Source organism: Cololabis saira, chromosome 8 (assembly GCF_033807715.1).
Source record: "Cololabis saira isolate AMF1-May2022 chromosome 8, fColSai1.1, whole genome shotgun sequence".
Lineage (NCBI taxonomy): Eukaryota > Metazoa > Chordata > Actinopteri > Beloniformes > Belonidae > Cololabis > Cololabis saira.
The window spans coordinates 46,693,224-46,765,312 of NC_084594.1; the positions used below are offsets into that span (position 1 = coordinate 46,693,224).

Below are 72,089 nucleotides of genomic sequence, written 5' to 3' on the forward strand. Positions count from 1 at the left end.
CGAGCAGCTACGGAAATACTTCCCACCCATAGACACATCTCAAGCGTGGATTCGCAACCCATTTGAAGTTTCCCTCCCGGTCCCACAGCTGTCATTTCAGGAGCAGGAACAGCTGATCGAGCTGTCATCTGATGGGGCACTGCAGTTGCAGTTCAAACGGAAGCCACTTGTGGATTTTTGGACTGAGTCAATGTCATCATACACAGTCCTGGCAAAGCAGGCCTTGAGAGTTTTGATGCCCTTCGCAACAACGTATCTATGCGGGGCTGGTTTCTCTGCTCTGACCGCAGTTCAAACGAAACATCGGCAAAGACTGGATGCTGTTGAGAAAGATTTGAGGCTTAAACTGTCTTCAATTGCGCCAAACATCGGAGAACTTTGTGCCAAGATGCAGGCCCACCCGTCGCATTGATATGGGTAAGTATTTGGCCAAATGGTATTGATATTATTGCTACAAATATACTGGAAATACTGATTATTATGTTATATGTGTGTTCTGGTCATTTTAGCATGAATAAACATGGCGACTCTAATATGGCTATAATAAAGCTTGTTGCGTTTTTTTTAAGAGGTGGGGGATCGGGGGTGCGTCAACCGGGTAGAGACATAGAAGGGGGTGCACGGCTAAAAAAGTTTGGGAACCGCTGCTTAAGAGTAACTGAGGAATTTTGCGTCTCATAACACCCACGCAAGAACACAACTATCACTCAAGCCCTCATTTTTACACTAGGCCTGAATACATTCACTTTTTAATCTAACATGGTGAGATGGTTTGTTGATGTTCAGAGGAATATTTGAGATTCTGCAGCTAAAGCTTTGTGGCGTTTCGAGGATTCAGAAATGAAGGTTCAGTAGAGACTTCTGAACATCTACAGTAAACCGAGTTTACTTTCGTTTATTCCACAGAGTGGCACCTCATTGTAGAGGAAACAGGCGTGTCAGTGAATGTCTGTGAAAGTGAAAGTGGTGAGACAGAAACAATGGGAGTGCTGGGAACTCAGGATGTTTGTGTGATGAATAAGTGTTTAATGTGTTACAGTAAGGGCCAGGCTTACAGGTGAGATGGCTTTAACATGTTAATATGTTGCAACCCAGTCTCACATAAAAACGTACCCTGCCTACGTTGGTCCAAAGTGCAAAAACGTAGACGGGTTACAATAATGCTTGAATTGTATAACTGTTACATTTTTCTGCCTATTCGTTTTGCGTCCAAGTCACGTGACTTTCAAGATTCTGGCCGTGACACCAAAAAACGGGGACATTTCTCATTTTTTTGTGAAAAAAAATCAATATTTTGAGTTAGTTTCATTACTAGCGAGAAATATATATTTTACTTTCATAATATTCACTCAGTGAATGTACATAATCACTCGCTTGCTCGTTGTTGCGAAGTTGTTTCAGATCTCGCCAGAATAAAGGCTGATTTATGGTTCCGCGTTACACCAAGGCAGAGCCTACGCAGGGTTCAGTGCTAGGGCCAATCTTGTTCAGTTTATACATGCAGCCGTTGGGAAGTATAATCCAGAATCACGGCATTCACTTTCATTGTTATGCTGATGATACGCAGCTCTATTTGTCTATGAAGCCGGATGAAACAGAACCGTTAGTTAAACTTCAGGCATGTCTTAGGGACATCAAGGACTGGATGTCCAGAAATTTCCTGCTTCTAAATTCAGATAAAACAGAGGTTATCATTCTTGGTCCAGAGCATCTTAGGAAGGGATTAGATGGTGTTGCGATGGCTTCTAGTGCAACTGTGAGAAACCTTGGTGTTGTTTTCGATCAGGATTTGTCATTTAAACCATATGTTAATCAGGTTTGTAAAATAGGGTTTTTCCATCTCCGTAATATTGCAAAAATTAGGAAAATCCTCTCACAGAGTGATGCAGAAAAACTAGTTCATGCATTTGTATCTTCTAGACTAGATTACTGTAATCTCTAGTGCAACTAGATGATGAGTTAACAGCACTCAGAGCCTCTTCCCAAAAAGCTTCAGAGAGATTTATTTGAAGTTCTGATTCCCAGCTCATTTTAATCTTATTTGATTGATTGATTGAATTGTTTATTTCGAACACATAAGGAAAAAAATATAACATTTTAAAACAAATTCAAAACATACAGAAAAAAAAGCAACAACAACAAAAACGTAATACAAACAGGGAAAAAAAAAACAGTGTCCGAAAAGGAGCAGGTAGAAGTAAAACTTATTTAACCCTGCCCCTTTGTTACCTCTATCATAAATTAAACATACATATTAATAATAAATAGCTGCTAATTTACATATTAGGCTACAGATTGCCTTTGCACCTAACCAGCTAACAAACACAATCTTTCCTTAACATAACTCCTCAATGAAATAACTTCCCAGAACTTCCTTTTTGTACCGTTTTTTAAATTGATTTATATTTGTACATTGCTTCAACCCATCACCCAACCCATTCCATAGATCCACTCCAACAACTGAAATACACATGCTTTTCCTTTTAGAATCAACACGTTTTTTTAAGTTACACTTTCCTCTTAAATTATAACCCCCCTCCCTGTCACTAAACATTTTCTGTAAATTGCCTGGAAGTGAATCAGTTCACGCTTTGAATATGATTTGTAGAGTTTTTAGTTTGACATGTCCCAGAATTTCAACACCTGCGATTTTAAAAACAGTGTGTTTGTGTGATCCTTATAACCTTATAATTATTATATCCTTATAACCCACATTGTGAAGTATCCTGATTGCTTTTTTCTGCAGTCTGAATAGCGGTTGTAAATTGCTTATATATGTGTTGCCCCAAACTTCCACACAATAATCCAGATATGGTAATACTAATGATGAATACAGAATGTGCAATGATTTATAATCCAGCATGTATCTTGTTCTCCCCAATATTGCTACACTCTTTGCCAGTTTTGTTTTTATATGATTTATACAGATTTTGTGATCCAGTATCACTCCCAGAAATGTATTTTCATACACCCTTTCAATATGTACATTATTGATCGTTATTTGCACAGTATCAATTGGGATTGTGCGATTTCAAAACAAAATAAGTTTAGTTTTCTTAAGATTTAAAGATAATTTGTTAACATCAAACCAGTGTTTTAATTTTTTCATTTCTGCCGTGACCAACTCCAAAAGCTGCTGTAGATCTTCCCCAGAACAAAAGATATTTGTATCATCTGCGAATATAACAAACTTAAATATTGCTGATGCTTTACATATGTCATTAATGTATAAAATAAAGAGTTTGGGTCCTAACACTGACCCCTGTGGGACCCCACAGGTAATGTCCAAAAGAGTTGATTTATGATCGCCCATCTGCACAAACTGCTGTTGGTTCTCAATGTAACTTTTCACCCACCTCTGCACCACCCCTCTTATACCAAGCTTTTCTAATTTATTAATTAATATATCATGGTTGATGGTATCAAATGCATTTTTTAAGTCTAAGAATATTCCTACTGCATACTTCCTGTTATCTAAACTATTAATAATTTCTTCAGTCAATTCCATTATTGCCATTGAAGTTGATCTGTTTCCTCTAAATCCGTACTGACTGTCCGTTAATAAATTATGCTTTTCAATGAAATCATCTAACCTTTGGATAAACAGCTTTTCCAGTATTTTAGAGAACTGGCAGAGTAGAGATACAGGCCTATAATTTGTGAACTGATGTTTGTCCCCAGCTTTGTATAATGGAAGGACTTTTGCAGTTTTCATTTTACTTGGAAATATAGAGAGAATGATAAATTACAAATGTAAGTTAGAGGGTTTGCAATACCATCAATGACTTCTTCTTAACTATTGTCATATCAATTCCATTCAAATCAGTGGATGATTTATTTTTGCAGGTATTAGCTATATTTATGATTTCAGTTGTTTCTACTGGTTTCAGATAGATTGAGCTTTGATTCCTTACAACATGACTATCAACTACCTCCCCCTTCCTTGAATGTGTGTCATTTATTTTTCCGGCCAGCTGTGTTCCCACATTTACAAAAAAGTCATTGAACCCATCAACTACTTCATTCATATCATTCACTGTTCTATTTAAAGTTGATTCGTCAGATGGAGAGAGTAAATTATACAGAAATGAGATTTGTGCCTTTAGTAGAGTTTTAGCTTTGAGTACCAGATCTATCCCGCTAGGTGTTGGTATATGTGGGGACGAGGTTGAGTGTGTCTTAGTGAAATTGCGCAGCTGTAAGTACCGGAAAAAAATCATAATTTCGTAGATTAAAGAAAGACATTAACTGGTTAAAGCTCACAAACAAACCATCAATGTACAAGTCTCCCAAGCTACACAATCTGTTATTTCCTAAAGCAGTATAATTAGGGTCAATCTTTGCTGGTATAAATAGGTGATTATTGCAAATAGGAGTAGCCAGGGGGAGGGTGAGCCAACCAAAGTGATGCCTTGATTGTGCCCAAATCTTTAGTGTGCCAGTCACAACAGGGTTGGTGGTGAAGTTTGGCAGAGAGAGAGGCAAGGTGCTACATACTAAAGCCAGTAGTGAAGAGGGGCAAGACCCGACTCAATCTGGCACCAGCTATAGTGAGGTGAGGCAAACCATGATATTATTTTATGTACATTGGCTGCCCAATAGTATCCAATAAGATTGGGTAAGCCCTCCAGCTGACCTGTTTCTACAGAGCAGCATTCGGCTTGCTCTTGGACGCCTCCCGGCCCAGATGAAAGATGAGATAATGTCGTTTATAGTCGTAAAAAAGGATTTGGGGAGGAATATAGGCAGGCATTGAAAGACATAAATATCTTGGTAGCACATTCATTTTCACGATCTGCACTCTCCCCGCTAAGGACAAAGGCAGGAAGTTCCATCTTTGCAAATCTGATTTGACCACTGCTGTTAATGAAGTAAGATTTTGTTCTTGCATCGTTTGCATGGATCTTGTTATTGTAATGCCAAGATATTTAATTCCTATTTCGGCTATTTTAAATGGTATAGTAAGCGGTGGTATGTCTATAGCCAGTTGGTTGATTGGGAGGTATTCGCTCTTAGCAATGTTAAGCTTATATCCAGATATTTGACCGAAGGAGTCTAATAGAGTAAGAATGTGTGGGATGCTTGACAGAGGATCTCTCACATAGAGAAGCAGATCGTCAGCGTATAAAGAAACCTGATGCTCCACACCCCATCTTTCAATTCCCTTGAATCCCCTTTCCTTTTTTAGAGCAACTGATAGTGGCTCAATTGAAAGAGCAAAAAGTAAGGGGGACAGCGGGCACCCCTGACGCGTGCCCCGAAAAAGAGCGAATGGTGAGGAATGCTGGTTATTCGTACACACTGAGGCACTGGGTGAAGAGTAAAGTAATTTCACCCATGAAATGAAATTAGTGTTGAAGCCGAACTGTCGCAGGGAGAAGAGGAGATAGTCCCACTCCACCCTGTCAAAGCCTTTATCAACATCCAGCGATATTACCACCTCTGGGCTGTTGGGCACGGATGGGGTGTGGATGACATTGAGAAGTCGTCTTATATTGAAGTAAGAGTGTCTCCCCCTTACAAATCCGGTTTGGTCTTCTGAAATGATTAGGGGCATGACAGATTCTAAGCGTCGAGCTAAAAGTTTTGCAAGTATTTTAACGTCGACAGGGAGAAGCGATATTGGACGGTAGGAGGCGCAATTCAAAGGGTCCTTACCCTTTTTAAAAATTAAGGAGATAGAGGCCTGCATAAGTGTAGGCGGTAGGGTGCCCTGTTTGTATGAGAAATTAAACATGTCAAGCAATAGAGGGGCCAGTTGGTCTGAAAATCTTTTTAAAAACTCAACCGAGTACCCATCAGGACCTGGAGATTTTCCACTGTTCATTGACCGAATTGCGTCTTTATTTTCTGAAAGTGTAATGTCAGTGTCGAGCCTTAGGTTATCTTAAGGCGACACTTTGGGCAGTCCCAATCCTTCGAAGAAATCATGTAGACGGTTTTCATCACCAGGGGATTCTGAGGTATATAAACGAGAGACAAACGACTTGAAAATGTTGTTTATCTTCTCTGGATCCAAGGTTACAGAGCCTGATCCATCTGTTATTTGAGTAATTTGGTTTGACGCTGTTTTAGCCTTCAGCTGATGAGCCAGGAGGCGACCCGCCTTTTCACCATGTTCATACACCAACCCTCGAGAGCGCAGAAGGAGTTGTTCAGCTTCAGTAGTAAGAGGTCAATCAAGTTCCGTTTTAAGACCCGTTCTTTTCTTATACAAATCCGGTGTGTACGAAGACGAGAGTAAATTATCTAGATCTGCAATAGCTTCTTCTAGCACCTTCTGACGTGACCTCCGCAGCTTATTTGCGTGAGATGTGAAAGAGATAATTCTGCCCCTTATATAGGCTTTGAGAGTGTCCCAGAGTATAGATGGGGAGGTCTCGCTGTTTTGGTTAGTCTCAAAGAAAAAGTTATTCTCTTCGGAAATGTGCCTGCAAAAGTCAGCATCTGCCAGTAAAAGAGGATTCAACCTCCAATGTCTGAATCCCTTCGGCTTCATACTAAAGTGAAGGTCCAACACCACTGTGGCATGATCCGACACTGTAATAGGTAGGTATTGAGCAGAGACAATTGCTGGAATAAGATTTGTATCTATCAAAAAATAGTCTATACGTGAAAATGAACGATGTGCGTGGGAAAAGAAAGAGTATTGTCTTAAAGAGGGATGTAAGAATCTCCAGGGGTCAACAAATCCACATTGATCCATAAATACGGAGAGAGCCTGAGACATTTTCATAGGTGGAGTTAGTCGTGGATGGTCACTAGACCTGTCTAGTGCTGTCAATAACACAGTTCATGTCTCCTCCCATTATCAGTTGTAGTCATCCTAGTTGGGAGCGTACACGGAGGCTAGGATTACAGGCTTTCCATACAGTATGCCACTAACGATAACGTAACGACCGTTGGGGTCTGCTACTATCTTATCTGGCGTAAAATAAACATTTTTCCGGATCAATATAGCTGTGCCCCTAGTTTTAATATTGAATCGGGAATGAAAACTTTGGTCAATCCATGGTCTATTTAATTTTTCATGGTCAGAATTACATAAATGTGTTTCCTGGAGAAACATAATTTCAGCATTTAAGTTTTTGATGTGTGTCATAACCTTAGTGCGTTTGCTCGCTGCGTTTAGCCCACCAGTGTTAAGGGAAATAATCCTCACGGTCCGTCCACCAACCGCGCCCCCATTGTTCAAACTAGCCATGGTTCAGCGCCCTGCAGTAAGATCGTCCAGCCAGCCTCGGGATGTAAGCAGCAAAAAGTGAGTAAGTCACCTGCACGTTGACAGCACAGCGCAAGGTAAATAAAGTCGTAACATAAAAAACAACAAAAACAAAATAACTAAAACAAATACCCCCCCCCCCCCCCCCCCCCCCAATATCAGGCAAAAAGGTCCTTTCCCATTTCTTCCCCGAAATCCCTTTCCACAAAACCAAACTCAAATATCCATACTTCCCTTTCTGCATCACCTGTATTCGTCTTCCTTCGTCTTAACTCTAGCAGCTTATTTAACTCAGTTTAAACCCCCATCATAATTAATTTAAATCCTGAACATATTACCCATAACATTAATGGTGTAACATACGCAGATATGCCAAGGCAAACCCCAAGAATAAATTAGGAAACATACCAGGCATTATTTACTCAGATTTAGACATCATGTGATTGGTAGGAACCGCTCCTCTTCATTATAGCATTAATTTAAAACAATCTATAAATTGACCTCCATTTAACTTAAATAAGGGGACATGCTGTTCAACTGAAATGACATAAGGGATGGAAAGGGGGGATGGCAGTTTTACAGGGGGGATGATTTGGACCGTTTTTATTTCAGGGGGGGATATCCATCCCCCCTCATCCCCCCTCAACTCCAGTACTGGAAGTAACTGACTGTCAGACACACCACGTAAAGAAATACACATTTGGTTAAGAAGAATTGGAGGAGTCCCCCACCTTGTGGCACGCGTGGAGAACAGCAAAGCATTAACGTCATAGAAGTGACTAAAAGGAGAAGAACCAGACATTACAGTCCCCATCTCTTAGAAGAACTTTACCGCCGGCAGGTCAGCAGGAAGCCCAGCCACCACCCAGGAGGCTCTAACACGACTGCAGAGGTCTGTTGGAGTCAGTGGTGAGCTCTCCCATCACACGGCTCTGGTGCACGTACACGAGCACAGTACTGGAGTTGAGGGGGGATGAGGGGGGATGGCATCCCCTCTGAAATAAAAACGGTCCAAATCATCCCCCCCTGAAATAAAAACGGTCCAAATCATCCCCCCTGTAAAACTGCCATCCCTCCTTTCCATCCCTTATGTCATTTCATCAATGGATGTGGTTTTACTGCTATTTCAACATTTAGACTCATCACCAGAAAAATAACTTATTTGACAATTTTCACCTGTTTCAAGTAAATTTTCACTTTAAATAAGTAGAAAAATCTGCCAGTGGGACAAGATTTATCTTCTTATTACAAGCAAAAAAACCTTGTTCCACTGGCAGATTTTTCTACTTATTTTAAGTGAAAATCTACTTGAAACAGGTGAAAATTGTTGTTTTTTCCAGTGATTGTTTTAAGTGTAATGAGATTTTTTAACTAAAATGAGACATTTTAACTAGAAATAAGACAAATATTCTTGTTAAGATTGTGAGTTTTTGCAGTGATCCATGTTACTTATCCTGTGAAGGACAGAGTCATATTGATAAGTTCAGAAAAGTGTTTTTTATTGTTGTGTTTTGATGTATTTGATATAAGCCCAGTGGATATTTAAAGCTTACAGAAGGCTGCATTTAACTGCTGCTATGTCATTCCTGCAGTATTTCTGCAGGTGTTTTGGTCACTGCTATTATTTGTAGTATATTATATTATTTGTAATCAGCACAAATTATCTGTCCCCATATGATCAAATCCACCATCCCCCTGATTTTATTTACATCTCTAGTACTGACCGTGCACATACGTGGCTGCAGAGGGAGGTTTGGCGTTTGTGGGCTGTGGAGGGCATGAGTTCTGACGTGTGCCACACATCAGTAAAATCCAGTACATGTCCAACACTGTTGGGAAACTGGGAAGTCTGGATCTCTGAGCTGAGAACAGGAACCAGCAGCAGCAGCAGCAGCGTCTTCTGCCATGAGGATCCTGCAAATGCACAGAACCCATTGAGCCACTAGAGGGCGCCACACTGCATTAGTAATCCTAAAAACTCACCACCCCCTCGGTTACATGCTGGTCCAACATGGTGAGATGTTCAATGGATTTCTGTGGAGTGTTAAAGGAGTGTTAAGCTTGTCATTAAGTGAATCTAGGAAAAGAAAGAAAATGTATATTTTATGGAATCATTTATTGAATAAATGTTGTAATATATACAGTTTATTTAATTTTAAACTTCTTTAATCTCTCATATGTTACCTTTATATCAATATATTTGAATACACTTTTTGCATATGCTAAGATATTTCATTTTAAATGAGGCGAATCATTTTGAAGGAGGAATCGCCTTGTCCTCTCAAGGACAAATGCTATGTTTTTGATAAATGCGATGTTTTTTGTGAGATGACTTAGATTAAAGCATAAATTATACACCTTGAACACATCTTGAGAACATGATAAGGCAGGGTTTAGCTTTTATGCTCCTCAACTATGGAACAAACTCCCAGAATGCATCGGGGCTGCTGAAACTCTGTGTGTAACCTTAAGTCAAGGTTGAAAATAATCGTATTTGTAGACTGCCGAAAAATAATCTTAAGAGAGACAAATGGATCGCTGCAATTCACAGAAACAACTGGATTCCAGGCACCAAGACGTGGATTTGCGGTTCCCATTTTGTATCAGGTAATGTTGGATTTTTGGGTAGCTAACGTTAAACGGTCAAATCATAAAGTTCAGTGTCCTCATCACTTTAATTTCTACAACAAATCCTGCCTTGAAGTCGGACCAAGCGTCAAGACTTTTGTAAGCCTTGAAGCTTTGCCTCGTGTATTTACCCGGTGTAGAAATTAAGTACATATAAATATCAGGAAACTGGATTTAAACTATATAGTTCCTGCGACTTTACGTAGGAAATTTAAGGTAAATTAGGAAAATGAGATTATTAAATATCTAGGGCCCGGTTTTTCAAAAGGTTTAATCCGGATCAAATTGATCCGGATTTAGTAACCCTTTTTTTTGCTATCCAGGATCACGTAATCCAGTTTACTTTTGAGCCGGTTTTTCAAAGCAACATCGGATTGGATCAATCTGATCCGGATAGAAACTTTTCAGGATCACCAAATCTGGATAACCAGTGCTCAAATAGGGTAGGAAACACAATGTAGAAACTATAGATATGTAAAGAGCAACAAGTAGAATAGCCAGTGTGGGGTCAATGAAGTTTATTTGTATGTGAAACGAAAACACACACACACACACACACACAAAAACACCCTCTTGGAGACCCTGACCAACCTCCTGCATTCTGCCAGAACGAGCAAACAGGACGTGCAACAAGGGACGCAATAGTTAGACACTATTTCTGATTTGGATTTGTTTTGGATTTCAAAAACCAGTGATGCCATTGCCATTGCTTTGTTATTCTGTTTTATCATTGCATGCATCACTAAAAAATCATCTAAAAAAAATATATATATATATTTTTGATTGTGATGAATTATAATTAGTGACAGAATGATATATATTATTTGTGGTCAATATTGACAGCTGTTTGGGGGATTATTTTATGAGGCCAAACTCCTTCTACTTTGCTGTAGGCCTATAGACGAATCCGGCGAAACCCGGAAGTCGAGCGGGCCGCCATTACTGCGGTGGCGGCTCCGCTCCTCCGCTCCAGCCCATAGACATATATACGTATGGATCTATTACTCCGCTCCCTGCCAGGCTCTCTTAATGTATTTGTATCATCGGAAAACTCCTGTCCCGTCACGTGCATTTGTTTTGATAGTGAATGAAGACGGGACGGACTGTCAAAACCACTTTTCTGTTTCACCAAGTGAACAGACGGAACGCAAAAAAAAGATGTTAAACTGCTGGAAAGGAACTGGAATTTACCTGGATACCTTAAACAAGGAAGCCAGGGAGCGGTATATGGAGAAAATAATGATTATTAACGGTTTGATCCATATGAAATCACTACTAGTGGAGCTCCGATGAGGATTTACTGCCGCAGTTCTGCACAACCCACGTCTTACTACCTTGTTTAGTGTTTGACAGCTGCTTTGGTAGATGTTTGACTCGCCATGTGTTTCAATAAATTAGTATAATAGTACAACATACAGTACATCTTTTTTATTACTCTTAATTCTCTTTTCTTTTTTTTTATGCTGAAGAGGCTCCGATGGCGTGAGCAATATTTTTGTTTTCCTCGTGAGATTATTTTTTTCTTCTGCAGCTACAAATAGAGTTAATATTTTTTCCTCAACAAACTAGTTTTATCTGCAGATTGGGGTTATGTATGTATGTATTCTGTATCATCCGGAGCTGAGATAGTTCTGCCCTTCAATTAGAGACCTGTAATTGCGTTTTTTTTCGTCATCGGACGCCAGGCGATCAATAAAATATTCTTGGATACCTAAAATTAAACAAAACATACACAGGTAATATTTAATTGTGCAGAAGTGCCTCGTAAGGAGAGGAGGTGGAGAGAGCTATATTACAGTGTTTAATCATACACTCCCTTATCTCCCTATTCCTCTATTCTTTCCTGCTTATCGCTCAAACAAATCATTATTTATAAATTAACATCAGCATTAATTTAAGATACCTTCATTATTTATGGAAGGCCACTGTCTAACATCATCAATCCAGCTATAATGATGCTGTAGAGCGTCAGGTTACAATAACAGCGCTGCGGTGGCAGATTGACACCTGCCACCGCAGCAATGGCGCCGCCGCAAGATGGCGGCGCACACAAACCGGTCGCCGGATTCGTCTATACTGAAAGGCTGAATACGTTATAACCTACCTAATCACTGTAGCCTGACGGATGAACAAATCAAATTAAAACCTTATGAATAAATAGGATATCTTGTAGGCTATACTGCATGATCCAAATACAGTGTTATTTGATACAATTTTAAAGTTTCATTACATTTTGGGCCTGAAATCTACGCTGAATCCACCCTTCTGATGGGATCAGTTTAATCCCGATTTTTTGGATCAAAGTGATCCCAATCCTACTAAAAAGTTTTGAAAAACCCAAACTGAAGGTTTGATCCAGATCAAAACCAGGATTGGATTACGTGATCTAATCCGATTACGTAATCCGTTTTGTCTTTTGAAAAACCCATTTTCATGATTTGATCCAATCCCTTATCCAAAATCCGAGCGGATTACTTTTGAAAAACCGGGCCTAGGAGTACTCTTGACTAATGATCTTTCAGGGGCTCTTCCGGGCAAACTATATACCAATAGAATAGATGGAATCTGGTGCCCTTTCTGAGCCTTAGCTCAAGAATAAGCACAATAAAAATGAGTGTGCTCCCCCAACTACTTTACCTGTTTAGGAACTTGCCTGTAGAGGTGAGTGAAACTCAGTTTAGGGAATGGGATAAATGGATCTCCAGATTTGTTTGGTAGGGCCGGAAACAGAGAATTAAATATGCCACCCTTAAATTCAATTTATATAGCGTCTAATACAAGGGTGTCCAAAGTGGGTCCTCGAGGGCCGGTGTCCTGGTGCTTTAGATGTGTCCCTTTATTTAATCAAACCGTGATACAAGGAGTTTGGTCATCAACAGAACTATCCAGACTTTGATGACAAGCTGGTGACGACCGTTAATTTGAATCAGGTGTGTTGATGCAGGAAACAACTAAAACATGCAGGACAGGGGCCCACGAGGACCCACTTTGGACATCCCTGCTGTAATACAACAAATGTTGTCTCTAGACGCTTTCCAGAGACCCAGAACATAAACCCCCGAGCAATTATTACATAAACAATGGCAGGTAAAAACTCCCCTAGTGGGAGAAAATCTTAAGCCAAACAGTGGCAAGAAAAACTCCCCACAAAAAGGACTCACAGGTGAAAGGCACCATCAACCTTTATTCCAACTCCGTTCTGACACATTCAAAAACATAAAAACAAGTTTCCAGTTAAAGTGAAGGCTGTGGAAGCATGCAGGAATGAAACCAGCGGGAATAAAGAGGTCCGGTCCAGCACAACGGAGTGTTGCATATCACAGTTTCAGCACAGCAGAGGCCTCCAGAGGCAGCAGCAGCAGAGACGACTGGTCGTCACAGTGGAATAAAACATGGCTTCATGGCAACATGGCGCGTGGAAAACGCCCAGCCGCATCACAAACACTAAAGATGGGCCCCGTTAGGAGAGCAGCTCGGGATTGTCTTTGGAGAGGAAGCACCGACTCAGCAAAGGGAAAACTGAGGTAGGACCTTGCCAAGTCGGGAGTCACAGTTCTGGCGCTGCATTGTGTCCAGATACAAATGTTCCACAACTCTTCAAAACTTCACATTCCACACGTGAACACAGCCGGCTCCGAGCGGCTTTCACAGCAGCTCAGAAACAAAAAGAGAATGATGGTGCTGATCCGAGGGCCTGGCTGGATCACAGGTAGAGGACTTCACAGGAAACCAGAGTCCGGACACATCCAGAGCCCCGGCAGCAGCAGGGACACGGCACAGGAACGTCCTCCTTCCGTCTAGCCATTACAACCTCAGCCAGACCTGGCAGGGCCCCGTCAACCAGGTCAAAGGAAGGAGCAGCAGTGTTTCCATGGAGACGGTGAGGTTGCAGCAGCAGGAGCCTGTAGAGAGAAGGGGGAGAAGACACCTGTAAACCACAGACTAGGGATGCCCCGATACCGATACTGGTATCAGGGCCGATACTGCTCTCATATACTAGTCCTCACACCGATACCACTTCATTGTTGTTGTAGTTACTGGTTAGTGACTCTAGGGGGAGATGTTGAGCTGCAGTCAGCGGCGATGAGAAGAGAGTGATACATGAGTGAGAAGAGAGTGATACGTGAGTGAGAAGAGAGTGATACGTGAGTGAGAAGAGAGTGATACACGAGTGAGAAGAGAGTGATACATGGGTGAGAAGAGAGTGATACATGGGTGAGAAGAGAGTGATACGTGAGTGAGAAGAGAGTGATACATGGGTGAGAAGAGAGTGATACGTGAGTGAGAAGAGAGTGATACACGAGTGAGAAGAGAGTGATACACGAGTGAGAAGAGAGTGATACATGGGTGAGAAGAGAGTGATACATGGGTGAGACTGGCAGCGCCGTTTCAGGCAAGATAGCAACTATTAATGCAGCGGGACGTCAGCGGTGTGGACATATTTCAGAATACGGGACGACAGAAGCAAGACAGACTGAAGCTACGTGCTCTTTTGTGCATTTTATTTTTATATATTTGGCAGATGTAAAGCATACATGTGTATGTTTTCTGTGTTAGTCCATTTAGTTTTTTTTTTTCTTTTAATCAATACTTTAAAAGCTCAGGGATGTTCAAGGAGCAACCCGTTTGTGAACTTTCTGAAGATTTTCTGCACTGTGACTTTGCACTGTCAGTTCCTTTTTCCAATAAATGGTTGGAATTTAATGCTTTTGGTTTTTTTTATCCGATTCATCGATTAATCGAAAAAATAATCGACAGATTAATCGATTATTAAAATAATCATTAGTTGCAGCCCTATTCTTTATATTCTGATGTAAATCAGGGACTATAATGACACTAGTCAGTTTATCTGTAGTGATTAGTCTGTTTTAGATTGGGCGGAGTGATACGCCACAGTACGGCACTAGGTGCTGTGTTGATGTTCTAAAATCCTACACTGTTGAGGGACATTAAAGTACACTGGAACTCAGCAGAAGTTTCCCCGTGTTTATCCTACTCACCACCCCAAAAAGGTTTAATTTAATAAGGTAAGGCTTAACTCTACACCAGCCTTACATCAGTAAAAGTGATCGGGACCAAAACGGTACTAGTTTCTTCTGAGTGGAGGAAGATTTTGGTCAACAGGTCGAGGCGCGTTACTAGTCAACACAATAGATTAATATTAATAACCCAATATCGCGATACAGTTTGTCACCTCCACGACACGTATCGTGAGGTTTTTGTATCGCAAAATTTCGTGGCAGGATATATTGTTACACCCCTAGTTGGCTTTAAAGTGAGACGGTCAGTACCTGTCCAGGTCCGGGTCACGTGGTCCCCATAACCTGGTCCATCCGGCCCTGCAGCTGGAAGGCGTCAGGCCGGTCCTGGGGGTTGACGGCCAGCATGTCCAGCAGCAGCGTCCGCACGGCGGCCGACATGCACGACCGCCGTCGGTGTGGGATGTTCAGGACCATCTTGGGATTCTCCAGCAGCGCCTCGCCCACCGGGACGATGTCGTCTCCCTGCCGGACGTACGTTCCCAGCAGCTCCCGCTTGGACTCCCCGTCCACAAAGGTGATCCTCTCCAGCATGGCCCAGATGACGATGCCCAGGGCGAAGATGTCGGCCTTAGCCGTGTAGTGGCCCTCCCACACCTCCGGGGCCATGTAGAAGTCGGAGCCGCAAGCGGACGACAGCCAGAACTTGTCCAGGCCGCCGTTTCTGTTCTTGTCTTCGCCTTCCTTGGCGTCCCCGGCGTTTCCCAAGCCGGCGCAGACTTTACTGAGACCGAAGTCGGCCACCTTGAGGACCGGAGAGCCCGACTTCTCGGAGATGAGGATGTTGTCGGGTTTCAGGTCCCGGTGCACGATGTTGTTTTGGTGCAGGAAGGCGACGGCGCTGGTCAGCTGCAGCATGAAGCTGCTGTTGGTGCGGGGGTCGGGCCGCCGGGACAGGATGAAGTGGTTGAGATCTCCGCCTTCACAGAACTCCATGACGAACCACAGGTAGCAGGGCTCTGGAGGGCCGAGCAGCCGCTCTCCTGCAACGGCAGCACAACACCGCTCAAACACTTATCAATCTTATGATTGCAATTGGTACATTTCATATACACAAGGAATTCTCAAAAGCGCTCCCATATTTAAATGCTTTCCTTGGAGATTTTAATATACCGGTAGACTCCCTTAAACTTATGTCAAACCAAAAGAGCGAACACACATTGTCATATTATAGAGACCTTTTTTCTATCTTGCTTGATTAAGCTAAATTAATTTTATGTATTTTTTAAAATTATTCGTTTATACATATATATCATTTTATATTGTATACTGTATCGCACAAGTTTTTGTGTATAAATGTTTGGCTGAATGTCTGTATGTTCTAAATCTCTAAAATGCTCAATAACAACTAAAGGGTCTAAAAGCCATGGTTGATGGTTTTTAAAGCTAAAAACCAACCAACGTTTTGAGGGAACGCATTAAAGAGCCGCTCGTATTTTTTGCGTACAAAAAGAAAGCCAGTTAAAGTTTACAACAAGTCACGTGACCCGTGTAGGATTAATGTTGACACGCTCATATTTGGAGAGGAATGTTGGTGTCATGGTTTCCTGCGTGACCCCCCAGGTGGACCTACAGGACTGTCTCAGAAAATTTGAATATTGTGATAAAAAATTTTATTTTCTGTAATGCAATTAAAAAAACAAAAATGTCATACATTCTGGATTCATTACAAATCAACTGAAATATTGCAAGCCTTTTATTATTTTAATATTGCTGATTATGGCTTACAGTTTAAGATTCCCAGAATATTCTAATTTTTTGAGATAGGATATTTGAGTTTTCTTAAGCTGTAAGCCATGATCAGCAATATTAAAATAATAAAAGGCTTGCAATATTTCAGTTGATTTGTAATGAATCCAGAATGTATGACATTTTTGCATTACAGAAAATAAAAGGACTTTATCACAATATTCTAATTTTCTGAGACAGTCCTGTAGGTTTTCCTGGTTTCCCCCCAGGTGTTTTCCTGACCCCCCTACCCCCGGGTGTTCCTACCCTTCAGCGAGGTCTCCACCAGCCGCAGGTAGGGCTTGCAGCGCCGGTTCCCGCGGCTCATCCTCTGGGCCAGGCCGTCCCTCTGCAGCACGCAGTCCTCCAGCTGCACCACGTGGTCGCAGCGCCGCTCCAGGCTGGCCAGCGCCCAGAACTCCCGCAGCGCCAGCTCCACGTTCTCCGGGGCGTCGCAGCGGAGCTTCTTCACGGCCACCCGGGCCCCCGAGCCGCGGGCCGCGGCCTCGTACACCACCCCGTACATGCCCCGGCCGACCTCCCGCAGCAGGCGGTAGCGGGGAGCCCCGGGGACGGCGGGGACCTCCATGCCGCGGTGCGCATGCGCGTTCCCCGCCGCGCCGGGGACCTCCATGCCGCGGTGCGCCTGCGCGTTCCCCGCCGCCAGGCAGCGCAGCCCGCCGGAGGGGCGGCCCGGGGCTCCGCGGCCTCCCGGGGCTCCGTGGTCCGGGGCTCGCCGCCACGTCCTACCACTACCGACATCCATACGACCACGCAGACTCCGAGCCGTTCCAGCGGTCCGGGGGACCGCGGACAAACATCCTGCCGCCTGGATCCAGACCGGTCCCGATCAAGCCGGAGGAGACTTGTTCTCTGGCGACGACGGGGGGGCGGGGCTACACTCCCGCTGGCAGCTCATTGGCCAGAGACTGCTCTGTCATAGGACAAGCCTCCGGCGTGGGCGGGGCTAAAGCCAGAGACTGCTCTGTCATTGGCCAAACCTCCGGCGTGGGCGGGGCTACACTCACGCTGGCAGGTCATACATAGACATGCCGTACTAAACAGTATTTACAAAAAAGTATACTTAAATCGGCACACTTTTGAGTAAATATCAGTAGTATGCATTAATTCGGACATACTATTAAGAGTGCACACGTCACGGAAGAAGTGACGTGTCACAACAGCAGTAGCAGCACCTCTCCGCTCTTTCCTGTTTATTCCGGCCCAAACAAGATGACATTATATAATATTATTATATACAAATATCATAATATTAATATTATATAATAATATTATTATACTTAATATTATACTTATGACATATACGTCTCACTGAGCAACCAAACGCAGCTGCATTGCATTGTGGGAAGTTTCTGCTTAGCTAGTGTCCATCAATCCACACTAAAAAAATTATCCGGAATGAGTATGGATAGTACATACTATTGAGTACGTTCTAATGTTTTGGACGCACTAAAAAATCTTGCATTCTCATTTTGCATACTCATTAGGGTGGAAGTACAGTATGTGATTTTGGCCGCAGGGATAGACGTAGACGCCCCATGGAGCTGCTGCGATACATCAAGTGCGTGTGCATTCACACACGCACTTATAAGTATATAAGTGCGTGTGTGAATGAATAAATGAGACGTAAAACGTACATTTCTTTGTAGAAAGGCGCTTTTTGAAAATAAGTCAATTTACTTGTATTAGTTTACAGCGCAGTCTTGCCACATCCAATATGGAGGCGGCGTTGACGTACGGCTCAGCGCTCGATGGGGCGGATATGGATACATGTCTATGGTATCACCTGGCAGAGCCGCCATGTTGGAAGCTACTTTAGCTTAGCTTAGCAGCTCTTCAGACCACTGCACTGTGTACAGACGTGCTCCCTCTTCGTTGTGTAGCCTACCGGTACTTGTAATCGTTACTTTCCGTTATTCTGTAACCATGGTAACCCGTTGCTGTGTTGTAGCTGCAGCAGCTCCACACATCACAGACGTTGAGAAAAGATCGCTAATGGTTTAACTTTTCACCCCTTTCCTGCTCGGAGTCAGAACCACGGAGGCCGAGTATCTGAGATAACAGAGAGTCGTCGGCTCGGTTGGATCGCGACTGTAACGACCAAACATAACCTTCCACAGTAAACCACAAACAAACACTCACACAGACCGGGTCGGATCATTCACACGGGTTTTATTCCCCACTTCTCCAGCTAAACGCAGTTGCTGGCCAGCTCTCTGCGGTGCGATTAACCCCAATCTTCAGATAAAACTAGTTTGTTGAGGAATAAATATTAACTATTTGTAGCTGCAGAGGAAAAAAACAATCCCACGAGGAAAACAAAAATATTGCTCACGCCTCGGAGCCTCTTCCTCATAATATAGAGGTCAATAAAAAGAAAAGAAAAAAGTAAGAGTAATACAAAACACGTACTGTATGTTGTGCTATTATACTAATTTATTGAAACACATGGCGAGTCAAACATTTACCAAAGCAGCTGCCAAACACTCCTAAACAAGGTAGCCGGAGACGGTGGTTCTGCAGAACTGCGGCAGTAAATCCTTCTAAAGAGTGGTGCTCCGACGAGGAGCTCCACTCTTTAGAAGGGATTTCATCTGGACCCAAACCGTTAATAATCATTATTTTCTCCATATACTGCTCCCTGGCTTCCTTGTTTAAGGTATCCCAGTAAATTCCAGTTCCTTTCCGGCATTTTAACATCTTTTTTTTGCGTTCCGTCTGTTTACTTGGTGCTACTACACTGCGGTTTGTTTACACTCACGAGGCTGCCAACACGGCCACCGCGTCCCAGAATGCAACTTGGTGACCAAGCCCTATTACTTTATAGAAAGGCTATGGGTCATAGGCCAAACCTCTGGCGTGGGCGGGGCTAACGCCAGAGACTGCTCTGTCATAGGCCAAGCCTCCGGCGTGGGCGGGGCTAAGGCCAGAGACTGCTCTGTCATAGGCCAAGCCTCCGGCATGGGCGGGGGCTACAGTCAGGCTAGGTAGGTACTGGTGGAAAAGCGCCACTACTGTAATCTGTAATGATATCAGCGCACATTTGCACTCACACATTTAGGATCAAAAGCCTCAGTACTAACTTTTCCAGGACTGTTTGTATTCTTTTTGAGCCAAGGCTACCAATAAACGAGTGACAAGAAACGAGTTTTTGCACCCAAAAGCCAAACAGGACTCAAACTTTAAGGACTCAAAGGGATTTGAACCAGCAACCTCCCTGTTGCGAGGAGGCAGTGCTGACCACTACTCCACAACTAAAGCTGTCCGGTCGAGGAGAAAAAAAAAAGCAACATAAAGAATTGATAAATATACTTTACTGTTTTTTTTGTACATTTATATACAGTTTTTTTTTTTCAAAACTGCTGACATAAAGAAAGACTAAAAACATCTTGAAATATACAAACTTTTCATTTTGGTCCTTGCTTGTTTAGCGGAGATTAAAAAGATGTGATAAAAGCTCAACATTGGCGCTAAAACTGCAGAAAAAGTCGTTAGAAAAACATGTGTGAGCTGCTGATTGTAGAAGAGGCGTCGGTCAGCGGAGCTGCCGCCTCAGGCCAATGAGGCCACCGAGATCTTGTCAGCCTTGGTCACGGCGTTGTGGCGAGTGTAGTGGTCCAGGAGGTGTTTCCACGTTCTACTGCACCTCAGCAGCTTCTGGTTACCTGAAAGAGAATTCAGATGTTAGTTTGCGTTTCACCAACATACACATTTCAGCTGGTCCCGGTCAGATACCAGCTGGACACAAGTGACGGCACAGAGGTCTCTGGCGCCGTTTCCTTTGCCGAGATCGCAACCAAAGCAATCTCCTCTTCATCCAATGTTGTCATGTTTATTGTTCTAATCTGTTACTGCTACTAAATATTTAATCACTTTTCCAACTGTTGCTCTGCTTACTGCCCCCTATTGGTCACCGCCGGTACGATGCGCTCTCCTCACGTACTACGCGGTTGGTGGTGCACGCGAACGGATGCAATCGCAAGCACCAACTGCAAGCATATCCCAGGCTTAAGGGGGGGCCCTCCTAGTGGCTTATTCAAGTTGTAGACAGGAAGGGGGTATAGAAAGAGAATGGGGATGACATGCAGCAAAGGTGCGCAGGCCGGGACTCAAACCTGCGATCTCTGCAGCCTCAGTATATGAGCTGCTTGCTTAACCCACTGTACCACCGGGCGACTCAAAACCACAGTTCCTTGACTGACCCCTAGGCTTCCACGGGGGGTCAATCTCCACTGACCTCCATGTCTCAATGTCCAACCCCACAGTTGAAATAGTGGAAACCACAGCATCGTTCGGGGCGTGGTCTTCTGAAGAGCTAGCTGTCGCCTTAGCTCCTTAGCACCAGTCAACTTCAGAGCCATGAATAAAAACAGAACACATTCTTATTTTAAAGATAATATGACTGGTTGTGCTGCTAACTGTATCAAGTAACGGGTACAGCGGTTCTGGTGGGCCTGGAATGGTTTGGTAATGAAGTATACCAAACCACATTGAACATGTATACGCTACTCTTGATCATTTGTGTTGTGTTTTTTGGTGTATTTTGCTGTGTGAGGCCTTGTTTACATGGCTTGATGATAGTAACGCTTCTCTTACACATGACACATTATCAGGCGCTTTCTGCTGGTCAGAAAAACCAGATCTCTGATATTGACTGGTGAGCTGACGGCCATCATTCCATGATTCCAGAAACTACTTTGAGCCAAGCATTCACTCAGATCCTCACACCAGCCAGTATGTGAGAGAAGAGGCGGTCTCACCGATGATGCACAGTCCCTCCTTAGCTCTGGTGATGGCCACGTTTATCTGGTTGGGGTCCCCCACGAAGCCCAGGTTCTTGGACAACCAAGCACCGTCCGGTTCATCCACTATCTCTTTGCTTGGAAGGGAGCACACTGTTGACAAAATGACGTAACGCCATTCACTTCCTGCAAGAAAAAGAGATGGTTTCAACACAGTGGCGTAGGTAGAAATATTTTTTGGGGTAGGCCAGGACAAAAATGGGTGGGCCATATTATCCCAGAAAAAGCAGACTTATAAAAACGTTTAAGCAGAAAACATGACAGACAGATTAAAGGCAGTGTCAATTTGACTTTGTAATCTGCATTACAAATGCATAGGTCTATATAGGCTATATAAGTTATTTATATATAGGTTATATAGGTTATTTAGCAGGATAACATATGTCTCGTTCATCCTGACGCGCAGCAGAAACAGACTGCAGGAAGCCGCTGCGCATGCTCAGCAGGCTCATTTATATGCAAATACAGTTATCAAGTACTTTGCATTGCCCATTTATGGTATGAAGTGGGCGTGTAGAGGGCGGGATATGAGGACAATTCACCTGCGCAACCTTCCAGCTGGACTGTGATTTATAAAGCGAACATTGCGTGCAGATGTGCGTGCACACGGTTTTATAAATCTGGATTTTTTTTGTGCGCACGCCATTTTCGGCTTTTGAGCACACGTACACTTTTAGTATGAATCCTACACACTTTTATAAATGAGGCCCCTGATGATTAGCAGCCCCAGGCTGCGCTTTATCTTCTTAAATCCCATGGGTGCAGATAGGGGGGTACTTAGTGTTACCCACATGGAGAACGGACCAATGTCTTAGCATTGCCTATTTTTTAATAGTTTTTTATTTGTTTTGTTGTTGTCTTTGTTTTTTTGACATGGTAAAAAAAAGTTGTATATCATGGTTAGTCTGAAGATGTATTTAATAATTAAACCCACTGTGGTCAATTTATTATGGTGAAAAAATAATCAAAAAAGGGTTATCTTGTGTACCGAGAGGTCATTTAGTTAAACCGGATCAGCAACCCGTGGCTCTTTAGCGCCGCCCTAGTGACTCCTGGACCTTTTTCAAAAATGTTTGAAAATGGAAATAGATGGGGGAAGGAAATATATCTTTTGTTTTAATATGGTTTCTGCAGACAACCAAACATGACACAAACATTCTTAACGTTTTCCAAAGCTGTAAAAATGTGTAGAATAAATATTACATTTCAACATTTCTTTTAACAAAGTTTTGCGTCAGAGCCACACGTTTCTACCAGCAGGGCGGCACCAGGCAGGTGGCTGTTGGAAACAAACCGGCCAAAGGGATTGTTTCCAAAGGGAAAAAAAGAGAAAAATAACTGAGGATAACAGAGGATTCAATGTTTCTTGGAGCGAATCATTTGCATTCATTGCCTGAATGTTTGCTCTGCAGCGAGAAGTTGTCCAATAACAAAAAGAGGCATGTGGAAAGACATTTCCAGGGAAGGAAATGCTACATTTGCAGCCGAATACCCAGTTGGGAGTGACAGAAAAAGTGCGATTGCGTTAATCTTGGAGAAATTAGTGGAGCGCAAAAATAGATTTAAGAAGATTTAAACTCCATTACTGCTACAAGTTTTGTTGCAACTGGGGAGATAATAAAGCGTGGAAAACTGTTTGCAGACTTCAAAAACAAAACCGAGATAATACAGACTCTCTCCGCTCAGAGAGTGAAGGAAAGGGCCATTAAAACAGCAGCAACATCACCGATCAGCAAATCAAGGACATAAATTCAGCACCAGCTACTCAATTATTGTGCTGAGTCGTGTGATGTGATCGATATTGAGCAGACTGCGCTTTTACGCAGGTATATGAACTCTTATGTATTTGTAGCCAACTTGGTCATTTTGATAGTAGGCTAATATAACTAATATAGAAACATGCAGCATGTGTTGCCTTCATTCTAAGGCTTATACAAGACTTTTCATTTTTTGCGGCTCCAGACATATTAGTTTTTTGTTTTTTTGTTCCAATATGGCTCTTTCAACATTTTGGGTTGCCGACCCCTGAGTTAAACTCGAGAACCATCTGGAACTCTCTGGGTGCAGAGACACGGACGCTCAGTAAAGGCCAGCTTTTTTCAAACCAGTACCAGGTTCTGCAAAAACTTACCTTGGCTTTTTATGATGGTGGTCACCAGGATTTCAGCTAGATTCTTCCTCTTCAGCTCCTCTCTGATCTCTGACACTTGGGCATTGTAGGGCGACAGAACCACGATATTCTTCTGCGCCACTTTTCCATCCACCAGCTTTTTAGCAATCGCTACCTGCAAAGGACGCACGGCAAGAATTGGAAAGAAAAAGTGTCAGAGAAAGCACCACGAGGCCTCCATAGGTGAACATTTTTGTCTTCAGGTAATGAGGAGTCTGATATAGTTAAGGTCAAAATCCTTAGCTACCTTTAAGAAATAAAACAAAACCATGAACCTTTCCCTGGAAATGACAATAACCAAAAGGGTTCCAAGTTAAATAATTATACTGTATCTCACTGATCTGTTGAACAAAAAAAAAATAAAACAGAAAAACTAATGTGTCAAGGCCAAAACAATGTAATAATAATTAAATCAGTAGCATAACCTTTCTGACATGCAAGCCTCCTCTGGTAGCTCCTAACAAAGTTGACTTGTGTCTCTTGAGGGATCTTAAAGGGGACCTATTATGAAAAATAGGTTTTTTCTGTCTTTAACATATATAAAGTGGTCTCCCCACAGCCTGCCAACTCAGAGAAGGAGGAAAGCAACCAGATTCTGCAGTGTCTGTACAGCCGCCCGGATGATAAAGACATGGCTTAGAGGCTGAATTTCTAATTTATTTAGCAAAAACAATCAAAAGCTTGTTTTTAAGACATTCAAGGCCTGTTTAAAATAGGTATTAGATGCCATAATAGGTCACCTTTAAGTCACTTTTATGGATAATCGTCCCGGATCATTCAGATTGGTGGTTTCAGAGTATTAACATTAAATTTGAGCTCCTTTCTTACTGATTATCAACAGTCCTGGAATCTGAGGATCGACCAACACTTTTAAACTGTGGTTGTCCTTTAAAATGTTTAGGATTCATTTAGATGTATAATGTGGCCATATTCTTGATGGAAGACCCAGTAGCAACATAAAGAGGAATTGGAACCAGATCTCTTTGCATTATTCCTCACAATAAAAACATAATCCTCTTTTTCCATGATCCATGGAGCTGAAGGCTTCCTGTAGCTCATCAAAACACCCCAAACACTGTGCTTCTCCCACCATGCCTCACTATGGGAACTGGGTTTTGGAGTTGAAGGCCAAACCAAAGCAGCATCCATGTGTCCAAACTGCTGAAGCTTGGTCTCATGTGTCTGAATTGCAGGCTGATTTCTTGCCTTGTTGGCACGGCCACATCAATTCTTCATGCAGATCTAACAGGCGTCTCATGGAGTCATTTCAGGAAGAACCAAATGTTTACCGATTACTTGGGTGAGGTTTGAAAGCAAAAATGATTTAGACTACTTAATTTTTCACCACATTTTGTATGAAAGAAAACTTAAATGTTTTCTTTACACTCAAAAATGAACCAAATGTGGGCCTAAACGCAGAGGAATGTTTGCTACGTTAAGTGTTATGAACGATGCCGTCACCGCTCAGTTATTTTGGGAGATGTTTCATAGTTCTTTGGGGATTAACCATTTTGACCACAAGTGTTAGTATTTCTTTTAATTTGATGTTTTTTGCTGTTGTGTGTGTGGGATCGTCTGTAGTTCCTCCACAGTAGAGATTGTAGCTGGGTGCTTTCAGACCTGTGGCCCATTTGTTTTGTCCCGGTTCAGGGGCTAAATCGATACAGTTGTTTTGTTTTTCGTTTGTGGGGTTTGTGTTCACAAGACAACTATCTGTAGCGGTTCAAAGCTGTTAACAAATGCCATGAGAACCAACTGTTCACTCATTGGTCAGAAATGAACGCGGAAGGAGTTCCCTCTTCCGTACCCCGGGAAAAACAACAATGGTTATAAAACCTTTCACAGAGAGGGCGCAAAGCGCAGACCGCCACTGGCAATCCCGTTCATTGTGTACTGTATGTGCGTTTGCGCCGCGCCTGCCTGCCCGAATTGAACATTTTTTAATTTCCCCGTGCCACACTATGACGACATCTCGGCACGTCCAATAGGAGATAAGGGAGAAGAGACAGAAGGGTGAAGAAAGAAAGTTGTGTCCAATGGGAGAGAAGGTGGTGGAGGCTCTGCATCCTACCCGGCAGTGGGCGCGGTGCAAACTGCGCTCTATGTGAAAGCAGCTTATGAGTGAGTTGTGTGGGTTGCTGTGTGGATTATGTTCTCACTGCAAACGAACCGCTCCAGGTCTGGAATGGAAGCGAGCCGAGACCACCTCTCCTAGGATCTCGGCTCACTTGTTTTGTCCCGTATCCAAGCGTGATTGCTGTGTTCACATGTACCAAACCATCCGATCTTTAGGGGGAAACGCTCCCTGTTTCGGAACAACTGCTCCAAACGGGACAGGTGTGAACGCACCCTTAAACGCAGGATCCAGCTGCATATTCGATCTAACTGATCTGAACGTTGGAGATATGGACAGAAAAGTGTGGGTGTGCGGTGTAGTACCACTTTGTCTCTCTCTCTGCGGTTGGCTTTGGAGTTGTTGCTGCCCTTGGCCGTCTTGACAACGAGACGAACAGTCTCGCCCTTCACATGCCCAAAGACGACCGGCATCGTCCTGCCGTCGACACGCAGGACACTGTTCGGCCAGTTCACCCCAGTCCTCAGCCTGTTGTCATAAAACTCCTTCGACGGGAACTTGCAAATTTCCTCGTGCTATCAAAGGACAATTAACATTAAAATGAATATCACACATGATCCACCGCAGCCGTAACGTGTAGGTGAGATATTCTCACCATTCTGTACTGCGTGTCCAGCATCACAGTCCTTTTGCCATTGTAATAGCGCTCAAAAAGAGATTTGACCATCCCCAGCTTCTTCACATGCTCATTTTTGACGATGGGTCGCAGCTGCTTGTGGTCACCAATAAGAACAATCTGAAAGCCATAAATGTGCATGAGGTAAATCTGAAGGCATCCTCTGCAAAGGTTGTGCAAAAGTTTTTCCATCAAATGACTTTGATATTCCTACATTTTAGAAACTATGAGATGTAATTTAATTTATTTAATTATTATTTATAATTTATGTGGGAAAATAAATGTAATCACAATACGTGAGGAATGAAGGGTTAGGAATCAGAAAGGCAACATTTGGATTTTCTCCTTCTGATACAGTTTTTTAAAGAGAAGGAGGAGCTTAATAAAAGCTCTTGGGGGTCACGACTGTCACACGGAGATGGCATGTCATATTACCTGCTAAATATTGTTTTCTTGCAGTATCTTCAGGAGCACAGTTGTATTTACTTTGGATTTGGTTAGTTGTAAAGAAGCCCTTCAATAAAACTTGTCCTAACTCCAGTATTTTTCTGGGAATGAGTGGAAACCCACCTGCTCAGGGTTGTTGCTGACCAACGGGATCAGTGCCTGCGGTTCGGTGGCCATGGCACATTCATCGATGAGGATCTGACGTGCGCTGACCGACGACTTCATGCTGCCTGTAGAGGACTGGGTGCACGTGCACAGTATGATGTCATGCTGTTTGAGCTCATGTTTCCGAGCTTTACTGAGAAGGTCTTTGTATCTAGGAGGAAAACACCTCAGACAGTAAGAACCGTTGAACTGGTCTCGTTTAAATGTGACCATTTTATAGCAGTGGCAGGGCACCGGGGGTGGATGAGATTCGCCCTGAGTACCTCAAGTCTCTGGATGTCGTAGGGCTATTTTGGTTGACACGCCTCTGAAACATTGCATGGAGGAAGGGGACAGTACCGCTGGAGTGACAAACCGGGGTGGTGGTCCCTCTGTTTAAAAAGGGGGACCGGAGAGTGTGTTCCAACTACAGGGGGATCACACTTCTCAGCCTCCCCGGGAATGTCTACGCCAGGGTACTGGAGAGGAGAATACGGCCGATAGTTGAACCTCGGATTCAGGAGGAACAATGCGGTTTTCGTCGCGGAACACTGGACCAGCTCTATACCCTCCGCAGGGTGCTCGAGGGTTCATGGGAATTTGCCCAACCGGTCTACATGTGCTTTGTGGATCTGTAGAAGGCATTTGACCGTGTCCCTCGTGCTATTCTGTGGGGGGTGCTGAGTGAGTATGGAGTCCGGGGCCCTCTATTAAGGGCTGTCCGGTCTCTGTATGATCGGAGCAGGAGTCTGGTTCTCATTGCCGGCAGTAGATCAGACTTGTTCCCGGTGCATGTTGGACTTCGGCAGGGCTGCCCTTTGTCACCGGTCCTGCTCATCATTTTTATGTACAGGATTTCTAGGCGCAGCCAGTGGCCGGAGGGGATCCGGTTTGGGAACCACAGAATTTCGTCTCTGCTTTTTGCAGATGACGTTGTCCTGTTGGCTTCATCGGACCGGGACCTTCAGCATGTGCTAGGGCGGTTTGAGGCCGAGTGCGACGCGGCAGGGATGAGAATCAGCACCTCCAAAACCGAGGCCATGGTTCTCCACGGGGAAAGGGTGGCGTGCCTTCTCCGGGTGGGTGGAGAAGTCCTGCCTCAGGTGGAGGAGTTCAAGTATCTCGGGATCTTGTTCACGAGTTAGGGAACGATGGAGCGGGAGATTGACAGACGGATCAGTGCAGCATCCGCAGTTATGCGGTCGGTGTACCGGACCGTCGTGGTGAAGAAGGAGCTGAGTCGAAAAGTGAAGCTCTCGATATACCGGTCAATCTACGCACCTACCCTCACCTATGGTCATGAACTTTGGATAGTGACCGAAAGGATAAGATCGCGGATACAAGCAGCGGAGATGAGTTTCCTCCACAGGGTGGCTGGACGCTCCCTTAGAGATAGGGTGAGGAGTTCGGTCACCCGGGAGGAGCTCGGAGTCGAGCCGCTGCGGGCGCTGCGGGCTGCTCCGTCATTGAGAGGAGTCAGCTGAGGTGGCTTGGACATCTGTACCGGATACTCCTGGACACCTCCCTAGGGAGGTGTTCCAGGCATGTCCCTCCTCCCTATGGAGGTGTTCCAGGCATGTCCCTCCTCCCTAGGGAGGTGTTCCAGGCATGTCCCTCCTCCCTAGGGAGGTGTTCCAGGCATGTCCCTCCTCCCTAGGGAGGTGTTCCAGGCATGTCCCTCCTCCCTAGGGAGGTGTTCCAGGCATGTCCCTCCTCCCTAGGGAGATGTTCCAGGCATGTCCCTCCGGGAGGAGACCCCGGGGAAGACCCAGGACACGCTGGAGAGACTATGTCTCTCAGCTGGCCTGGGAACGCCTCGGACTCCCCTCGGAAGAGCTGGAGGAAGAGCTGGAGGAAGTGTCTGGAGGAAGTGCTGGAGGAAGAGATGGAGAAAGAGCTGGAGGAAGAGCTGGAGGAAGAGCTGGAGGAAGAGCTGGAGGAAGAGTCTGGGGTGAAGGAAGTCTGGGCATCCCTGTTGAGGCTGCTGCCCCCGAGACCCGGGAACAGATAAGAGGAAGAAGATGGATGGATGGATTTTATAGCAATATTTTAGATTTGTTATACCTTTACAGTAAATAATTGTGATTACAGCTTCTTTTGATAAACAGACCTCAGACCAGGACTGGATTGTTACTTACTTTTTTATCTCTTTCTTGGTCAGGTCTTCTTCACGTCGGATTCGCTCGTCAAATCCCCTTATTTCTGCTGCAAAAGGGTTTGTGTCCTCTCGCATGCGGTGATGCATCGTGATGCTCCTAGAAGCATATTAAGCACATAATCATTTAAAAGTATTTTAAGGAAATGTAGCCAAGTGTTAAAGTCATTGTTTAAGCGTTGGTCAAACCCATCACATGCCAATGATCTCAATGAATTAATCTCAATTAACCACCTGTTATTAAAATGGACATGTATAAAAGGCAGTTTCACTACTTTGTAGTTCAGCACTGGCAACTGACAGAAGTTGCGTGGTGGTACCAACGGCAGGTCGAAGATTTTCATGATGGTATGCACTAATCCACGCAAAGTTGTGTTTAATACATCCCGACGTGCACATGGAAAATGGCAGAAGGGGCTCCTGGACCCCATGTGAGTAGCCATGTGTGGCCCAGACTGCCTCAGTGGGGGTGATTTCTACCCTTAGCCACAGTAAACCACTGTCAATACTTGGTTCCCGGAGTTAGCAGGTAGCTCTGCTCTTTAATTTTGTTTATGGCTTCCACTGAAGACTTTGTAACAAAACGCTTCTCTTTCATTTCTCCTCAACCACCAGCTGTTGCAGCCCCCCACTTCCACCATCACAGTGCTTTATTCTTTTAAAACAAGCTTTTACATGAAAGGCGAAATAGAGAAATATTGTAGCAAGGCCTGCCACTTGGGGTCGGCCGGCAGGACAGAGGACACAGGGTTTAGTGCAGAAATTGCAATTTATTCTTTCACCCAGACACACGTGCCAGCACCTTCAGCAGCTCTCCTTCCTCCCAGCAGAGACCCTTGCTGGTGTGCAGCCGCTGTTCAAGTAACCAGGCAGAGTGGAGAGATTGATTGGGCACAGGTGTGCCCAATTAGCTGAGTGGCTGCAACCCCCCCCCCCCCCCCCACCCCTCTCGGAGCGGGAGAGGAAGCTAGGGACCGCCATCAGAGCCCCCTGGCCTGGGGCCACCGGGCCCTCCAGGTTAGGCCAACCGACGAGACGGGTCGGGAGGTCGCCCTCTGGGTCGGGCCGACCGACGAGAGGGCCGCTCTCGGGACTGGGCCGAGGGTGGCCTCGGGGCAGACGGAGTCCGCGGCGCTGGCCGTGGTGCGCCCAGGACCGCCTCCAGAACCGAAGTTGGCGCCTCCACCTCAGCTGGGCTGGGTCGCGCTCTGGGTCCTGCCGTCGCTGGGGCCGCCTCAGCAGCCGTCGCTTGGCGGCCTGCGGCCTGCAGCCTCCGCCTCACGGCCTGCCGGCTGCGGCGCCACCAGCACCTCCAGCGCTGCGAGCTGCTGCTCCCACTGGCCCTGCAACGGGGGTGCCAGGTCTGCCAGCACCTGTGCCAGCGCCTCCAGGGTCTGTTCCTCCGTCATCCTATCGGGCCCCAAGGTTGGGCACCACTGCAGCAAGGCTTGCTACTTGGGGTTGGCCGACAGGACAGAGGACATCCAATCAGCTGAGTGGCTGCTCCCCTGCAGCCCACACCCAATCCTGCACCCTGCCACAATATGAACAAGATCCATGGAGGCTTTCTTCCTCGTTTGAGAGACTGATGAAACACAGAAACCACTGATCTAGGTTATTGGACATGGCTAGGAGCTGTTGTATCATGGGGGTATGTAGCATTGCACACATTATGTTTTATTCTTTGTAGTTTCTTTTTGTTAAATGAGTAATGGCTCATTCCATTTGCCTAATGGTAATACTAAATATGAGGAACTACTTTTGTATATTAACATAATGCTATACTTTTTACTCATTTCAGAGTTCTATGAATATGTGTATTAACCCTGGCTCCTCCCCTGATGCAAGCTGTTACGAGTAGTGGTGGGGGAAAAAAAATAAATAAATCGATATTTCAATATATTGTTGCGCTCTCTGTTGCAATAAATAATCGATAAACTGACGACAAATATCGATATTTTATTACAACACACATAATGGATTTACACGGTTGTCACCGCACTATGTTCATTCACTTTAATTTGTCCAGCTGTACAGTGTTTACATTTACAAGCCTAGGAGGCAGTGAAGCTCTTTGTACATTGTATGACATTTTGGCATTGAATAAATGCATAACTACAGACGTTTTCCTTTTTATGGGTATTTTTTCTTTTTCAGTCACATATATCGTGATATATATATAGATGATGAAATTTCTTACAATATATCGAATATCGTAGATATCCTGTATGGTGATATTATCGTTATTGTGGGCCACATATCGCCACAGTATTGAATTGTGAGTTACCCGTATCATCCCATCCCTAATGTGTATTAACCCTGGCTCCTCCCCTGATGCAAGTTGTTATGAGGCAGGTGTAAAGGGTGGAGGCTGAGACTCTCTTTAATAGCAGGTGTTGTAGGTGCATACCTGAGCTCTGCCTTAGATCGCTCCTGGCGGGAATTCTTTGAGAAATAATGCAGGGTGCAGTTCGGATAAGGGTAATCCAGCACCTCTACTTGCTGGCTGTAGACCCTGAGGATCTTGAGGCTGTCTTTATACTTCATCAGGTACTCTGTATCAAAGACAAACCAAGCATCTGTGTGCTGATTCGGTTCATGTCAAAATAAAGATGAAGCATTCAGCGCTCTGAGAGCTTACCTGCAACAACGTCAACGGACTTGTTGGACGGACCGCAGTAGAGGATAACTTCTTTTTTGTCCTTTTCATCATCATTGTTCTTTGTTCTTTGTTTCGTAGAGTTCACCGTAAAAAACCAGAACACTATGTATACACCTACGACCGTCTTGCCAGTTCCTAACAAGGAAATGGAAAAGAAGAGCTCAAACCTTCCAAGTGGGTGAGAAGCGCTGAGGGAGAGCAGAAGGTTGTTTTCTTACCTGGTGGTCCCTGGATAAGAGTGAAGGTATTTTTTAGAGCAGTCTCTACAGCAAGACACTGACTGTTATTAAGCTGTGGCAGTCCGCCTGGTAGTCTTGTTCTGCCGATGTCCCATCTTGTCACACTGCAGTTAATGACTGAAATGATAATATAACAGTTTCCTAAGTGTAGTTTACAAAAAAGAAAGCAGGAAGAAAACAAACACAGAAAATGCTGTAATGTCCAATCATTTCCAATCCCAAATATGTGGAGTTTGAGGCAGTAAAGAACATTCAAATAATTTAACTTTGACACTTGTGTTTTGCAGACAGTGTGAAGCAATATAGTTCATGTTTTTTCCACATCATCTTTACTGTATACATTAATATAGTCTAAATTTTGCATTTTAGACCTGTAATACATTTTTAAAAACGTATTTGGGCTTGATTAGAGCTAATTGATTAGATTGATTAGAGCTAATACTAGCTACAGTATATGTACAGTATATGTAAGAAAATAATGTTTTCTCGAAAAGGTTCAAAAATTGTAATCATGGGTATATAAAATGGATGGATGGATGGATGAATGGGTGTCCGTTGTCCAGCCTGGGTTTGGGGCTCCTTGCTGTTGGGCGTGTCCGGGTGGCTCTTTGGCTGTGTGGTTCCTGCTTTCATTGGGGCGGGTGCCGGCCCGCCAACGTCGGCTGTCGGGGTAGCCCCGTCTCTCCGGGCAGGCTGGCCTCTTGCCGGGTGGGGGTTGTGGGCCTGGAGGGTGGGGACCTCCTGGCCGCATGTTCGGCTCATGCTGGGTGGTTGGTGCTCGGCTGGGTCCTGGTCCATCACCGTAGGATTCCTGGCTACCTCCTCCCGTGGTTATAGGGGCCCCGCCCGGAGCTGTTGCCTGCTGGGAGGGGGCGGGCGTTGCTGGCGGGGGGGTTTCCTCCCGCCCTTTTCTGGTCCGTGATGTGCCCCAAGGATCAATTTTAGGCCCCATGATTTTTAACCTAAATATGCTACCACTAGGTGATATCATCAGGAGACATGGCGTCTAATTCCACAGCTACGCTGACGACATAAAACTGTATATTGCCATGTCTTCTGACGACACAAAGCCTATGGGCGAGGGGCTGGCTGAGGGGCAGACAGCATCCGAGGGGCCAGTTTAGGGGGACACCAGGTCCTCGGCGTCAGCTGAGGGGGACTCTGGGTCCTTGGCAGGGGCCTGGCTGTCGGCTGAAGTGCGTCCAGGACCACCACTGGAACAGCAACGGGTGCGTCCGGGACCACCTCGGGAACAGCGAACGATGCGTCCGGGACCACCTCGGGAACAGCGAACGATGCGTCCGGGACCACCTCGGGAACAGGAAGAGGTGCGTCCGGGACCCCCCAACCGGAACAGGTTGGGGCTGGCGCCGCTGTCGTCAATTCTCCTGGGGCTGAGAACCCCTGGGCCCCCTCGAGCCAGGCGTGTTCCCCAGAACTCAAGGCGGCGCCGACATTGTTCTTATCTCTGTCTGAAGATGGCCTGACAGCTCTTGGGCCCATCTAGAGCCAGGCGTGATCCCCGGAAGGGTGAATCCTGCCAACAGGGGCTTTTTGTTCTTGCTTCCTGGAAGCAGAATTGCCAAAAGGCAAAACTTTCTCCTGCTGGGTCAATGCTGGTTGGTCCGTTCTGTCAGGGAGCAGTTGTAGTAGGACCCAGATGCAGCAGAGGAGGAGGCAGGAGCTCTCAAAAAAGTGTTTTATTTAACCAAACAGAAAGCGCTGCTTTGCAGGATAGCAAAAAAAGATCAAGAATCAAAAACTACTAAACACAAGGAAAACATGGAGTGAAGAAACAGTACGGACCAGCAGGGAGCAAGGGAAAGACAAGACTAGATATACACAAGGGTTAACGAGACACAGGTGCAGACGATCTGGGCAGATGGGAAACAGGAACGTTGAACAAGAACTCAAACACAAAGACATGGGCTTCAAAATAAAACAGGAAGTGACAAAACCGTGACACATATAGTGCCCAATTTTTTCTGATTCAGGGTTTGTATTAAACTTTAATTCATGAAGATAAAAAGAAAAGCTGGTGACTACTGAATATTGTACATACCCTCTTTTGAAATGCGATGTCCAAGTGCTATGTTCTTAACAAGGTCACATCCTTTTTTTAAGTTGATCACAGCGCTTTCTTTCCGACTGCAATAAAACACATAATTTTTAAGCTTAGAGGAAAAAAGAAAAGATGTTTAAATGGATAGATGTCATGAAAAACCAATAAAGCCAAACTTACATGTCAGGCAGAGACTTCGGGATTATCTCGACCGTGAATGAGGCATCTTTCTGGAAAATGTACTTGGGAGTGTTTTCCATTGGTAAGTGATTGATGAAGAACTCCACCTTGATCCCAACATCTTTCAGCTCAACCACTTGGCTTGTGACAGCATGGGCCACCCATGTGAACTCTCTTGGATCCACCACTGCCAAGTGCTCCAGGGATGAAGGCAGCTTAAGGCCTCTTTTCCGTATGCACAGAAAGCAGTGACGAAAGTTGCATTCAATGGCCCATTCATCTATCCAGTGGTCAGGTAAGAAGAAGCTCCCTGATAGCGATCTCCTCCCCATTTGCTTAAATGTTACCACCAGGTCTTCAATGATAATGCTGTCACTTTCATCCACTGCATTGTGGCAAGATTCCATCTTGCACAGTGGATCCCAGATCCGCTCATACTCTTCAGCGTTGTCATATCTCAACCTTGAAGGCTCATGTACAACTCTGTAGAAGCAGGGGATAGGTCTGTGGATATGGTCCACACAGATCTCAAACTTTTGTTTGATGTGTACCAGCTGAACCGCAGGCAATTGTTGACCTCTCCTCATCTCTGACATCATTTGGACCTGAACAGTGTCACCAGGCTTCAGCTGGAGGAAGATATCCACCCAGTGTTGGATTTTCTTCTTTGCCACCTCGAGGCACCCCTCGGAGGCACTGCTGTCAGTTTGGGTAAGAGAAGGTTCAGAGGATTGTGGCACATTATGAACATCTGGTAGTGTTCTATCAACATCCATTAAGAGGGACTTGGCATCATCAAAGTTTCCATCATCAATTGCCTCAATTACAGCTTTCCATACTGTCAGTGGAACCTCAACAGAGGGAGCACAGTTTGGCATCTTATCCAGCACTTTGTGGAGTTGCACATAATCAGCTGCGTAGATTCGTCTTCTCCATCTGAGAGTGATGTTGTGGCTGACTTCATCATGAAGTGGTTGGTCTTCCAACTGTAAATCTCTGTACATGATGGTTAGACTCACAGGAAATATGCACTTGTTGAAAGGAAAGGACACTGCAAAACCATCCTCTTCCTGATCTGCACGAACAACAAAGGCCAGTTTTGAAGCACTTTGCTTTTTAACGCTAACTGCATACGAGCTTTGCTCTGTCTTTTGCTCATAATCCTTGGAAGACTTGATGTTTTGCTCGAATTGTAGGCACAAAAGTGTGATCTCTGTTCGACTGTATTGGACATCCTTGTTGCATATGACAGAGTGGAGGAGTCTCTGCAAGACAACATCCATGTACCGCCTAATTGGAGAAGAGGCTTGTGTGTAGTTTTCTAAACTCAGTGAATAATGCCCAATACCTGCTTCAGGTGAGGAGTTGTAACGGATGACATAAGCTTTACTGGAGCACCGTCTGAACTGGTCGATGACCGGCTGCAGCTGAGGGTGGATGTCATCTGCAGCCACAAGGTCCACCATTTTGTCTGTGTCATTTGCTTTGAGAGCAGACTGGATATCCTTCCACACTTCTGTGAGTATGCAGAAGCTTTCAGGGTGTTGGGTTTCTTCATCCTGGTCAACTTTGTGTCGCACATGAAAGGACAATGGTATTAAAGCTCTGCACTGGTCCTTAAATATTTCCACCTTGTCAGGGTCTGGTTTGGCCTGACAGCGGAGGGGCGTGTATGACCTGGTTCTGTTTGAATTGAGCAATTTCTCTGATGCATGTTTGTTAAATAACACACTCAGTTCTTCAATCATCAGATGAGCTTTGCGCTTTCCAGGCAGTCTCTCATCATCAGACTGAGAATAAGCCCAGTCCTCAAGCCTAAGCCTCCTCTGAGCTATGGCAAAGCAGTAGGCCACTGTGAGGCAATCCTCCTCTGTAATAAACCTGGGACTCTCATGATATCTCTCAGAGATTATGTCCTCTGCCTCTTCATATGAGTATTGCTCATTGGAGTTGATCAGAGAAAGCTGAAATCTGGGTTTTCCGATAATCTTGTTGTCCTCCTTATTCACCTTGAAAATCATTGACACTACCCTGCGATCCTGCTGTGGCAGCAGACTGAAGTGTCCAGTGCTCAACTCTGTGGGGAACATGTGTATGGGCTCTTGTCCTTTGCTGTAATATGTGGAACCCCGTTCTTTGGCTTGACTATCTAATGGAGAGCCTGGGGTTACGAAGCTTGCCACATCTGAAATATGGACTCCTAGTTCATAATGGTCTCCAATGTATTTGATGCTGATGGCATCATCCAGATCCTTCGATCCTGCTGGATCTACACTGAAAGTGATTGTGTTTCTTTCATCCTGTCTGTATCCACCATCTTCATCTATCCTGGATACACTTTCCGTGGTTTCACAGGTACTTTCTGTAATTCCAAACTCCTCTTTATGTAGCCAAAGGCGGTCTTCCAGAGGTCCTCCATTTGAGAGAATATTTGTGACTCTCCCTAAAGGATACATACAAGTTTCCTTCCAGTTGATCACTTGAACTACAAACACACTGTCCCTGACTTCTTTCACATGTCGACAGAGTGCGACTCTCCAGTACCCATTAATTTGATCCCATATCGGAATGAAGTTCCGTTTGCGTTTGTTAATGAGAATACATATTTTAGGTGCACTTTTTTTGATGGGGATCATTGTCCTTCGGACGAAGATTTTTGATGGATCTGGCCTTCTCTTGCTATGATCTTCTTCCTCAAGAAGGCACACAAGTTCCCGGGATGATTCTGCTCTCTTGATGATACCAATTACCTTTGATGTTTGGATGACCACTTCATCTCCAGTGAATGCCTTTCCCACATTTGTTCTTCCCTGGATGTTGATGTGTCTGGAAGGGTTACTAAAGGGTATGAAATGGCCTCTGTTATATGCCTCCCTGACAAACATTCCTCGCATGAACATGTCTGGTTGTTTTTCACACAACTCCAGTAGATCTCTTTCTTTATCTGAGATTTGATATGATTCTCCTGACCTCCGTTGACTTGAGTCATCATCCTCCAAGCTGCTTTCGTCTGAACTATATTCTGTTTTCATCTGTTCATAATTATCTCTCAACTCTTGAAGAATTGCATCGCTGAGAATGCTGCTCTCATCCACGTATTCAGCTCTTTGAAACTTTGCCGTTTCCATGATGTCCTTTTCAAAGAATTCTTTGGTGTAGTGCTGTGGAACAATGCTGCTGTTGTTGATGCAGTGCTTGATGAAGCTTTTCCAGATTCCTGAGCATTTCCCAAAGCAAGAGAGGGCCGCAGCATCTCCAACAACAACCACCAGTGACTGGGCCCTTGTCATTGCAGTGTTGAACTCACGGGCATCATTAAACAGCGGCATGCCGAGCAGGTGAGCATCTTTGAGGCTGTCACGTGTTTGTAGAGCTGTCATTATGACCACCCTGAACTGTTTGCCTGTTGAGACATGAAAATACTTTTAATTGTGTAAAATTACAGTGTTGCACTCGTGTTTAAAAACAAGAAGTCATCAGATCACAATACATCTTTATGTCATAACAAAAAAGAAGCTCAGATAAACAACATTAAACATAGTTATTTTTCACTTTTCTCTTATCTTTTTAAAATAAAAAATTCTGGAAAATAATCACAAGAGCAATATTAAATAAATTAAATACCCTGTGGTGGTGGGATGTGGTTTTTGCTCAGCTGTATGGGGAACTGTGTGGCAGTTGTCCAGGTGATTGCATTTCAATTGAATTCAATATTATTTATATAGCGTCTATTATAATAAAAGTTGTTTCAAAGAGCTTTCCAGAGGCTCAGGACATGACCGCCGAGCAATTATTACATAAACATAACATAAACAATGGCAGGTAAAAACTCCCCTAGTGGGAGAAAAACCAAACAGTGTCAAGGAAAAACTCCCCTTTAGGAGGGAAGAAACCTGGACCAGGACCTGGATCATAAGGGGGTAGAAACCTGTACCAGGACCTGGATCATAAGGGGGTAGAAACCTGGACCAGGACCTGGATCATAAGGGGGTAGAAACCTGGACCAGGACCTGGATCATAAGGGGGGTAGAAACCTGGACCAGGACCTGGATCATAAGGGGGGTAGAAACCTGGGCCAGGACCTGGATCATAAGGGGGGTAGAAACCTGGACCAGGACCTGGATCCTCCTGCTGAAGACCAGCTGGGTTAGCTCGTGAACTAAGAGTTCTATCTAGATATGACTGATAGATGGTTAGTTGAAGGACTACAGAGACAAGTATATAAACATATTTAGATAGCAGACACTGGAGTGGTGAAAGGGTGGGACTGCGGGTCAGGATGCAGCTCTGGAAGCTCTGGAAGGTACAGGAGAGAAAGAAAGGGGGCCAACCAGCATAACAATCTACAAGAACAATGAAGCGCAATTATGGTAATTAGATACTTCTAATTAATAACTGTGGATTGAGCTGAAGAAAGGAAAGAGATGAAGAGGATAGAAGTAGGGGTGATGGGCACCACTCAGTGGATCATGTTGCAGTCCCCCTCCAGCCTAGCTCTATAGCCCCAGATATACTTGCAGTTCAGACCACGTACGCATCATGGCCGCCACGCGTATCCTGCGTTCATTTGACGCGTCGACGTGCACGTTCTCAAAAAGACACTGAACGTGTAGCGACCTGCAGTTCTGGCTCTGGACGCGAGTGGCGCTGGTCCCGGTCTGATACCAGCTGGTCCTGATACCAGCTGGTCCCGGTCTGATACCAGCTAGTGACGACCCGGAGGTCACTGGTGCCGTTTCCTTTGCCGAGATCGCAACCAAAGCAATGTTATAATCTCCTCATCTTCCAATGGTGTCATGTAAACTTGTTCGTTGTTCTAATCTGCTACTGCTACTACCGCTACTACTAAATATTGAATCACTTTTTCAACTGTTGCTCTGCTTACTGCCCCCTATCGGTCACCGCCGGTACGATGAGCTCTCCTCACGTACTACGCGAGCGACGTTGCAATTGGGGGTGCACGAGAACGGACGTGAACGGACGCGAACGGACGTGAACGGACGTGAACGGACGCGAACGCAAGCACCAACAGCAAGTATATCTAACTAGAGGTTTACTAACACTAACTAAAGGTTTACTAACACTAACTAAAGGTTTACTAACACTAACTAGAGGTTTACTAAAAATAAATTCTCCTGCTGATTCCTTGGATCAGCTGGAGGATATTCAGAGAATTACTTGGACATCCTGCTAATAACACATTACAGTAATCTAGTCTAGAAAATACAAACGCGTGATTTAGTTTTTCTGCGTCACTCTGCGGGGGGATGTTCCTAATATTTATGGAGATGGAAAAACACTGTTTTACAAACCTGATTAATGTACGGTTTCAACGACAAATCCTGATCGAAAATAACACTTAGGCTTCCTACAGCTTCCTAAGGTGTTTGGGACCAAAAATAATAACTTCTGTTTTTTAGAATTTAGAAGCAAAAAACTTCCGGACATCCAGTCCTTGATGTCCCTAAGACATTCCTGAGGTTTAGCTAACGGTTCTGTTTCATTTGGCTTCAAAGACAAATGCAGTTCTGTATCATCAGCATAACAATACAAATGAATGCTGTGGTTCTGGATATTACGCCCTTGGGAGTGTAGTGATCCAAGCCTGGTTTACGACACCTCAACTCATAGACGCATTCTCCCCATCCAGGGAGAGTGAAATTCATATGACCTTTTTTCAAAAGGTCACACCTGGGGAGGAATGGCCTACCTATCCGACTGCTCGGGAGCTTCAAGGGAACGGGAAACAGCGTCTCCCCAAGGCCGGTCTCACACTACTTTAGACTGGCTAGCTATTGTGACTCCCAAACTACAGCTTGTTGGCAGAACTGGGCCTCTTACTCACTGAGCCTTGCCTCCAAGGCTGTATATAAACTACACTTTACACACTTAAGGTGTTCACTTTAGAAGGCAGAGTAACAAGTAAACCGGTGGAAGCCACGCAGAGAGGCTGATAGGCTTAAAAATGAACTGGGGATTGGTAATGATGAATGTTCCTGACGGGAAATGCAAGAGTGAAACAAAGCTGCAAGTGCTCAACTGAAAACTGAGGGGGATGACCAGAATGAGCAATGCTGGCGAAGAGATAAATGATTTATGATTACTCAGTGTTTTGTGTTAGTAACTGCATCCTGCTAAATACCCCTTTGCTTGAACATGGCTCAGTTAAGATAGCTGTACTGTTTACAGTCTGAAACTTTCCTTCATGTTTGATATAATGGATATGCATGAGTGTGTGGATCAAAATTACCTTGAACATTTGCCAGATTTTCAACATTGACCTTAGTGCGGCTTCTTCGAAGTTCTCTTCTAATTATTTGAACCTGTGAACCCCAAAAAACAAAAGAGAAAATGGATTATTTAAAACTCTGATAGTGTGTGTGTTAAAACACGCATGTTGAAAACCTTAGACTCCATCCACACTGGTGCAGTTTTGTTTTAAGCTACTGTATCTCAAAGCCACTGACATGACAAACACCATCGGCAGACTGCTGTGCTCTTCATACAACCAAACTCAGTATTTTGTAATCTGGAGTCATGAAGTCGGCAGCACGGTGGCTTAGTGGTTAGCACTGTTGCCTCACAGCAAGAAGGTTCCCGGTTCAACTCCCTGGCCCAACGGGAGTCTGTCTGTGTGGAGTTTGCATGTTGTCCCCGTGCTTGCGTGGGTTCCCTCCGGGTACTCCGGCTTCCTCCCACAGTCGTAAAGCATGTGTAGTAGGTTAATTGATGATTCTAAATTGCCTGTAGGTGTGAGTGTGTCTGGTTGTTTGTATATATGTGCCCCTGCGATGGCAGGGTGTAACCCTACCTATTGCCTGAAAATTAGCTGGAATAGGCTCCAGCAGACCCCCGTTACCCTGCAAAGGATAAAGCGGGTATGGAAAATGGATTGATGGATGGAGTCATGAAGTCGATGTGCTTTTCTGTCCACATGATTGATGGAAAACAGAGGGTTACAGACTCCATGGTATGACAGTGACTTTGTCTTCTGACTCGTCTCTAAAATCAGGCTTTTTCGACAAGCACTTTGAAATGTCTTGTACATGAAATGTGTCATACAAATAAACTTGCCTTGCCTTGCCTTGAAAATGAGCCATAACCAAGCGCAAATCAGGAATTGATGTTTGGGACTGATAGTGCATAGTTCATAGCTTTTATGGACAGAATTCCTAGGCACAGCCAGGGGACAAAGGGGGTCCGGTTTTGTAGCTAAAGGTTTACATCTCTGCTTTTTGCAGATGATGTGGGTATGTTGGCTTTATCAAGCTGGGATTTTCTTTGGAGCAGTTGGTGTGATGCAGCGAGGATCAGACTCAGCCCCTTTAAATGCTTCTTAGTCGGAATAGTTGGAATGTGGCATCTGCATTGATGTGGACTCTATTCTGGTCTGTTTTGCAATACTCTCCACTCGCACCTTTGGTCTACAGTAGTGGCCAAAAGGGCAAGAGTGTGGATACAAGTGGTTGAAATGAGTTTCCTCTGCAGGCTGGCAGGCACGCTCTGCCTTAAAGATGATACAAGCTCCACCTTTCCAGAGGGACTAAGGGCCTGATTTACTAAAGGTTTGCGTGCGTAAAAACCTGTGCAAACTTGACATCACCCGCAAACCAATGTGCCAGCTGATCTACTAACGGCGTGCAAAGACGACTGCGTCTCTGAAATCCGCAGAATAGCGCACGCTATTCATTTTGTACTTTTGCCCTGATGAATAATCAACATGGGGCGTAACCGCCAGAGAGCGCTAAATACTGGGAGGGGAAAATGCAAATAGGTTAATTTACCACACGCAATGAGATTTACCAAGCCTGAAAGTAGTTGCGTGTATTGTGATTGCGTCTGTATTTAATACGTTCGAAAGGAAGGTGCTAATCTGCCCAGCATCTCCACATGCAAAAGGAGAAATATTTTATTTGAATGTTAAATCGAGTATTATTCAGCAAAAGGTTGCCACAGGAGGCACATTCATTTTTTTATTTGTGATAATAAATAAATCACGTGTTTTCATGGATAAAAAAGTGTTTCTTACTTGTGCGCCTATACTTGTTCTGCAGTCATACCCCGGTGTTGTGCAGTATTCAGCACCCCTGCCGTGAAAAGCACCCCCTCGTCTGACAAAAATTATATTCTCATTCTGTGTCACGTAGCGTCCAGTTTTGTGTTAATGATTCATGTTTAAATGCGCTCATGGATTCCACAATAGTCATACTTTCCCACAATCACAGTCACAGATAACAAAAATAAATGGTAAATGGTTATTGATGTCATTAATTAATAGCCTGCTTACTGTGTTGTTTTCCATAATATTTGTAAATATATATAATATAAACTCTTAAGTATGTGTTTGTGTGAGTGTGTATATATAAATATATTGAAGTGTCAGTGTGTTGTTTTTTTTCTTGGTCTACTTATCATTGAATATACGAGGGGGTGCTTTTCACGGCAGGGGTGCTGAATACGGCACAACAATTTGCCTCTTCCACTAATATCTCTAACTCCAACTCGTCAAATTTAATTTTGCGCTTGCGACTATCCTGCTTTCCATCCAGACTCTCCATGGCGCAAAGTTTGCGCTCGCAAAAGACACGCAACACCTCATTTAAATACTGAGGTTTGCACCTGTTATCAATTGCGCACGCATTCTTAGTTGATCACCCGCAAAACACACAACAACAGCACGCGCAAACTTTTTCAGTGCACACGCAATTTAGTACTCTTTATTTAGGATCTTAGTAAATCGGGCCCTAAGAGTAGAGTCAATGCTCCACCACTTTGAAAGGAGCTAGTTGAGGTGGTTTGGGCATCTAGTAAGAAAAACTTGTAGATGCCTCGCGGGGGACGTGTTTCAGGCATGCCCTGGGTGGAGGCCCTGGGGCGGACCCAGGAAAAGTTGGGTTAATTATATCCCCTGGCTGCCTTTCGACTGCCTCGATATTCCCCCAGAAGAGCTGGAGGATGTGGCTCGAGAGATCTGGGCCTGTCTGCCACCCCCAATACGAACTCAGATAAGTGGAACGTATGTCATAACAATACTCACCAGCCACTTTATTGGCTACACCTAGTGTAGCTAATAAAGTAGTGAGTCTATTTAATAAAGTGGCCAATGAGTGACTGTCATGAAATTGGCAGATTACCACTTGATTCTAAGGCCCCGTTTACACGTAGCAAAAACGGTGGTGTTTTCATGCGTTTTGGCCGTTTGTTTACACGAAAACGAAGCTCAAAGTCACCAAAAATGATAATTCCTGAAAACTCCGGCCAAAGTGGAGATTTGAAAAAACTCCATCTTCACGTTTGCTTGTAAACTGAGGGAAACGGACATTTTGGCTTCAGAACGTCACATTATGAGACAGAAACGTCACCAGCGTCATGTGTGCGACCTGTGTTTACAATTTGTTTGGCCACCGTCAATATTTTCTTGTATTTTACTTGTTTTATATTCTAACGTCACACTTAAAAGTAACTCCACTTCTCTGTCACTCCAAACGAAAGACTCTCGTTCCATCTTGGAAGTAACTGGAAGTTACTTGTGTCATTTGTTGATGTTTTTTTCCGGGATTCCCATTGGCTAGCATGACTTTATGCTTCTCGTTACACTGCCCCCTGTAGGTTTGGCAGCTCATAGCACCTTAACAGCTATTTATGTGGGTTTGTGTCAATGATGGTATTTTTCAAAACGTAGAGGGGGAGATATCCCTTTTTGTAAATACCCGGCTATGTGTAGACGTGGCCTAAGGGTGCTTTCACACCTGTCCCATTTGGAGCAATTGTTCCGAAACAGGGAGCGTTTCCCCCTAAAGATCGGTTCGTTTGGTATATGTGAACACAGCAATCGCGCTCGGATGCGGGACAAAACAAGCGAGCCGAGATCGCCTAGGAGAGGTGGTCTCAGCCCGATTCCATTCCAGACCTGGAGCAGTTCGTTTGCAGTGAGAACATAATCCACAGCAACCGACACAACTCACTCATAACTTTTATGTTGTCTTTGTTTTTCCCGGGGTACGGAAGAGGAAACTCCTTCCGCGTTCATTTCTGACCAATGAGAGAACAGTTGGTTCGCGCATGTCATTTGTTAACAGCTTTGAACCGCTAAAGACGGTTGCCTTGTGAACACAAATGCCACAAACGAGAAACGAAACAACTGTATCGATTTAGCCCCTGAATCGGAACAAAACAAACGGGTCACAGGTCTGAAAGCACCCTAAGTTAATTTCAGATTTATGGAGTCTCACAGATTTTATGAAAGAGGCACCTGGACTGCCTTTAGCAAAGTTGAACTTTTATACATCCCCCCTCCCAAGCAACACCAATAAAGCAAACAGAACAATCTACAGTTTAATGTGATTATATACAACATAGCTCCATTTTAAGCAAAGGAGGAGCAACAGCTCTTATGTTCTTATCTGTAAATCCTACCCTGGTGTACCATTACTATAAGTGGTGTGTGTTTGAGTCCTGTGATAGTTGGAGTAAAAACCAAAGTTGTACCTGACAACCCTCTGACAAGACACAGATGGATCCTGGGTCCTTGGGTCCCCAGGTCGATGGCCAGTCTTGGAGAACATGGTTCACAGCTTCAACCACTTTCATAGCCTCTTGTCCGTTGTACCAAGACATAGACATGGAGTCGAAGACACACTCCCCCCTGACATGGCAGAACTTCAGGGCATGGCCATTAGCAGGAGGTGGGACATCCCCGCTTGCTTGAATGACATCATTTTTACCAACGTAGAACTGGGATGACACAAACTCAACAATTTCTTTAGTTGAGCGGTAGTTCTCACTGAAAATAATCCGGTTTCTCTCAGCAGTGTCACACCTTTGGCCTTGATAGTAGTGGAACAGGCGGGTGAGGAGTGTGTAATCGGAACGTTGATCATCATCCACAAAGAACAGTTGAGGTCCCATTTGCATGTGATCGCCGGCTAAAACAACTCTGGTGTTTGGCCCAGCGAGACCAAGAGCCAGCAAAGCTTCACATTCCAGCATCTGAGAGGCCTCGTCAACCAGGATGTGGGTGAAGTAGCCCTCTGCTAGCTTCAGATCATGAAAACACTTTGCCATGGTTGTGGTAGTGATGACTACGTTGTAGCGTTCCAGGACAGCTTTTGTAGGCAGCTGAAAGGCACATCTATCTTTGGAGAGAAGGCAGTATTTCAGAGTGATCTCATCTGTGGCATTCAGCGCACTCCCTTGTTTGTTTGCTTTGATTCGAATTGGCTTCAATCCGTTATTTTTCCCGTTGATGAATTGATGAAAGTGAACTCTGACATACAGATCTGCAGAACTGAAACACAGAGATGGCACATGTAAACTTCTTGAAGAGAATGCATTACTTTGCTAATAATAATTTTGTGTACCATTTTAAGTGCTTGTGGTTTGTGCCACAAGTAGAAGAGCCAAGAGGGCCCTCACGTTGTCTTGCTATCCCACATTTAAAGACAGATTAAATGTGTGACAAATGTGTGCCTCTAACAAGAAAGTTATCCCATCTTCTCCACTAGTTGCAGCCATTTTTGCTGATGTTTTGCCACTCAGTGTGAGTAAAGCCTGAATTATGGTTCTGCGTTAAACCAACACCGTAGGGTACGCGGCTACGCGGGAGTCTCTCCGTAGTCTGACGTGCACCTCCCAAAAAATGTAACTACACGTCGAGGAGACGCAGACCCAACGCAGACCCAACGCAGACCGAGAGGACTGTGATTGGTTTGCTTGGTAGCAACGCATTTCCGGTTCTGGTTCGTGAAGCAGTAGTGAACTTTCAGCACTCTTTTCTTCATGTGTGTGTGTGTGATTTTTTTTTTTTTGGGGTTCTTTTGGTTTTTTGCACAATAGTTGTCCTTATCTCTTTGATTCACTGTGACCAGAAAAGCCGGAAGCTAAACAAAGTATCAACTAGTGCTCTGGGGGGGTACTACACCGCGGCGAAATGGAGTGACGGAGAAGTCCGAAGGGTTCACGACGGCGTCACGGCAACGGCGTAGGCTCTGCGTTGGTTTAACGCAGAACCTTAATTCAGCCTTAAGGGGATATGGTCCAGTGGGAAAGTGACGTCAATGCATACCCTCTATTGGGAGCGCCAGTCAAACAGCTGCCAAATACCAACTTCATACCTGATATCAACTCCAGATCTTTTATCCGTTTCTTTTATCTTGGACTAATGAAACAATAGACCACAACTGGACAATTCACTTTAAAGTTATGTGTCAAAATACTTTTGAGCCCTTGAGAATGCAGCTACTGTCCTTAAAAAGCTATAATTCCTAAATGTATATAGGCAAAAACGTAGGAACTGCCACTGTTCAAAGACTTCTGGACCGTACTGTGTATCACTGCCCACAAAATAAAAAAAAAGTGTTAGTCCGAATCCAGAGCTGTTGGTACGTGGCCACAGAAAAAAGAACATTTTTACAAGTGCATTAGTAACTGGACGTCTTACCTGTTGGTATGGGTGCAAATCAGCACTTTGTTGTGGACGTTCTTACATAGCTCTCTGGCTGCTGTAGCAAGAGTCAATGTTTTCCCGGTTCCAAAGGGTCCATAGATCAGGAGAGGTGCCACAGTCTTTTTCCCAGCAACGTTTCCCATGATGAACTCAAGAGCTGACTGCTGCTTTGTGTTCAAGCCCTCATACTTGGCGTTAGTGAGGGGAACTCCACAGGCGCCGAGGTCTGGTAGAACTAGAATGGTATCAGGAAGGAGATCCACAGCCTTGTGCATGGTGCAGAAGCTGTGGCGCTCCAGCTGAAACTGCACTTCCATTGGACAGGATTCGTTGTGTTTGAGCCCAAGATCATGGCAACATTGTTTGGAGAGATGCAAAAACATCTGATTGTTGCTCGTGTGGTGGGGCATGATTCTTGCCTCGTAGACCTTGGAGTTTGGAGCGTCTGAGTTGAGCGGGCCGATGAGGGCTGACTGGATCCTCCGTTTCAGTACCAGTCCCTCAGGACTGTCAGCTGTGAGGTTACAGGGAACAGGGACGGCACAGAACAGTTCCCCCTGGGGAGCGATCGCCATGCCAGACATCAGGTTGTCCAGAATCTCCATCGTTGTAATTTCTCCACAAACATTTAGTCTGACATAAATGAGGAAAAACGAACATTGTTGTAAATAGAAAGAAGCATGTAAAAGTTAAACTACAAATTACAAAGAGATTGACTGTATCTTTAATACAAATGGAAATAAAACACAGATTCCTACATTTCATTGTGCTTTTCTTTCTTTACAGACAGAACAAATCCAAGATATCACATGTTTTTCTTCTTATGAAGCTTATTTAATATGTTAATATGCATCCACTTCTGAATCTCAGAATAGCAACACATTCCAAAAAAAATCCTGTGTCAGGGATATTTAGTGCTATCAAAAAGGTGAAAGGAAAGAAATAGAACATGAAACATTTTAGGTTCAAACTGTCTGCAAAGATTCAGGGTTGTACAGTGAAATACGGAGCAACTTACCTTGAAACCACACCGTCCTCTGCTTGCTCTTCATCGAACAGGAACTGGTGCATCCTTTCTTTGTAGTTGTCTTTGTTAAGAGCTTTTTCTTTGTTGCGGGAGGGTTTGTAGAGAAGGTTCATATGCGGTGGTTTGTACTCCTTGAGGAGCTCTTCCTGTTCTTCTGTCCTGTAGGAACAAGGGATGATAACCCTGTTCTCTCTGTGCCATCGCTCTTCACTGTGAAAGACGACTCCTTGAGTTGAGTTGGGTTGTTCCGTGTCGTCCAGCGACGCCTGGCCTACCCTGACCCTGAGCTTCTTCAGGAGCACTGGTCTCACGTCAAAGTCCAGCACTAACCACTGCTCATACAGTCCTGGATGGGTGGATGTGAAGGACACAGTGATGGCGTAGGTCCCGTCTTCTCTGAGAAACCCCTCCCCTGAGGAGTAGACGCACACCAGGGAGCTGTCGTCGCTGAGGCTGAACGAAGCTCCCGGTTCCTGCTTCAGCAGTGCCACATGAACAAGCTGGTTCTGTTTAAACACACATGTGTCATGGACAATAAGAGTTTATCACATACAATATGAGAAGTGAGAAGATATTCAGCAGTTAAACAATGTGAAGCAGTTGCAATCAAGGGTACCGCTAAACTATTGAGGGTTGGGGATTCCTGGGATTACCTGTCTTATCCATCATCCATCCTCCCATCCATCCATCCATCCATCCATCCATCCATCATCCATCCTCCCATCCATCCATCCATCCATCCATCATCCATCCTCCCATCCATCCATCCATCATCCATCCATCCATCCATCCATCCATCCATCCATCCATCCATCCATCCATCCATCCATCCATCCATCCATCATCAATCCATCCATCCATCCATCGTCCATCCATCCATCCATCCATCGTCCATCCATCCATCCATCCATCCATCCATCCATCCATCCTCCATCCATCCATCCATCCATCCATCCATCCATCCATCCATCATCCATCCATCCATCCATCCATCATCAATCCATCCATCCATCCATCGTCCATCCATCCATCCATCCATCATCCATCCATCCATCCATCCATCCATCCATCCATCCATCCATCCATCCATCCATCCATCCATCCATCACCCATCCATCCATCCATCATCAATCCATCCATCCATCCATCGTCCATCCATCCATCCATCCATCATCCATCCATCCATCCATCCATCCATCCATCCTCCATCCATCCATCCATCCATCCACCATCCATCCATCCATCCATCCATCCATCCATCCATAGTACATACATACATACATACATGCATACATACACACACACGCACACACACACACACACACACACACACACACACACACACACACACACACACACACACACACACACACACACACACACACACACAGAAAAGAAAAAAAAAGCCAATCTTTAAGTTGCCACTTTCACGCAGAGATGGTGGTATAAAGATGCACTTCAGATCCCCTCTTCTCCTGCAGAACAAGCCATGTTACCACATCTGCCTCCTCATTGGACCGTTGGATTTGGGGCCGATCTGTCACCGTCCAATTATGTTGAGGTGTAAAGACGGCGTGTGATGTAAATATTAGTCTTAGCCTGGGTGCAGTTGGTGCAGACTCATATTTTGTCTTTGGGAGTTTTAGCTCTGTTGTCACACACAGCTGCAATGACTTGTTGTGAGAAGCTTTGGTGATTAGTCTCCATCATTCTGTGGTGTTCACAGTACCATGCATCCTAAACTGCATTGAGACTCCTGATGTACATTCTGACCCACTTGCATGCAAGTGATGTATTCAATCTACTAAACTTGGACCATCTCTCACGTCTTGAATCATGATAATTTAGTGCACTCAGTTTCAGCCCAGATAGTCCCCCAGTGGGTTAAACACAGTACTGGAGTTGAGGGGAGATGAGGGGAGATGAGGGGGGATGAGGGGGGATTTATCTTCTTATTACAAGCAAAATCATCTTGTTCCACTGGCAGATTTTTCTACTTATTTCAAGTGAAAATCTACTTGAAACATGTGAAAATTGTTGTTTTTTCCAGTGATGAGTCTTGTTTTAAGTGTAATGACATTTTTTTTTACTAAAATGAGACATTTTAACTAGAAATAAGACAAATATTCTTGTTAAGATTGTGAGTTTTTGCAGTGATCCATGTTACTTATCCTGTGAAGGACAGAGTCATATTGATAAGTTCAGAAAAGTGTTTTTTATTGTTGTGTTTTGATGTATTTGATGTAAGCCCAGTGGATATTTAAAGCTTACAGAAGGCTGCATTTAACTGCTGCTATGTCATTCCTGCAGTATTTCTGCAGGTGTTTTGGTCACTGCTATATATATTATTTGTAATCACCATATGATCAAATCCACCATCCCCCCTGATTTTTTTTTACAACTCGAGTACTGGTTAAACATATAATACAGAGGTTTTGTTCCCACAGCTGATTTCCAGAAACCGAGATTGACAGTACAGACAGGAAGTCTTACCTCCGTTTCAACGTGGAAGTTCCATGCCAGTGTTGCATTGATCTCGTCACACTCCACGGTTAAGTCTTCATGACAAGAGACGCTGACATCGTCAACCTGTTCCGACATCTGTTTGAAATTGTGAATCGTGATTTAGAATAACCAGGGAGACATGCTGCTGCCAACTGAACAACCTCTAAGAAATGAGGAAAACCCAACAGAGCGGCTCCTCATACTCACAATGTACACTTCGTTACTGCTGCTTCTGTATTCCTCCAAGAGGCGTTGGTTGTAGCACATGAGGCCCTGGTCTTCTATGTTGCACTTGATCTCCCTCTCCTCCTCAGCACGCATCATCCACTCCTGCAGCTCTGCCTCGGAGTGAGCTCTCGGACAGTTGGAGCCATACTCGCAGGTCTGTGGTCTAAGATGAAAGAATTGGAGATTTATTGTAAGTATGCTGGATTCCAAACAAATCAAATTGTGCCAAAACATCAATGCTGCACAAAGATGACCAGGAACTGTGATGTTGTTGTGATCTTGCCTGGATGAAAGTAGAGGACAGATTAACACGTAACTTACTAACATTATTCAGGAATATACAGTAACTGTGTCTAAACAACCAAAATGCCTGTACTCCAAAATAACCTTTTCCCAAGACAGACATGAGCACAGGACAAGACAAGTTAGCAGGGCTCATGTTTCCATTCCTTTACCAAGATCAAATGCAATGAAAAGAACTTCTATGTACACTGGAACAGGTTGCCTTATGCCATTACTAAAGAAACAAGCAGAAACAGTTATAAAAAGAAACTAAAAGGTTCCTTATGGGTTTGTTTAATATAGGTTTTGTGATGTACTGTATAGTGTATGGAATATACAGCTCAATGTAGTTACAAATTGTGATAATTACCACTATAGTGACGTTGCTGATGTAATGATGTGGGTGGGGTTAGTGGAGTGATGTAATTGTATTTATTTATGTATTCATATATTCAAAGTGTAACTTATATGACGTATATATGTAAATGTACTTTTATGTGAATGCACTTTTAATCTTCATGGACCCCAGGAAGACTAGCTGGCGTTATGCGTCCGCTAATGGGGATCCAAGATAAAAGAAAAAAAAGCAACAACACTAAAACCACTGGGAGGTAACGTGACATGGATCGACCTGTTCCAATGTTCTGCAGGAAAGCCTGACTCCAACAGCGCCTGCACTTCTTGTGGCGATTGAGAGTTCATGGTGTAGAACAAAAATGTATGTTGATTTTTTACCATGCTGTTTGTGAGAGTCTTATCAGATATTGCATCGCTGCTTGGTACAGTAATTTGTCTGTACAATTAAGGTCCAAGTTGGTTGGTCTCTATGCAGACGGCATGGAAGATAACAGGTGTACAGGAACACCCACACCTGCAGTCCACTTATGAGCAGGCTCCTCTACGGCTGGCCAACAAGATCATATGCCATCCTTCCCACGTGTTACACAGGGAGTTCCAGTTACTGCCATCAGGGAGGAGGTTTAGGGCCCCACGCTGGAGGCGTAATAGATTTAAAAACTCTTTTATCCCGTCCTCAATAAGGCTACTTAATAGCAGCAAATGAAATATAGAGGAGTGTTATCTTTGAACTGTGTTATTGAAATGTATCATTCTAGTACACACACTCTGTGGTCTATGTAAATATGGTGTATGTTCTCCTTGAGAAGTCCCTGTCCTTTGTTGTTGTTGATTCTTGTTGTCTGTGTTTCTATGGGCGCAGCATGGGTTAAAGCCCAACCCGAACTTCCCACACGTGGGACAATAAAGTGTATCTTAATCTGAACTCTGGATTCACACATTACTTTCAGACCTGCCAACTTGAACAATTTAAGAGACCCATCACCGGTCGAAGGGAAACTTCATTAGAGATGGCTGTTAGTAGTATCTTTAAACTTTTTGCCAAGTTCTTGGAACTTTCTCCCGGTGCAGATGCGTTACCGTTCTTTCCTGTGAGGGACTGATGGGACCAGAGAAGGAGGCCGCGGTGTTTACCTGTCGCACAGCCCGAAGTCGGCTCGGCGGTTGTGTGGGGGCTGGCGTTCGGTCCAGGTGGTGATGGTGTCCTGCGAGAGCAGCCTGCTGTGCTCCAGCGAGCAGCAGTGTCTGTAGAACTTCTCCAGGGAGGGCAGCTCCAGGAGGCAGATCTTGCAGAATATGATGACCTGCTCCATCTGCTCCGGCTCGCTCAGATCCAGGAGATGAGGCCGGACAGAGAGTCCGCTGTGCTCCGCCTTCCACACGGCCATCTCCACCTCACTCTGGGCGGAGCGGCAGCGGCCGGCCTGGTGCCAGCAGGGCTTGCCCTGCCGGACGTGACTGCAGAACTCCCAGGGGCAGTTGGGAGGAAGAGGCCGCACCTGGCTGTAGACGTGCTTGCTGCCGCCCTCGGAGAGGTGGTGGACCAGGACCGGCCTCCAGGTGTGTGCTGCTTCAGCAGAGCAGGTGCCCTTCCATGTCTTGACTGCCAGCATATGTGGCCGTCTGTCAAAGCAGTCACCGCAGAACTCCACGAATTTGCCAGACAACTGCTGGAGGATTCCTTCAGCTGCGAGTTGTGGTGTGATCCAAGCACTTTCTGGCTCAGGTAAGAGTTTCATTAACTCTGCCTGATTTATCTTCTTTTCTTTGACAAAGTTCCACACAGTGGCCTCTTCCAAGCTTTTGGCATACGTACATCCTTGACCCTGTGTGTGTTTGGAACATCCAGAGCCCTCCACAAAGTAGTCACAGACTTTGTAGAGGACATTTGGGCCCATGTTCCCCCCGGTGGGCCGCTCTGAGATGGTTCTCCACTGCTCAGACCCCACGCCTTTGGCTAAGAGCAGATTTCTACCACAGTTGTGCACAACTGACTGAACGGTGTATGTTAAATCCTTTTTCTGGATGGAGCACAAACTGCACACGGCCTTCAGCTCCACGCTTTCAAGGAGCTCCTGCAGAGAACCAGCATTGCTTGGCTGCTGAGGTTTTCTCTCAGGCTCAGCTATCAGATTGCAGAGACGTTGGTGCTCCAGTCCGTTTTTCTTTGCGAAGTTCCACACTGCAGCCTCCTCGACGCTCCTCGCAAAGGTGCAGCGGTTCTGGTGTACTCTGCAACCAGAGCCCTCCGTGAAGTACCGACAAACATCATAGCGACTGGGGTTTGGAAACGTTGGCCGCCTGGAAACAGGCCTCCACTTAACAGCGTCCTTTGCCTTGCAGAGCAGGACGGTGCGTGCACACCGGTGGGAACCTTCTCTGAGGGAGAAGGTGATTGCTTTCTCCTTCAACAAGCATTGATCACAGGCCAATTTGAGGTCATACGTTGATAAAAGAGGAGAAAGTTTGGAGCTACTTGCAGACATTGTGATGCTTTGTGAAATCACATTGTGTTGTTGCTAAAAGCAGAATCTGAAGGGACGGTCTCGGACTTGGGGAATGTCTGGAGTGTCTGAGAGAGAGAGAGAGAGAGAAAGAGAAAAACAAAGAGGACATAGTGGGTACTGGTGAACCAAAAACATCTTTCACTTCCTCCAATCATTCACTATTAACACCCTTTAGTCGGTTCTTATTTTAATCCTGTTTCTTTTATGTTGGTGTTGGAGTTGGTGGGCTGGAGGTCTTAGTATTAGCAAATATTTAATTAGCAAAAATGACCTCAACCAACCTCAATGTAATTTTTTGCCTCAATTTATTGAACAAAAATAAAACACAAAATGAATAAATCCTTGCTACCTGCCGAGAAATGCTACTTTATTGGTTCTGCGCATGCTTACAGTCGATTTTCAAAGTTTGATTGCCACGCCAATCATTTCTTGCACAATGTCAAATTGGGATGTTGAGTATTTGATCCTTCAAAATACACGACCCATGACATGAATTGCATTACACTTTGTGAACATTATGCGATAAAGAGAAAAAAAACCCAATTCTATGGCTTTATTTGATATTCATTCAGTCATTGGCCTGTATTTAACCAGGCAGGTCATTAAGAACATTCTTATTTACAATGACGGCCTGGCAAGAGACAAGGACCACTTGGGGGGAAAGGACGTGGTTTAGGGAGTAAAACACAGTAAAATTGTAGCTCTACGAAGGTAGAAAACCATTAGGTAGCATTTTTTGGCAAAGCAGCAGAAATTGGCAGAACACCGGGTCCCGTGGGACCCAATGCAAATCTCGCGGGAGTGGGCGGTTTGAACTTTGCTGCGGGCGGCTAAAATAAACACTGCGGGATCAGGATGTAGCCGAGTGACAAGATGGAAATCAATGACATGGAAAAGAACCTCAAACAAGGTCTTTACTAAACAAAGACAAGGCCAGTCAGATATTTGGACAAACTGCGTTTAGTGTCTGTGGAACATCTTGGAAGAGAGACGAGGGATTGGGACCTCAGACGGTCAGCAGTTTCTCTTCCTCCACAGATATGTAATGACCAAGTGATTCATTTGTTAAATTATTTTGTTTATTCGTTAACTTTGTTTATTTTATGTTATTTATTAGTGTTATGTGAGCCACTCACAGCTACTCTCATTGCTATAACCTGAACCATAATTGATGTGTGCGCGAAAGGTGAAATATCTTGTGCGATGATTGACAATGATGGATTTGTCTGGGACATTTCTCTTGCGGGACGGGAGAAGAAACTAAATCAATGCATTTCTATTATTGTGCGGGCATGAATTGTCAGAATTTTGTGGGTGCGGGTGGTAATGGTCAGAAATTCAGCGGGAGCGGGATGAAGAAAACAGTCCCGCGCAGGGCTCTAATAAATACCCCCCTAATGCTTCCTTAGGAAGCTGCTAATCATCAGCCCTTCAGCATCAGAAAAGGATGACGACATCGACAACTACCTGCATTTGAACATTGATGATCTCTGAGCGTAAATGTGTGACTACAGCAGAAATGAACTCCTAGTTGAAAATCTTCTGAGAAGACTAGGTTGTGATGTGAAGTATGAGGTGTTGTATAAGCATGCATGATAAACAGGAGGGAAATGTTGGAATTATTGTAAATAAGTTATCATGCTCGCTATTAACAGAACATATGATAACAGCTATTTGCTTACGTGTGACACACTGATAAAACAATGCTGTGTTAGTAATCTGAAAAGAGCTGCACAAGAAGTTTCCAGTTTATCAGCATAAAGCAGAAGTCTGCAGAGAACTTCTTGTTACAAACAAAGAGATGTACAAGTTATACTTTTTACTGACTACGCAGCCAGCTATGTAACTAAAGGCGTGCCCAGAATGAATAAAAAGGTAAGGAGAGCAGCGAACGTGTTAGAGTAAGTTGGAGATTGTACACGATCTGTACACGCCTCAGTTAGTCTCCTTGCACAAGTCAAAAAGATACTTAACTGTGTACTGTGTCTCTTTTGTCTCCAGAAAGTGTGATGTTACTACGAATGTTAAGGGTTTGAACCTAACAGTCAACAGGTCTGCAGATCTCTACAAAAGCTTGTGGGTCTAGAGCATTCAGGTAACACAATGCTAAGAGGGAAGGAAATAAGCAGTGGTATCAAAGAAGCGACTGTCACTGCACATTAACTGTAAGAGAATAATAAACAGTATTTCCAAACTATTATTAATTCATTTTCACAGTGAGAAAGATTATTCACATGTGGAAAAGATTCAAGACAGCTGTCCATCTTCCCCAGGAAGTTTAGCCCAAGGTCAGACCTCGCAATGCTTAACACTGGTACTGTCTTAGGGTCAAAATGACCTAATACTCCTTCCTTCTTCCCTTCCTTCCTTCCTTCCTTCCTTCCTTCCTTCCTTCCTTCCTTCCTTCCTTCCTTCCTTCCTTCCTTCCTTCCTTCCTTCCTTCCTTCCTTCCTTCCTTCCTTCCTTCCTTCCTTCCTTCCTTCCTTCTTTTTTCCCTCCCTTCCTTCTTTCCTCCTGCTCTCTACTTCCTTCTTCCCTTCCTCTTTTCTCCCTTCCTTCCTTCTTTCCTTGTTTTCTCCCTTGTTTCCTTGTTTTCTCCCTCCCTCCCTTCCTTCCTTCCTTCCTTCCTTCCTTCCTTCCTTCCTTCCTTCCTTCCTTCCTTCCTTCCTTCCTTCCTTCCTTCCTCCCCCCCTTCCTTCTTTTCTCCCTTCCTTTTCTCCCATCCTCCCTTCCTTATATTCTTCCTTCCTTCCTTCCTTCCTTCCTTCCTTCCTTCCTTCCTTCCTTCCTTCCTTCCTTCCTTCCTTCCTTCCTTCTTTCCTTCCTTCTTTCCTCCCTTCCTTATATTCTCCCTTCCTTCCATCCTTCTTTTCTCCCTTCCTTCCTTCTTTCTTTCCTTCTTTTCATTCTTCCTTCCTTCTTTCCTCCCTTCTTCTCTTCCTCTTTCCTTGACCCAAAGACAGCACAATGCTTAAAGAGAGAAAATGAAAAGAAAAGCTGCATTTCAGAACAGAACAGATTTCGCTGAGTCTGTTAAATGTTCAAGTCTATGACAGAAGAATGAGAAGAAGACGGAACAAGTGCACTTTGTTTGGAAGGTTTTCCAGGAGAAAACCTCTCCAGTCTAAAAGAACGTGGAAGTTCAACTGAGGGTCACGAAACTGCATCTGAACCAATAACAAGACTCCTGGACCAGTGCTGGACCAGTGCTGGACCAGTGCCGGACCAGTGCCGGACCAGTGTTGGACCAGTGCCGGACCAGTGCCGGACCAGTGCCGGACCAGTGCCGGACCAGTGCCGGACCAGTGCCGGACCAGTGTTGGACCAGTGCTGGACCAGTGCTGGACCAGTGTTGGACCAGTGCTGGAACAGTGTTGGACCAGTGCTGGACCAGTGTTGGACCAGTGTTGGACCAGTGCTGGACCAGTGTTGCACCAGTGCTGGACCAGTGTTGGACCAGTGCTGGAACAGTGTTGGACCAGTGCTGGACCAGTGCTGGAACAGTGTTGGACCAGTGCTGGACCAGTGTTGGACCAGTGTTGCACCAGTGCTGGACCAGTGTTGGACCAGTGCTGGAACAGTGTTGGACCAGTGCTGGACCAGTGCTGGAACAGTGTTGGACCAGTGCTGGACTAGTGCTGGACCAGTGTTGGACCAGTGCTGGACCAGTGTTGCACCAGTGCTGGACCAGTGTTGCACCAGTGCTGGACCAGTGCCGGACCAGTGTTGGACCAGTGTTGCACCAGTGCTGGACCAGTGTTGGACCAGTGCTGGACCAGTGTTGGACCAGTGCTGGACCAGTGCTGGACCAGTGCTGGACCAGTGCTGGACCAGTGTTAGACCAGTGCTGGACCAGTGCTGGACCAGTGTTGGACCAGTGCTGGACCAGTGCTGGACCAGTGTTGGACCAGTACTGGACCAGTGCTGGACCAGTGCCGGACCAGTACTGGACCAGTGCTGGAACAGTGCTGGACCAGTGTTGGACCAGTGCTGGACCAGTGCTGGACCAGTGTTGGACCAGTGCTGGACCAGTGCCGGACCAGTGCCGGACCAGTGCCGGACCAGTGCCGGACCAGTGCCGGACCAGTGTTGGACCAGTGCCGGACCAGTGCCGGACCAGTGCCGGACCAGTGCCGGACCAGTGCCGGACCAGTGTTGGACCAGTGCCGGACCAGTGTTGGACCAGTGCCGGACCAGTGTTGGACCAGTGTTGGACCAGTGCTGGACCAGTGCCGGACCAGTGCTGGACCAGTGTTGGACCAGTGCTGGAACAGTGTTGGACCAGTACTGGACCAGTGCTGGACCAGTGTTGGACCAGTGCTGGACCAGTGTTGGACCAGTGCTGGACCAGTGCTGGACCAGTGTTGGACCAGTACTGGACCAGTGTTGGACCAGTGCTGGACCAGTGTTGGACCAGTGCTGGACCAGTGCCGGACCAGTGTTGGACCAGTGCCGGACCAGTGTTGGACCAGTGCTGGAACAGTGTTGGACCAGTACTGGACCAGTGCTGGACCAGTGTTGGACCAGTGCTGGACCAGTGCTGGACCAGTGTTGGACCAGTGCTGGACCAGTGCTGGACCAGTGCTGGACCAGTGCCGGACCAGTGCCGGACCAGTGCCGGACCAGTGTTGGACCAGTGTTGGACCAGTGCCGGACCAGTGTTGGACCAGTGTTGGACTAGTGCTGGACCAGTGCTGGACCAGTGCTGGACCAGTGCCGGACCAGTGCTGGACCAGTGCCGGACCAGTGCTGGACCAGCTATGGATGGATGAGACCAACGTGGAGCTGTTCTGCTTCAGTGTCCAGCACCAGTTTTAGAGAAAAGCCAACACAGTATTTCAGGAGAAACCCCTCACATGGCCCGGCGGTGACGGGGTGATGATCTGGGCCTGTTCTTCAGCCACAGGACTTAGGCCCATTTCAGTCATTGGGCATCATTTATGAGATGGAATTTGTGTGTAAACTGGGAGCTGAACCAAATTCACAAGTATTTGGAGGTGGTTCTGAACCTTTTGTCGTAGGAACATACGGATGACGGAGGACACGACACCTACACGCCACGGTTACATGATGTTTTTTAATTCGGAATGTATTATTCCGAATTAAACTATTTTCCTTCCAGTTTACATGGAAATAGTAATTCTGAATTGAGGTTTACATGGAAAACACGTTTGATGGTCTTTCTCCAATTCCTCTCCAGGTCTGGGGGTTGGGAAGGTTCTGATTGGATAGGGGGGGGACCGGAAGTTAAACTACCGGAAGAAAAACTAACTTAATTAAATTTTTGTTTCCTGTCATTTGTTCTTTTAATGATTTCTATTTATTAAATAAATGGTCTCTGCTCTTGACCAGCGTTTACTGCTGCTGCATCTTGAAACTTTGTTTGGAAAACCAGCCCAGCGTGGAATATAAGATCATGGAGACGGACGGGCGAGGGAACGAGCAGAAAGAAAGACCGGAATTATTTTAAAGAGGAATGAGTGTAAACATGATCTGGAATTATTCTATTCAGATTTAAAATCAGAATAAACCAGACACTTACTTCTGAATTAAGTTTAATTCGGAATGGCCATTTTCTTTCAGAATTAGTTTACATGGTAATTTTTACTCATTTTAAATAAGATTTAATTTTAATTCTGAATTAAAGAGGAATTAAACTTCCCATGTAAATGCACTCATTGACCAATTTGCTGGTAAGTAGGTGATTCAAGGTCAACTGGGAGACTCTGTACACAGTGGACGTTGTAAAAGGTAAAACACGTTTCCTTGCTGGAGACCAGTTGTTGTGAATAAATGTTACCTTGAATCGATTTGTTAAATTTGAGGACAGAAGAACTGCCAGTTAAGAAAAACCATGCTAATTGTCCAACCCGTCAGCTCTTAAAATGTGTGCTAAAAGAAAAACATCTCTTGGCTGTCACATGATATAAAACTAGTCTGCCTGCAGTAGTCTGCTGCAGTGAGTTTTGCTGATGTAATGAAACTAATTTCCTTTATGCCTTTTTGTAATCCAACTGTGAATCTAATTTCCACCATTTTCACTTCTCGTTTTGAATGCAGGTTGAGGATGAACTTTTACACCGAGAGCCAAAACCTGATCGTGGTTCTGTGACTGGAGCTTAAGCTGTTGATAAGTGTTTGTCCAAAACCTACGGAAGAGTATCAGGGCCAGGCAGGAGAAAAAATATTTGAGAGGGGAAGATTTTTATTATTGTGCACTTCGAGCAAAAAGTCGAAATGTTGAGATTAATGTTGAAATACAATTTCAAGAATAAAGTCGAAATTTTGTGAATAAAGTCGAAATTTCGAGAATAAAGTTGAAATACATTACGACTTTTTTCTCGAAATTGTACTTCAACATCATTCTCGACATTTCGACTTTTTTCTCGACATTTCGACTTTTTTCTCGAAGTGCATTATGAAAAAAAAATTCTTCCTCCTCTAAAATATTATTTGTATTTTTCTCCTGCCTGGCCCTGATACTCTTAAGGAAGAATGGACCTCCATCCCTCCACGCCTGTGAGACACAGATACAGTCATACAGGAAAGCACTACTTTCATTTAGTGCTGCTGTTGAATCATAACTGTGCTTAGTTTTGTCCACATTACTTTGTTATTTTTGTCTTCAGTTCATTTAAATAAATAATGCATTTAAATAAATAAAGCACATGTTTGTATCTACTCTTATATAGTTATTAAAGTACTATATTGTTATACCATTGCTGTCTATTGTTCTCTATTATATTTTAGTATTATAGTAAAGTAATGATATTGTAATACTATGCATTATAATTACTTGTATTAGTACATACATACATAGTAGAACAACTAAATGGGCGTTTGTTTTGTTTTCTTTGGTTTACCTTGATTTGTTTGATTTTTACTATATTTATATATACATATAATTGAGTATTATATAACTGTATAGAACAGTTATTAAAGTACGTATGTGTGTTTTATAAGTAAGCTTATTGAAACTCTTATTATATGTAAGAATGTATGTAGATTCAGGGGTAGGACTGGATAAGTGTTTAGTTCAATCCTACTCCGTTTGAACATGTTGGTGGATCCGTGAGGTCTGAAGTGCTGTATGTATACAGGACTGTCTCAGAAAATTAGAATATTGTGATAAAGTTCTTTATTTTCTGTAATGCAATTAAAAAAAAATGTCATACATTCTGGATTAATTACAAATCAACTGAAATATTGCAAGCCTTTTATTATTTTAATATTGCTGATTATGGTTTACGGTTTAAGATTAAGATTCCCAGAATATTCTAATTTTTTGAGATAGGATATTTGAGTTTTCTTAAGCTGTAAGCCATGATCAGCAATATTAAAATAATAAAAGGCTTGCAATATTTCAGTTGATTTGTAATGAATCCAGAATGTATGACATTTTTGTTTTTGTAATTGCATTACAGAAAATCACAATATTCTAATTTTCTGAGACAGTCCTGTATATATAAAATCTTCAAAATCAAAAATTCTGAGGTTGCATTTGTTTTCGACCCAATACGACGATATTATTTCAATTATATTTTTCTACAAAAGAAAAAGAGACTAAAAAAGGGGGAACTAACTTTAGCAGTTGACTGGAGAAACAGGTTCCTGTGGGCGGATGCGGCGCTGCGACCAGGACGGCGCAGGCGCAGTGGCGCGTCAAGGCCGCGAGGGGGCGCAGAGGAGCGGGTGCGTGCAGAGGAGCGGGTGCGCGCAGAGGAGCGGGAGCGCGCAGCCCTCCACAGGCTGTGATCGCGCAGTGGGACGCGGCTCGGAGCGGGGAGGAGGAGCGGGCCAGTCCGGCAGCAGCCGGGACGACCGAGAAACCACGAGAAACCACCGAGAAACCAGGAGGAATAAAGGCCTGGACCGGCCCGGGGAAACCACAACAACAACAAGACCAGGACCAACAACAACAACAACAACAACAACGATGATGATGATGATGATGATGATGAGAATAATATTGATGATGGTGATGAAGAGGAGGAAGCACTCACCTGACGGCTCTACTCCAGCTGGTGCGTCTCCGCCGCGGACGCGCACCTTTATGAGCGCAGCCGCGTCGCCTCCGGGGCGCCGCCCGCCGCAAGCTTAGGTTTCGTTTATCATGTTTTTTTGCGGAAATAAAGCACCAGCCCTCTCCACCATGCCCTCCACCTCCTCCCATCCCAGCACAGTCCCGCCCTCCATCACGAGATCTTCTCCGACTAGGTTTCGTTTCTCTGCAGAAATGACAGAAAAGTGTATTTCTTACACTTTCCGTTGCTGTGTGTGACGTCACATTCATCATATTGTGATTTTCTGTAATGCAATTACAAAAACAAAAATTTCATACATTCTGGATTCATTACAAATCAACTGAAATATTGCAAGCCTTTTATTATTTTAATATTGCTGATCATGGCTTACAGTTTAAGAAAACTCAAATATCCTATCTCAAAAAATTACAGTATTCTGGGGATCTTAATCTTAAACTGTAAACCATAATCAGCAATATTAAAATAATAAAACGCTTGCAATATTTCAGTTGATTTGTAATGAATCCAGAGTGTGTGACATTTTTGTTTTTTTTAATTGCATTACAGAAAATAAAGAACTTTATCACAATATTCTAATTTTCTGAGATAGTCCTGTAATTTTCCTTGCAGACCTACAAAATGATGAAGGTAAAATTCTAAATTACGAGGAATTCCTTAAATCTAAAACCTTTCCTATCACAAATAAAGAATATCAATCGGTAATAAACGGTATTCCTAATGGAATTCTTCAATTGATGAAGTTTCACTTTGAGACGCCAGAAGTACAAGAGAAGGATCTCTCCCTTCTTGTTGACGGTATAGATATTAGAAATAAAAAGTGCACTAATAAACACATAAGAAACTACTTCAACAGTAAAAGGAAAATAACCCCAAGAGGGAAATTTGTTTGGAACTCCCAATTTTCTGACATTCAATGGAAAACAGCGTGGCTCCTTCCCTATACATTTGCAATCTCAAACCAATTAAAAGAAGTCCAATAAAAAATTTTACATCATATTTACCCCACCAACCAACTTATATCCAAATTTGTAGACATTGATAGCAGGTGTGTATTTTGTAAACGTGACGAAGAGACCATCATACATTTGTTTTATGAATGTGAACATACTTTAAGTTTCTGGAAAAAGTTTGAAGAATTTTTTGACATACAAACTAAAAATGTAATAATTAAATTAGAAGCTAAAGATATCTTACTATATTACGAAAACCAAAATTACAAAATTCAACAATTGGTCAACTTAATGATTCTTATTGCTAAGTTTCACATTCATGAGGCAAAATTCTCCAAATCCTGTCCATCCTTAGTTCCCTTTAAAGTTGATTTCAAAATGTATTTTGAGACGATACAATTGATTAACAACAAGAAATGTAATACCACTGTCAACCTCGTAAAATAAATGTTTACTGATATCTGAATGTATTTCCTTCCTATTATGTTTAGTGGAATTGTTAATGTCACAAACTACTTGCACTTTAGTGTCGTTTTTTTTGTGAAGAGAATAATTTTATATTTTTTGGACTATGATGATGCCTATGTATGTTTGTGTTTTATATTATTGAATGATGTCTGCCATTCATTTTAATGTTATTGTATTTTCTGAAATTGAAATAAAGTTTCATACAAAAAAAGGGAAGCAGGAGGAACAAAACACAAGAAGACAAGATGAACATGTTCTTCTATTATTCATCCACTCACAAGACAAGCAGCTACGTGCACGACACAGTCACAACATCGGAATAAATAAATAATGAATTGCTGGCAGTGAGATAAATGCCGGTTACCATGGAAACCCTGGACTGTTTGGAAGAGTAGAAGCCTCACACGAGCCAGCGTCGCCCTGGGGGGCTCAACATACACAGATTAGGCAACAAGACATTTGTTTTTGGCCAGGAACGTGTTTCCAAGATGTTGGCAAGGCAGGGAAAGGCACATCTGTTTGTGCAACAAGGCGTTCAAGGTGATTTACACAATGAAAACATGAAAAGTAAAGAGTAAAAAGAGTCACAGTGTAGTGGCACAATAAAGAAACGTTAGATTTAAGCGAGAGTTAGAGTGCAGTTCTTAAATGAACTTTGATTCAAGTTAAATTCAGAATAGTTTAAATACAGGACTGTCTCAGAAAATTTGAATATTGTGATAAAGTCCTTTATTTTCTGTAATGCAAAAATGTCATACATTCTGGATTCATTACAAATCAACTGAAATATTGCAAGCCTTTTATTATTTTAATATTGCTGATCATGGCTTACAGTTTAAGAAAACTCAAATATCCTATCTCAAAAAATTAGAATATTCTGGGAATCTTAGTCTTAAACTGTAAGACGTAATCAGCAATATTAAAATAATAAAAAGCTTGCAATATTTCAGTTGATTTGTAATGAATCCAGAATGTATGACATTTTTGTTTTTTTAATTGCATTACAGAAAATAAAGAACTTTATCACAATATTCAAATTTTCTGAGACAGTCCTGTATTTCAGTCAAAGGCAGCTGTAAACAAATGGGTTTTTAACTCTCTAACTTCAGATACATTAGAAATAATTTAACTGTTGTTTGATCCAAACTGTTTCTTAAAGGAGCTTCAGGCAAGAATGAGAAATGAGACTCTCTAGCGCCACCCTTCACCACGACGGCCGTTGGGGGTACTGCAGCCAACAGTGAAGCCGGCACGGGAGAACGGGGAGAACGTGCATGCAGCGTCATGTGACGTCACATCCACAGGACAGTGCGGGAAATTCCAGCCCAGAATTGCAGCACATTTTGCAGCACACAGCCTGTTCAAGGCAAAGGAGAAATACACTAGAGGGCTCATTCTTTTTGGTTTGGAACGCTTCATCTGACATTATTACTAGAAAACTTAAGACGTATACAAATTTTTTTTTCATGAATCCTGCCTCAATCCTGCCTCATGCTCCTTTAATGCAAAGATAATACCACATATCACCTATGTATAACAAGCTGGGCAATGGCATGTAAATCCACACTAAAGCCTATTGAGATTGTATACAAACAGTCAAAATTCTAGATAAAAAGTCCAACACGTACCACCATTGTGCAATCTTGAAGAAATATGAACTTTTGAGCTGGGACAATAAAATTAAATACTCAGATTACATCCTTGTACAGTATATAAAATCATCCATGGTCTGGCTCCACCTCCATTAAATATATTTATAAAGAAAAAGATGAACAGGTTAACCAGAGCAGGATCTAGAGGTGACTGTATCGTCCCGTTCAGAAAAATTACTTTTGGGCAGTCAGCGTTTTCATACGGAGCATCTCATACATGGAACACAGTAGCAAATGTCGTACGAGACAAACCCACCCTCACCTCCCTCATTAAACACTGAAGAACAAGCTTCTACAGAATCAAGTCTGCACTCATGTTACATCTTAGTGTATTTTATTGTATGTTGTATCTTATATCTTAGTGTATTTTATTGTATGTTTTATCTTATATCTTGTGTATTTTATTGTATTTTCTTCTATTGTGTATTTATTAGTGTATTTTACTGCTGTGTGTCATCATTTCTTGGACTGTATGTAATGTATGTGTGTCTGGAACCTTCTTTTACATCAACCTGCCCCAGGGACTAAAGATGCAAATTAGCCACTGGCTATGATCTAGCATATTTACATGAAAATGTTATTATTAATATGTACTGTCGCTGGTTCTTTTCCTTTAAAAAATACAAATACAAATACAAAAATACAAATACTGATTTAAAGGAACTGAGGGTTTCAGTTCCTGCAGTTTTCTGGGAGTTTGTTCCAGATCTGTGGAGCATAGAAGCTGAATGCTGCGTCTCCGTGTCTGGTTCTGGTTCTGGGGACACGGAGCAGACCTGAACCAGAACACCTGGGAGCTCTACATGGTTGCTATGGCAACGACAAAGTCTCTGATGTATTTTGGTCCTAAATCATTCAGTGATTTATAAACTAGCAGAAGTATTTTAAAGTGTATTCTCTGCGGTGCAGGGAGCCGGTGTAAAGACCTCAGAACTGGAGTGATGTGTCCACTTTCTTGGTTCTGGTGATGATGTTGGATGGGTTTTTCAAGGTCCTGCTGAGACATTATTGATTTGAAGATTTGATTTGAAGACTTGATTTCGAACATGCAAAAAGAGTACAAAAAAGTAAAAAAACAGAATAAAAAAAAAATATATATCTGAGTCAGAGTCAAATGACGTCTGAGTCAGGAGGAGGAAATCAGAGAAAGAGCGACTCTACGGATTCTGGTTCATTTTATTGGAAACGGCAGCAGAAGTCTGTTTCATGATCCAACTCTGAGGGTCAGATGTTCATAAACCTGGTGCTGAGGAGAGAATTAAAAAGGGATGTAGACGGAGATAAGGAACGACCAGATCTACCAGGAGCTCTGTCTCTTCATAGCTGCTCACGGCTCCAGCTGGCTTTTCAGCAGCGCAGAGACAAACTAAAAAAAGCTTCTCTCACTCTCATTTTTTAACTTGATATCAAACACAAGCCACAGACCCTGCAGCACATCTATCATCTCCTCCAGGTTCTACATCTTTAGTGTTGTTTTCTTCTTCATTTAGATACACAATCAAATACGTCACAGCAGCTTCTCCAACCTCCTACTTCTGATCTGGGTGTTGAAAAGAAACGAGGGCACGATGAGTCGAGACGAGACGGGCTGAGTAGGTACTAGTGGAAAAGTGCCAAATGTGACCCACTTTTGGACCCCCATTGGTCAGTGAAGGAACTGCACCTAGACCTGCATCCTTGATGCCACCACTCCTGCAGGGCCGTGTCTATTCCTTGGGTACACCCTACAAAGGGAATGCACATATAACCTTCTCCAGATTGAGATGCATCAGCAATGGCCTCTTCATGACCATTGCTGATGTCCTTCCCTACTTGGCGTTGTGTTAACATACACATTACTGCTCCGCACCAACAGACAGCCAGAACGTCTGCAGGGCTGTACTTGGTATTGCCTTCATGAATTCATCTGTTCGGTTTCATTTTTGTTAAATAAACAAAAGTTTCACACTGCTGGTAAAGTTTTGGGTGGTTTCCCCTTTAAATGTTTTACTAAACTTTTTGACTCTTTGGTCCTACCCATCCTTACTTATGCATCCGCAGTATGGGGTTACAGAAGTTACTCCTGTATCAATGCAGTCTTTAATAGAGCATGCCGCTTCTTTCTGGGTGTTGGTAAATATACCCCAAATGCTGCCATACAAGGTGACATGGGATGGAAAACGACCTGGCAACACCAGTGGTCATGTATTTTTAAGAACTGGAAGAGACTATGCAGTATGCCAGATAACCGGTTATGTAAGCGTGTGTTTTTGTGGGCTAATCAGATGAGAAATGTGAAAAACTATCCCCATACGGTACGGACATATTTCTCCTCTCTGCATCTATCCCACCTCGCCAGCACTGACCTAGTCCTCTCAAGTAACGATCTAAACAGGCTTGACCAAGCAGTTGCAGAGGCAGAGAAGGAGAAATGGCTCCTGCAGATAAATAGAGCAGAGGGAAACAAGCTTCGCCCTTACTGTACCTTTAAGAATGCCTTTGATACAGAGCCGTATGTACAAAGTATTATGCCCAGGCAGCATAGAAGTGCCCTTGCCAAGTTTAGGTGTGGAGTTGCTCCATTGGCTCTTGAAACCGGTAGATATACCAACATCCCAATACAGGAGCGTGTTTGCACACTATGTAACAGCGGTTCCATCGAATCTGAGTCCCATGTCCTTCTACACTGTGAACTTTACAAAGACATTCGCGAGGACCTTTTTATCTCATTTTCAAAGAATCAGGAACATTTTCAAGACCTCGATGATGTTAATAAAGTATGTGACATTTTAGCAGCTAAACATCTCTTTAACGAATCTGCCAAAGCCTGCCACCTCATCCTAAAGCGTAGAGCAGCTTTTATATGTACTGGCCCTTAATTTCCCCTTTTCCTCCTTTTATTGTAGACCTAATTGATTAAGCCATTGAGTTTTTATTGTAATATGACTGTGATTTTTGTAACAGTCAAATGATTTTAATACTTTAATGTATGTTACTTTTTATCGATATGAATATGTATTGTGTCTCACAACTCTTAGTGAGTGGCCCTCAACTTTTTATTATTGCCAATTTTATTAATGTATAATGATATTGTACGCTGGGGGGTGACACATAAATAAAGCTTTATCTATCTATCTATCTGCTGGCCAACTGAGTTCAGATTTGTCTAATACTAAGTATTAAAATACTCACTATGATCAGGTGATTGTTAGTATTTTTTAAAGCAAAAATAGATTATAATATATATATATATATATATATATATATATATATATATATATATATATATATATATATATATATATATATATTAGGGGTGGGACGATACGGGTAACTCACGATTCAATACTGTGGCGATATTTGGCCCACGATATTGATATCATGATACACGATATCTACGATATTCGATATATTGTAATAAATTTCATCAACAATATATCACGATATATGTGACTGAAAAAGAAAAATACCCATAAAAAGGAAAACGTCTGTAGTTATGAATTTATTCAAAGCCAAAACTTGTACAATGTACAAAGAAAGTGCATTTGTACGTTTCCTCACTGCCTGCTAGTCTTGTAAATGTAAACACTGAACAGCTGGACAAATCAAAGTGCATGAACATTAATAACATGTTTTATATAAACCAGGACAGTGCACTGCGTTGTTTCTAATACTGAAAAGTCAGTAAGCAACTTAATTTTGCAGAGCCCCTCACTGACTCCTAGTCTTGTAAATGTAAACACTGAACAGCTGGACTAATTGAAGTGCATGAACAATAGTGCGGTGACAACCGCGTAAATCCATTATGTGTGTTGTAATAAAATATCAATATTTGCCGTCAGTTTATCGATTATTTATTGCGACAGAGAGCGCAACAATATATTGCAGTATCAAATTTTCCCCCCACCACTAATATATATATATATATATATATATATATATATATATATATATATGGCCTTCAGCAGGAGGTTCCCCCTTATGGTCCAGGTCCTGGTCCAGGTTTCTACCCCCTTATGATCCAGGTCCTGGTCCAGGTTTCTTCCTCCTAAAGGGGAGTTTTTCTTGCCACTGTTTGGCTTAAGGTTTTTCTCCCACTAGGGGAGTTTTTACCTGCCATTGTTAATGTTATATTTTTATGTAATAATTGCTCGGGGGTTTATGTTCTGGGTCTCTGGAAAGATCCTAGAGACAACTTCTGTTGTAATAGGAGCTATACAAATAAAATTGAATTGAATTTAATTGAATATACACACACAAACTCTTTTTCGTGACAATAAGAAGCTCCTCAACAGTGAGAACACATTTATCCTTTGACAGAGATAACAGTGACAGTGGACCAGGTGTTTCAGGGTTGAATGGTGGTTTTTACGTCTCTGCACTTCCACGGCGTTGAGCTTCAGCAGAAACCAAGCTGCAGAGCTGATGCACCAGTTGTGTCTGCACGCTGCTCTGCAGCGGTTCAGAGAGAGAGGGTTGTAGGAAGCAGCTACGCGGGTTCCTGTACAGATAAGATACGATCAGTCGGAGTCACTAGAGCACAGCGGCTTCACTGGAACTAGAAACTCTGGGGCGAAACAAGTTGTTTTATTATTGAGAGATGACTAAACAAAACTTAGAGGAAGCTGAGCCAAAGTGCAGGGCCACGTGATTTCCAGGAAGCACCCGTGTCTTTCTCTGCCTTCACAGTTTCCCAGCACAAACACAAACAGAACTTTTTCAAGCAAATATTGACATTCAGAACATGGACCTTTACTCCCGTTCTGGGCTTGCATGCACTGGCATCGACAAACGTCCCGTCGTTCTCCGGTTTATTTCTGGTTCTAAGGTCATTATCAGTCACATAACCAGTACTGGAGATGAGTGGGATGAGGGGGGATGAGGGGGGATGGCTTCCCCCCTGAAATAAAAACGGTCCAAATCATCCCCCCTGTAAAACTGCCATCCCTCCTTTCCATCCCTTATGTCATTTCATCAATGAATGTGGTTTTACTGCTATTTCAACATTTAGAGTCATCACCAGAAAAATAACACCAGAAAAATAACTTATTTGACAATTTTCACCTGTTTCAAGTAAATTTTCACTTGAAATAAGTAGAAAAATCTGCCAATGGGACAAGATTTATCTTCTTATTACAAGCAAAAAAGTCTTGTTCCACTGGCAGATTTTTCTACTTATTTTAAGTGAAAATCTACTTGAAACAGGTGAAAATTGTTGTTTTTTCCAGTGATGAGTCTTGTTTTAAGTGTAATGATATTTTTTTTACTAAAATGAGACATTTTAACTAGAAATAAGACAAATATTCTTGTTAAGATTGTGAGTTTTTGCAGAGATCCATGTTACTTATCCTGTGAAGGACAGAGTCATATTGATAAGTTCAGAAAAGTGTTTTTTATTGTTGTGTTTTGATGTATTTGATGTAAGCCCAGTGGATATTTAAAGCTTACAGAAGGCTGCATTTAACTGCTGCTATGTCATTCCTGCAGTATTTCTGCAGCTGTTTTGGTCACTGCTATTATTTGTAATATATTATATTATTTGTAATCAGCATAAATTATCTGTCCCATATGATACAATCCACCATCCCCCCTGATTTCTTTTTACAACTCCAGTACTGCACATGACTCAGGCAAAAACACCGTTCCTTAATGGGATTCATCCACCCTTCCTCTCACAAACGGCAGAGTTTCTGTATCCTCCCTCTTAAAAAAAACAAACCCAAACAATCAAAAAAAGGTTTCTGGACAAATACAAGGCCATCCCCATTTCTGCAGAAATGAGTTCAGCCCAGCCCCTGAATGGATGTGGAAACGCCTGCTGTCCAGAAATAGCAAAGGCAACGTTGCAAATGTGCATGTTTTATGGAGCTGATAGGAATCTTTAGAGCAGGCGTGGCCGTGCACCACCTTTGATACCAACGGGGGAGGGCAGAATCACAACCACTGTAAACTTTATACATGTTGCAGAGCAGAATATCGACGTCTGAGGACGCAAACAGGAGAGGGGGGGGGGGGTTTCCTTTCTGGGATAGAAAGTATAACATGACAAGTAATGAATCCCTGTCTGTTCAGACATGTGGAACTGTAAAAGAGTACATCCCATCAAAGAAGTAGGGACGTTTATTGATGGTGTGTAGTGCAAAACAACAGTATTGACACAACACAAAAGCCGTAAAAGGCAAGGCAAGTGTATTTATATAGCACAATTCAACACAAGGTCATTCAAAGTGCTTTACATCAACATTAAAAGCGGCAAGACATAATTAAACAGTAAATAACAAATAAAATGAAATAAAATGATAAGCAAAGAGGTAAAATAATAAAAGGTTGTTAAAAAGTAAGGGCAGTAGAGGTCAGCAGGTACATCTCATTCTTACAATGGCAAGAATTACATTTGTATACGGTCAAAACGTACAAAGACCGGGTCAAATACAGGATTACAAAGTAATCTGTGGCATTACCAGGGCTTATCCATAACTTCACGCGGTTTTCAAAAAGTATTTGATTTAAGAGTACGCTTAAATAACAAATAAAATGAAATAAAATGATAAGAAAAGCAGTAAAATGATAAAAAAGCACAAGTTGTTTAAAAATAAGGGCAGTAGAGAGGGCATCTTTATGTCCACAGTATATAAAATGTATAAAATATAGTGGCTTATGTGTGATATAAAATAAAGTTTGTCCAATTATGCAGCTTAATCCATGAAGTAACACTGTAAAATATAGTAAAGGAGTAATAAGTGTAACAACTGCGGATGACTTCACGGTTTTTCTGAGGTTAAAGGCATCTTGCAAACATCTTATGTGGGGGATCTGGGGTGGACCTGCTCGTCATCCGGCCCTGTGTTGAGTCGGATACCGGAGTCATGTGACCACCACACTGGATTCTGGTAATATCATAACTGACTCTGGAGAAAAGCTACTGGCTGCGATCTCTTCATGCGACAAAGTCAATTAAAAAGAAATGAAATGCGCTCAGGTGGATGTTCAGACTTCAGACTTCACTTCAGACTTTTATTGTCATTGCACGAGGCATACAACGAAATTAAAGCAGCACGGAGTGGTGTTTTCCTTCACAATTTTAAGTAAAAAAATTTGAATAAGTATAAAATAAAATGGAATAGACTCTGTATCGCAGTATATATACAAAATGTGCAACAGTGCAGCAGAGCAAACACATAGCTGTGTGTGTTCAGTGTGTTCAGTGTGGGGACTGTCTGAGGGAAGAAGCTGTTCCTGAGTCTTTTTGTTCTTGTTCTGATTGACCTGCAGCGTCTGCCTGAGGGCAGCAGGTCAAACAGAAACAACAAGATCATCATTTGTTTCTTTCATCTATTTAATTGTACTGTAACCGTTTGCAAAAAATAAAATAAAATAACATCTTTCAATTCAAGG

At 43.6% G+C, this 72,089-nt stretch overlaps 2 protein-coding genes across 2 annotated transcripts; both read right to left on the reverse strand.

Annotated features, from left to right (window-relative positions):
* Positions 1-15,146: 15,146 nt before the first annotated feature.
* On the reverse strand, positions 15,147-17,484 carry LOC133449595 (serine/threonine-protein kinase 35-like). The gene is made up of 2 exons (XM_061728766.1): positions 16,885-17,484; positions 15,147-15,872 (listed from the first exon to the last, which is right to left on the reverse strand). The coding sequence occupies exons 1-2, from the start codon at positions 17,381-17,383 to the stop codon at positions 15,157-15,159; spliced, it is 1,215 nt and encodes a 404-aa protein (XP_061584750.1). The 5' UTR covers positions 17,384-17,484; the 3' UTR covers positions 15,147-15,156.
* A 2,390-nt stretch (positions 17,485-19,874) lies between these two features.
* LOC133449051 (helicase with zinc finger domain 2-like) lies at positions 19,875-53,663 on the reverse strand. The gene is made up of 19 exons (XM_061728154.1): positions 52,228-53,663; positions 50,434-50,617; positions 50,215-50,322; positions 47,713-48,227; positions 46,689-47,327; positions 44,738-45,536; positions 40,500-40,572; positions 34,250-37,652; positions 34,070-34,155; positions 31,987-32,124; positions 31,748-31,903; positions 31,517-31,661; positions 29,090-29,206; positions 26,931-27,123; positions 26,340-26,480; positions 26,050-26,259; positions 23,572-23,725; positions 21,399-21,566; positions 19,875-20,303 (listed from the first exon to the last, which is right to left on the reverse strand). The coding sequence occupies exons 1-19, from the start codon at positions 53,577-53,579 to the stop codon at positions 20,191-20,193; spliced, it is 8,694 nt and encodes a 2,897-aa protein (XP_061584138.1). The 5' UTR covers positions 53,580-53,663; the 3' UTR covers positions 19,875-20,190.
* Positions 53,664-72,089: the final 18,426 nt, after the last annotated feature.

Bases quoted from the DNA above. Each gene is read 5' to 3' on its own strand.
- LOC133449595 (XM_061728766.1), bottom strand. From the start codon at position 17,383: ATGGATGTCGGTAGTGGTAGGACGTGGCGGCGAGCCCCGGACCACGGA. The intron at 15,873-16,884 runs GTAGGAACACCC...CTGCCGTTGCAG, and splicing joins GGTGGAGACCTCGCTGAAGG to GAGAGCGGCTGCTCGGCCCT.
- LOC133449051 (XM_061728154.1), bottom strand. From the start codon at position 53,579: ATGTCTGCAAGTAGCTCCAAACTTTCTCCTCTTTTATCAACGTATGAC. The intron at 27,124-29,089 runs GTAAGTAACAAT...TTTTCCTCCTAG, and splicing joins ACCAAGAAAGAGATAAAAAA to ATACAAAGACCTTCTCAGTA. The intron at 26,260-26,339 runs GTGAGAATATCT...GTCCTTTGATAG, and splicing joins TGGACACGCAGTACAGAATG to CACGAGGAAATTTGCAAGTT.